Source organism: Lygodium microphyllum, chromosome 19, assembly GCF_053477565.2.
Source record: "Lygodium microphyllum isolate KBCC chromosome 19, Lygodium_microphyllum_v1.1.10, whole genome shotgun sequence".
NCBI classification, from domain to species: domain Eukaryota; kingdom Viridiplantae; phylum Streptophyta; class Polypodiopsida; order Schizaeales; family Lygodiaceae; genus Lygodium; species Lygodium microphyllum.
This window is the reverse complement of record NC_141153.1, coordinates 76,630,757-76,702,845: the sequence shown is the minus strand read 5'-3', so window position 1 is coordinate 76,702,845 and position 72,089 is coordinate 76,630,757. Positions and strand designations below refer to the sequence as shown.

At 39.7% G+C, this 72,089-nt stretch overlaps 1 protein-coding gene across 4 annotated transcripts; it reads left to right on the top strand.

Annotated features, from left to right (window-relative positions):
- Nucleotides 1-56,180: 56,180 nt before the first annotated feature.
- Nucleotides 56,181-61,642, top strand: LOC148020051 (uncharacterized). 4 transcript variants are annotated; one of them, XM_087700328.1, is made up of 3 exons: nt 56,181-56,618; nt 56,840-60,453; nt 60,563-61,642. In XM_087700328.1, exons 2-3 carry the CDS (start codon nt 56,863-56,865, stop codon nt 60,869-60,871), a joined length of 3,900 nt encoding a protein of 1,299 aa, XP_087556454.1. In that variant the 5' UTR covers nt 56,181-56,618; nt 56,840-56,862; the 3' UTR covers nt 60,872-61,642. The 4 variants fall into 4 exon arrangements, with proteins under 4 accessions (XP_087556454.1, XP_087556453.1, XP_087556452.1 ...); XM_087700327.1 differs by having other exon boundaries at nt 56,181-56,637; nt 56,837-60,453; XM_087700326.1 differs by having other exon boundaries at nt 56,181-56,730; nt 56,837-60,453.
- The last annotated feature ends 10,447 nt before the right edge of the window (nt 61,643-72,089 follow it).

Here is a 72,089-nt window from a genome sequence, read left to right as displayed (position 1 = left end):
TAACCAACAACAAATCAGTCCAAACTTTGGACTTTCAGCACTCACAATATCCCAAAAAGCATCTACCACTCAAGTGGTATGATCCAAGCATTTGTCAGTAGCAAATAATCATCACAGATACTTCAACCCTCTAGGTATACTGTTTCCAAATTCAGGACTACAACCAATTCATTGTTTCTAGCATGCAAATAAGCTCCAAAACTGAGCATTTAACACTCCAATATCATGCTCAAATTCATGATAATAAGGGCATATACATTGTTAGGATGAAAGCCACCCTTGCCCTGGAATCACCTGCTATTTACTGTAGTAAACAACCAGTCTGTACACGTCTGTGCTAAATATCTCAAAATCTGTGAGGACTTTGAAAACACTTTCTTATGCAAAGTTGTAGACCATGTCAAAATGATTAGGATCCTTAGGCCATTTCTCCAAAAATCATTTCTGTAGCAAGATATAGCTTCTGCAAAAAAATAGGCTGCAGGCACAGTCTCCTTTGATGACGTTTTCTTCAGATCTAATGTATTGATGTCAAATGGCCACTACCAAGCCTTCATGCTTCAGGAGTTCAAGATCTGATACCATGTTGGAAGAGAGGAAGAGAGATAGAGTGGAGTGGAAGATGAGCCTCAGCTCATTGTTGTTCTTCTTCCATTATTCTTCCATCATACTAACTAAAAGAGACTTACATACATAGATATGACTAACCAAGACTAATTGTGGTTAAGTCACTGACTACATCGACTTATTGAATGTCACACACGTGTACAGCTATATCCAACTAATGTCGATCACACACATAAAGATAGACTGACTAAAGAGTAATGGGAGCTTGATATTCTAACATAGACTTCTCCATCCTTTGGGTGGACCAATTTGACAAACTCCTATATACTGCTACATAAATGAGAGAACGTGACTATAAATAATATGTTGTTAATAAGAAATAAAAGATGGGGCTTGTTAAGAGCTAAGCAGTAAATTCATGGTATAGAAACCAAATATGATGTTCCTTAATATATGATGCATGAGATTATTTGCTTCCCAAGCATTCTTTATGGAGGTTTTGAATTTTTCAAGGGCCTTCTTGAAGCCTAGGAGATCCTCCTTGGACTAAGATGTTTTTTCATAATATATTAATACTTTGTCTTGTGTCTCCCAGACTTTAACCTTTCTCTCCTTGCTCTTCCATCATCATCAATGTTTTTGACTATGCTGTGTAGCACTTTCCATTGGTTGTAATGAATACAAGAAAAACTTGTCATGGAGTTCCTTTTTTTAGGCTTGCCATGGAAGCCCAAATTTTTTTTGGCATTAATCTCACCCATTGAAGGTTTCCTAGGAACACTATTCTCATTTTTTAATATTTAAGGATCTACTTTGGGGTGTGTGTGTGTGTGTGTGTGTGTGTGTGTGTGTGTGTGTGTGTGTGTGTGTGTGTGTGTGTGTGTGTGTGTGTGTGTGTGTGTGTGTGTGTGTGTGTGTGTGTGTGTGTGTGTGTGTCCATAAGAGATCTTTTCCTAGAACATCTTGAAAGTTTGAATCTTTAGTGTATCAGGTGCCTTATTCCAACTAGCAACATTGCACTTCTTAGCTATGATCATATAATAAATGCAAAGAATCTTAGAAGTAGCATATTTTGACACATTATCCATGCACTTCAGTGTCTTTAAATATGTGACCATATGCCATTCCACTTTATATATTGTCTAAACCATTTAATACTTAGTTCCTCCCCTACTTGTTGAAACACTGATCGCCTCAGGTACAAAAGTCTATTGAAATGCCCATTACAACATGTCAAAATCTTTCGTGTCCTCTTGAAATGCTCCCAACCACCAAATGTGTTGCTCTAATTGTACACATTGAAGTGCATTAAGCCCTCCATACCTTCATCACCCTCATTACCTAGTTGAAGAGCCCTATTCATCAAGGGGATAGAAACTCTCTCCACCTTCTTACCCTTTGCAATCTCTATTTCAACCAACCTCATGATAAAATTAGCAACCCCATTTTCCATTGTATGCTTTAGCATGTAAACTTGATCATATCTCTTTGCAAAGTCCTCAGGTCAAAGAATATGTTGTTACAATTATTGTACTTTAACACCCTTGTCTTTCCAGGATAGATATCTATGATGTGAAAGGGCTCACCACCAAGGATTCCAAGACTCTCTGGTTGATATTGCATCTTGTTTGTTGAACTCAAGATGGCTTTAGAAATAGAGATCCCTTTACTATTTTCTTCATCGATGTCTCTTACATAACTTTGAAGACTTGAGTGTAGCTTTATCTACTAATTCCCACTTTGTCCAAGGTGCTTTACATGTTCTCTTTGTTCGGGTAAGACCTTGTAGAAACTTTTCAACGCATTGTTCCTTAGCCTTCATAAACCTCTTCTCGACCAACATGTTTCTTGCATCTTTTGTGGGAGGAATGATATTGGTGTAGCCTTACAATGCTCTCTTCACATTCCTCATTGCTTTGTTTGGATGGAGAATGGCCCTATTGGTCACAACAAAAATGATGACACACATATGAGCATGGATTTGTAAAATGCATTCATAGAATGAGCACTTGCTTTGTACTTGATGCTTCCAAAACATAATAGAAGAATACATCTAGTTTAGCATGAGTAACTAACTGTTATTGTATTGTTGTTATTCTTTTCATGCAACCTCCACTTTTAGGCTTGAGTGTCTTGATATTCTTCAGACTCCTCTACCTTTCATGCAACCTTGAGTGATGTTTCCTTTTGTTTGGTTGCATGTAATTGGGTTTCAAGATTTCTTACTTTTCCTTGGAACTTTTGTAATTATTTTCTCATTATATCCATTTTCTAGCATAACCACTTGTTCTTGAGCTTCAAAATGTTTGAATAGCCTACTAGATTCTACATATAAACTAGAAGCCCTTTATGGCCATCTCCAACAAACCTCAACAAAATGAGGAATACAAAGAGAATGGAGGGGTGATTCTTGTTGTAGAATCCACAAGATACAACCTACTATCAATCCATAAATCAATGTTCTTTCTATCCTTTGATCTCATTGCTTCCAACACACTCAATGTGTGACTAGACATCTTATTTCTTTTGCAAACAGATGCATACTCATCATCTAGATCAATATGGAGGTAATATGGACATGTACAATTACCCATGTTTGCAATTGAGTTGCCAAGAAGTGATCCAAGCTTGCAATTAATGTGATTTATAGTCCCTTGAAATGAAAATTTGAAAACAAAGAGAGAATATTTTGAGAGTAATTTAGGAAAGTTTCTAAGCGGTGAGGCATGAAGGTAACAAGTGCATGTGTATCAACAATGAATGATAGACTATGAAAGTACCAAGGTACAAAAGAGTAACCATTTTTTGAGATTATATTTTTTTTCTAAAAATATTTTCTAATAAATTTTATCATAATTTCTCTCTCCTTAATTTCTTACAAGGCCAAAAAATGACCTCAAATCTCTCCTAATGGGATACTGGGATGAAGTAAAAAAGGAAAGAGTGAAAGCACATGCAACTTAAAACATACAACTAATATCTTAATGTATGTAACTATCATAAGAAAACTAAAGCATGTGGATGGCAATGAGTTTATGACCAACTCATATCAAAATCCACAAAGGTTTATCAATAGTTTGTGTGACTTATTTTCTATACAATATGATTAGGTGCTTGATTTATTTTTAAGAACATGTCCATTATAATTGTTCTACTAAGAAGCACAATAATATAACAAATTTATATATAGTTCATGGTAAGTTAAAAATATATTTTTATTATATAGTATCAATAGATACAACAATAGCATGTGTTATTCAAAAAGAGACATTATATTGCTATGAAATATGGGAGCTTTCTGCTCGTCGAGCCCACTAAGACCCACGTATCACTTTTTGCTTCAAGTGTTTCAAGCCGAATGCACAAGCAAGGACAAGAAGAAGAGAGCCACTTTAGCCACACACCAAGAATGAGCTTCTCTATTTACTTTTTGACTTTTATACATGCCTATTTACTTTTTGACTTTTATACATGCCCTCATCCCTTTGGGTTCCCATCCCCTTTTTTACATGACCGTCCATTTTAGCCAAGGTCTTCTTTCCTCATGCCTTTCCTCTTTTCACAATTCTTTTGCCCATGCCCTTCTACGTTTACAATTTGCACAAGAGGGAGCCTGATGCTCTTTTACAAAATGAATTACATTGTGCCCTGTGCGCTTTCGTTGCTAGAATATTTAATGTGCCTTTCTAGAATATTCGATGCACCTTGCTAGAATATTCAATGTACTCATTGTTGTGCACTTCCTAAATTTTTCCTGAGCTTGCCTTTTTTTCTACTTTTCTCGCCTGGGCCGTGCTTCATTTCTGAGACTTGGGCTTTCTTTGTCTTCCTTTTTGGGATGTATGGGCTGTAATAAAGAAGGATGACCTTCAAGTGACATTTATCAATATGCAACTGCTAGGGGTAAAGGCACATGTGCCTAACTACCCATGCATTCATTACACTAACAATACCTGCACAATGATACACTATAGGTTATAGGCACCCATCAATGTCACTTCATTCTTTATTCTTTCAATGACATTTGAATAAGGGAAGGTTGATCACACATTGTGAATGTTGGAGTTCCCACATACAATGTCTCGCTCTCTTGCTCCATCTTCCATAGCTCTTGCTTTGCTCTTGCTTTCATTTGTGTACTTACACTTAGGCTCTACCTTTCAACTAGCATCAAAGCTGACCATTTGAGGAGCTTCTTCATCATTTGCTTCAACCTGAATTCAAAGTTTCAACTCAAGGTCTCATGGCAACCATTGTTTCTTCCTCTTGAGGTATGCATTGAGTCTTTCCTTCTTTTGGCTTGTTCCAACTTGCTCCATGCTTGTTGATGAGCTTCTCCCAAGGTTACTAACCTTTATTGAGTGCAAATTTGAGCTAAGAAGTAGTCGTTTTATCCATTTTGAGTGGATACAAAGTATGTTGTTGTTGTAAGATGCAATATATCCGCACAATAAAAGTTAGTTGGTTAGTTCGAAAGTTAGTTAGTCAATTAATGAGTTAATAAAGTTACTAACTAAAGATTAATTAAGGTAAAAACTAATTAACATTAATAATTAAGGATTTTTACTTAATTAAAAATATTTTATTTAGAAAAATTAAGAGTCGTAAATCTGATATTTTTCTCGGATTGATTAGGACCGTGGCCACCCTTCACATAAGTTACAACGTGAACAAGATTTATGAGTTATATTAATCACTAATATTAATATGTATAGTTTGGATGGTCCAAAAATATTAGATTTTGGGCAAAACTAGTATATTTTAGATATTTTAGATATTATCCAAAAATAGATATGGAGATTTTTAGAACTGGATGTTATTGAAAAGAAAAGACAAGTGATGTTTTAGTTAGTTTTGGAGAATTTATAAAAAGAAAAATAAAGAAAAGTGATTTGCGAAATCGCGCGCGCCGCGATCACAGTCCATAGACAGAAAATAGCACTTCGAATAGAGAAAATAAGGAGTGAACTAAGAGCTTTCTAACCAAGTGTCTTGGAGTTTTACCCCCCTTTCGAAGCCAATGGAACCATCATATTTATGATCTGAGCATCAGATCACTGATCTTTCCAAGATCCCCCTCCACAAAGAGCTCCACTTCTCAGCCACAAGCCATCTTCTCTAATTCACGATAAATATGAGGCATGTGAGAGGCATAAGCAAGCATAAGGAGACCCCAAAAGACTACGAGAGAGGGGTAGAGAGAAGGATACCCGTCCAAGAGATTGTAAGGAAGAGCTTGAAAGAGAGCTTGAGAGAGAGAGAGAGAGAGAGAGAGAGAGAGAGAAGAGTCACCCCGAGAGGCTGCAAAGAAGAGAATTAGCTCAATTCCCTCTATCTCGATCCTCGACTTAACCATCTTCTCTTATGCTCTCCCATCTTGAATCTATTCCACCTTCTTAATCTCTTGAGTTTACTTGCGGACGATGGCCTCCAAGCGAAGAATGTCGTGTGTGGATGACAATCCTGCACAACCAGCAAGAAGGCTTCGGGCAAAGGCATCACTGTTAATCTAACTACGGTTCTAGTCGTAAGTAATGTATTTTCAAATTGATAGATGCTTGCTTTGATTCTCGTATGAGATACGTTAGGCCCCATACTACGATGCACAAGTATAGGTCATGGGAAATGATAAATTTCATCTCACCTACTCGGAAGATGGAGTTTGTGAAGTGCATATATCAAGGGAAGATAATTGCACCTAGTTACATATGACTTATTTGCTGATAGAGCAATTACAAGGAAGAATTAGTCAAGGGTTATGAATGGCATAGTCGTCAAAAGAACAACATTAAAAGATTGTGCATACAAGTGCTAGATTAAAGTATAGTCAAGGGTTACAAATAGCATAATTACTAAAAGAATATGACATTGAGAATCATGAATAGAAAGTACTAGTTTAAAGTTTAAATACTTCAAAAGTACTTAGTCTAAGAGCCCAAATATTAAGAAAGTTGGGTTACCAATCAAAGTAAGTGACCTATAGAACTTACATCATGAATAGTGTTTGAACCCTTAACATATGCCCTAGCCGAAGGAAGGAAGTGTTAAGAAACATTTTTGCATAGTATAGCTCTTAGATCCCAAGGGGGAGAGCAAATATACGATGGAAATGTTATATCGTCTATTCTTGCATTGGTTGGAAAGAATGAAATTGGTTTTGTTGGTTGATCGAACAACATCCTAAATGCTTTTACATTCAACTGGTTGTTAGTTGTTGTTTGGATGATTATTCCAAGTGCTTGTGATCTATGGTAAATGCATGGCAAGGGTCTATGATGACAAGTCGCCATGAGAATAAAGGAATGTTTTCTTGGAAAATGAGATTAGGGATGAATGCATTGTTTGTGCTTGGTTCTTAAAGGATTTAATTAAGGAAGGATATATTGCACGGGTGGATCACCTCCATATCCGAGAGAGCACTGCTCGATTCATGGGCCGAAGGTCAAGTGGTGAAAAGGCCAACCATGGGAATGATGTTTCGCTCCTAGGCAGCTTGCAGGTCAGTTGGAGCTCTGGACACCCCTTGCTAGGTCTAGAATGGAGTTGAAGACCTTTGTGGCCCCCAACATCTGGGCATGTTGGGAGATCCTATTCTAGATAAAGGATTGAGTTTATGGTGCCATGTGAATTGGACTAGTTACTTTTGAGGGCAGAAGGGATACTTCTGTTGGATAGAAGCGATACATAATTTCTCCTGTATGGGTGGGAGACAAAGACTAACTTGAAGATAAGTTAAGGAACTTGTTTGAATCTTGTTTGTTACTAGATTGCTTTGCTCTGTTTTTGTGTATGTGATATAAGTTATGCAAACGAACTCTGTTCCCTAGAAGGCTTAATTAATGAAGCTAACTTTAAGTGTCACACATAAATATGGTAGAACCTAATTAGAAAACTAAAGCTATTAAGGGAAGCGGGTGGGTGAAACCCCCGACGGATCTGTCCTACGACAGGGTGGTCCCAAAAAACTGGGAGGCTTCTCACAAGATTTTACCGTCATTCGACCTTTAGGTATTGTTAGGTTAGAACCCGATTCATGCTATTTTAGGGGACCGGAATGGGACTATGCCCTATGGGCAGAGAGGTTGAGTAGCACATCCCTCTCGTTTCCCATTCTCTTTGAGCCAAGTGCGGCATGGGTCTGCTTCGGATTGGGTATCTCTGCGTAAAGTAGGATGTCCAAAACCCAACACTAGAATGCTATCATGAGACCTTGACAACTAAGAACCCGAATTTCAGGTCGATCCTAGTGGGTTTCGATCGTGAACGTTTTGTTGCAAGGCAGATTCGGGAAACCCTAGGTGACAAAACTCGAAACATTCCCTAGGAGTACCGGGCCATGACGCTTAGATTCGTTTCTCAATAGACCACTAAAAGAGTGCTTGGAAAGCCGATGGGCGAGCACCTCACAGTTGGTATCAGAGGGAAACTTTGTAATGATACATGATTGATTAATGTATGGTTTGTAGACATATCCTAAAAATAATAATCTAAGCAGTATGGCTTGATTGTTAGGAACCTTCTGCACCCACGAATGTTGACATGCAAGAGAAGAAATTCTTTCTCAAGAAAATTAAGGCACCTGAGTTTGATGGAGAAGGAATAGACGTCGCAGCAAAGGCTGAGATATGGATTGAGTCGATGGACGAATATTTTGCTGCTTCGCGAACTGCTTCTACCAATCAAGCAATGATAGCCAAACTTAAGCTAGTTAGCTAGGCTCGATTATGGTGGAAGCAATGGTGCAAAGATCAAGGTATTTCTGAAGCCGCTGTCACTTGGGCTCAGCTGAAAGATGTTGTACATGGATGATACCTTCCGCCAACCTACCAAAATTTGAAGATGAATGAATTCTTCAAGCTAAAGCAGCTAGAATTAACTTTGGAAGCTTACTACTCAAAGTTTGTAACCCTACTAAGATACGCACCACGTATGGATATTGCGCAGCAAGTATCCAAGTTTTGCCATGGGCTAAACACTCCTCTGAATCACCGTCTTGAAGCAATGCGTCCAACGGACTTGCAAGACGCATTACTCCGAGCGAATCCAATCGTCCAAGAATCTAAATCGGAAAATTGTAGTAAAGATGACTCCCAAGATTTGGATAAGAGATGCCATACATGTGGAGAGATAGGGCACATCTGTAGGAGATGTCCCTACCGTCAATGTTTCCATTGCAATGAGCTAGGACATGTCCAAGCAGACTGCCCTGACTTAAGTCCAGAAGATACGGAGCCTCCAAGAAAACGAAGCTACACAAGTGCAGTCTTCGAATATATAGAGGAATCAAATGAAAACGAAGACTTAGAACCTACTACACCACTTCAGGATTATTAGAAATCCTAGAAATTTTGTCAACATGAAATACAACTTGTATTGGAATAAACTTTACTCTTGTAACTACATTTAACTTAAGTAATATGAGTTGCATCTATTTTGAGCCTAGAACTTGCAAATGATTAGAGATACTCGGGCAAGGAATGATAGTTATAACGTGCAATGAATTTCTCTTAAGTCGTTTCTTCTTAACTAATATAGATTGGGTCTTACTAGAATGTCGAAGCTTGGAAGTATTCTTAAGTATTACAAGCAAAGCCAATTGTCCATGGAGCTTAGTCCCGAACTAAGAAGAGGACAATCTAGGAATGTAGTTTCCAAGATAAAGGACCACTCTAATCTGCTAAAAGAATCCTAGGACACTTTGGTCTAAAGAAGAAAATCCTACCAAGGACAACAGAGAATCTGGTGACCACAAGTGATAAAGCTCTGTGTTGTTTCTATTGCAGGGAGTTAGGTCATTTCAAAAGGGAATGTCCAAAGCACCCTAAAGACCGATGCTCCGAGTGCCACAACATTGGACATAACTATATCAATTGTCCCAACGGAACTCAAAGAGAACTTGAGCTTACAAGAAATAAAGTTGTACAAGCTCCAATGATCTAGAATATACCAAGTGCTTAGGAAAAACCTAGAAGATATCCATGAGATGTAACTACAATAAATTTTCTCTTGTCATCAAGACTCGGATATATCCAATACAATAGGTTGTTTTTTTTCAAAAGACCGCATGCCTGTGAGTGATCAGAGTAGCACAACGAAAACATGGTGGGACCATAACCCACAGGTTCCAAAATGATAACCTTGGTTTCTCTCAAGATGAGGACATCTCGATTTCTCTAAGGGGAGGAGGATGTAATATCTCCGCACAATAAAAGTTAGTTGGTTAGTTCGAAAGTTAGTTAGTCAATTAATAAGTTAGTAAGGTTACTAACTAAAGACTAATTAAGGTAAAAACTAATTAACATTAATAATTAAGTATTTTTACTTAATTAAAAATATTTTATTTAGAAAAATCGAGAGTTGTAAATCTGATATTTTTCTCGGATTGATAAGGACCGTGGCCACCCTTCACGTAAGTTACAACGTGAACGAGACTTATGAGCTATATTAATCATAGTATTAATGTGTATAGTTTAGATGGTCCAAAAATATTAGATTTTAGGCAAAACTAGTATATTTTAGATATTTTAGATATTATCCTAAAAAAGATATGGAGATTTTTAGAACTGGATGTCATTTAAAAGAAAAGACAAGTGATATTTTAGTTAGTTTTGGAGAATTTATAAAAAGAAAAATAAAGAAAAGTGATTTGCGAAATCGCGCACGCCGCGATTGCAGTCCACAGACAGAAAACAACACTTCGAACAGAGAAAAGGAGTGAACTAAGAGCTTTCTAACCAAGTGTGTTGGAGTTTTACCCCCTTTCAGAGCCAATGGAACCATCATATTTATGATCTGAGCATGAGATCACTGATCTTTCCAAGATCCCCCTCCACAAAGAGCTCCATTTCTCAGCCACAAGCCCTTTTCTCTAATTCACTATAAATATGAGGCATGGGAGAGGCATAAGCAAGCATAAGGAGACCCCGAGAGGCTACGAGAGAGAGGTAGAGAGAAGGATACCCCTCCAAGAAATTGTGAGGAAGAGCTTGAAAGAGAGCTTGAGAGAGAGAGAGAGAGAGAGAGAGAGAGAGAGAGAGAGAGAGAGAGAGAGAGAAGAGTCACCCTGAGAGGCTACAAGGAAGAGAATTAGCTCAATAGGAGAGGCGACCGAGAAGAGGACCGGCTAGACCTAGGAGAATTCTCAGCCTCAGTACAGAAACTAGTCCATGACTACGATTTACTTACTAGGACCATGATCCAGGGCAGACGTGTAGAAGAAGTGGTAGCAAGCCTCGAAGAAGAGAGAAGAGCAATCAGGAGAGTGCTAGAAGGCATAATTGCCTACAACCACGAGCAAAAGGCCAAAAAACTGCAGCAAGACGTAGATATGTACGAGGCTAGAAGGGTGCTAGACCTAGCTAGGGCAGCCAAGTCTGGACCGAATGAAGAGAGGGAACGGGCAGCAGAGGCCGACATGACATTGAGCGAACTTGTGGCCAAGCGACTCATGGACAATATGTTCGTTGAGCAAAGTGCCACAGCCCTAACCACTGCACTACTCTCGGAATTGGGGATCACGCAAGGGGCTAAAGGGCAGGCTAGAATCCCTGTCGTAGCAAAACAGCTAGCGATGTATGAGCCTAGCAGTGACCCATACAGCTTCATGGAGCAGTTCGAGCAAGTATGCGAAGCAAACGGTCTTATTGACCTGGCATAACGCTCTCAAGCTTTTGGCCTGTGCTTAGGCGATAAGGGGAGAATTTGGTATTCTAGCCTCGATGATGCAGAACGTACAAAATTTTCTCACCTTAAGGGCCTCTTCATCAAGAGATTCTCGAAGGCAGGGTATTCTGACAACCTCATCGTCCGGTTGATGAATGTCATCCAAAGGGAGAAGAAAGACTTCAGGGACTACGTCACTCATGTGCATAGCCTATTCAAAAGGATCCCTACCAATGAACGACCTACTGAGAGGGCAGTGTCTGCAGTATTCATGAACGGAATTCGGAGTGAGGAGCTCTACAAGGCTTTGGCCAGTAACTCTACCTTGCAACAAGACGTGCTAGCTAGAGTTTTCGAAGAGACAATACATGTAGATGATCAGCTTAGGGAACGAAGCATGAGGACTACCAACCAAGAAAGTGCAAATCAGAGGGATCCAGAGAGATCAACTATTTAGGGAGAAAAAGCAACCGTTAATGTGCAGGAAAAGGGGAAGAGTATGGACCAAGGCCAGGAGATGGCAGAGATGAGAATGGAGATTGCACGACTGCAGGAACTGATAAGGAAGCCTGTGCGATCGCAGGTACAGTGCATATTGTTAAGATATCGAGCTCCACTCGTGATATGCCAGGGTGACCGTTGTGTATTTATGTCACCGACTTGTCAGTTGCAGGCGCGGTTGGTACACCGCCCATGAATAATAGCTACATGACAGCTATCCTTATCTACTCTAGTTCGTGGCTCAGTTAGTATGCCACCTTAGTTAGTTGAGTTTGGTTTGAGACCCATATATAGGGTTCTTCTATTTCTTTGTATGTGACTTCTTTTTGGCTTACACAACTAAGAAGAGAAAAACTGTTTTTCAGCCTCCACCTCTGTGTGTATTCCCCCATTGTGCAAGCAAGAAAGCTACAAGTGAGACTCCTTCCTTCTCTCCCACAATCTTGACATGGTATCAGAGCCTTGTTCGTGGTAAGGAGCTCAAGAAAGCAAGCCAAGCTTGCGGTGTTCTGGTAAGAGGAGCAGTGTTGCTTTTATTTTCTGTTTTGGGAGCAGATCTCTGCAGGTAGCACAGCCGGAAATTGCAAGAGTGCATTGTCTCAGGTTGAGACGCCCTTCGCGGTGAAGCAAGATGACAGTATATGCTGCGGGAGAGGGCTTTAGCCCTTGGCGACCCTGTTTTTTGATTTGAGGCCATTTCGGGGCCTGTTTTGGAGGCGGAAGTTTTCTGCACGCACTCAAGAAAAGGCCCAGTTTTATGCTGTGCGACTACTGTTCTACAAGTCGGTGAAAAGTTACTGTAGAAATTGCATCGTATGCCTGTGCGCAGAGACGTTGGGAGTTACAGAATCATCCTTGTTGCCCGTTGATGCAAAATCGTCACTAGGAAGTGACTGTGTGGTTAAATACCACTTTCGTCAGTTTTGCATATTTGCCCTTGTGAGGCTGAAGCTGTATTCTCTGCAGTGAAAGAATTTTTTGCAGTATTCTGTGATGGCGTCTGATTCTCTTTCACAGATTGTAACTGAAAAGCTTGACAAGAACAACTTCCAAGCATGGAAGTTTAGAATGACGAATTTCCTTATGGGAAAAGGATATTGGAAATTTGTTGCAGGAAATGAAGAAGAACCAGTTCTTCCTGATGTTCCCAATCAACAGCAAATGCAGGCATTCAAAGCATGGCATGAGAGAGCCAGGAAAGTTATGTACTGGCTGTCTATCAGTATTTCAGACTCTATGATTGTGCATATTCAGGATGCAAGTACGCCAAAGGAGGCATGGGATACTTTGTCAAAAATGTATAGCACAAATACGCAAGCCAGGAAAATGCATCTCAAGCAAGAGTTGCATAATGTGCAAAGAGAAAGTATGAGCATCAATGACTACCACATGAAGGTGAAGAAGATTGCAGATGCACTTGCTTCCATTGGGTCGCCAGTGGAAGATGATGATTTAGTCTCAGTGACCTTGAATGGTCTAGGAAAGGATTATGCACAGTTTCGGACATCCATTTCAGTTCGTGAAAGATTTCCTGATTTTGAGGAGTTAATTGCTCTTCTAATTTCTGAGGAGCAGAGAAATGGTGGTGCATCTTCTTCAGGAGGAACTTCAAAAGAAGCTGTCTTCTACTCAAATGCTGGAAGAGGTAGAGGTAGAGGTAGAGGAGGCCGATTTGGAGGCCGTGGTAGAAATCAGAATGTGCAGCAAGCTCAAGAAAACCAGTCCTATGGAGGAGGACGTGGTAACTCTAGAGGCAGGGGGAGCCAAAGAGATCGTGGTGGATGGCAAAGAGGCCAAAATGCAAACAGTAATGTTGAATGCTACTACTGTGGTAAAATGGGTCATATGGCTAAAGACTGCTATAAAAAGCAGAATGACATCATGAATGGAAAACTGCAACAAGGGAATTATGCATCTTCTAGTAGACAGGGTGATGACAGAAATGAGCATTTGTTTATGGTGCAGCACATGAACAATTCTGTGACAAGTGCAGAAGAAAGCAATGATGTATGGTATGTTGACTCAGGTGCATCAAACCACATGACAGGTCATGCAGAATGGATGGAGGATGCAAGGAAAATGGAAAAACCAGGATTTGTGGAGACTGGTGATGATACTGCACATCCTATTGTGCAGATTGGAAAAATTCCTTTGTCTATGTAGGATGGGAAAAAGAAATACCTGTCTGATGTATTTCATGTCCCGAATATCACCAAGAATCTGGTTTCTGTTGGTCAAACGGTTGAGCAGGGCTTGCAGGTCAGATTTAATCCTCATGGATGCTTTGTTGAGGATATGAAAAATAAAGGTCGCTTGATAGCAAAAGGAAAGAAGAAGGGCAGAATGTTTACGTTGGATGCAGACATGTCTGAATTGAGTGCAGCAATGTTTGCACATGGAACCGGTGTAGTTGCAGATATTGATATCTGGCATAAACGCATTGGTCATGTTAATGTACAGCGACTTAAATCAATGCAGGCCCAAAATATTGTTGCAGGATTGCCTAAATTCAAGGTTGCAGAAATGCATAAGGTATGTGAAGCGTGTCAGTTTGGAAAACAGGCAAGGAAACCATTTCCTAGACATGTTCAAGAGAGTAAGAAGCCATTGGAATTAATCCACTCTGATGTGTGGACTACTAAAGCTGCATCTCTTGGAGGCTGTCATTATTTTGTCAGTTTTATTGATGACTATAGCAGAAAAGTTTGGGTGTATTTTATGAAAAAGAAAAGTGAAGTTTTTGGGCATTTCAAAACTCTTAAAGCTATGGTTGAAAAAGAAACAGGCTTGCAAATAAAATGCCTAAGGTCAGATGGAGGGGGAGAGTACCTCTCAAATGAGTTTGCAAGGTTCTTGCAGGAGCATGGCATAAAGCAGCAATATTCATGCAGTCATACCCCACAACAAAATGGAATTGCAGAAAGGAAAAACAGGCATATTGGAGAGGTATCTTGTGCCATGCTCAATGAAAAAGACCTGTCAGATTTTTATTGGGCTGAAGCAGTTGCTACAGCAGTCTACATAATGAACAGGACTCCCACTGCAGCAATACATGGGATGACTCCAGAGGAGAGGTATACTGGTAGAAAACCAGATATTTCTCATTTGAAAATTTTTGGTTGCATTGCCTATGTACATGTGCCAGATGAGTTGAGATCCAAGTTGGATCCAAAAGCTGAGAAGTGCATCTTTATTGGTTACTCTCTGCAGCAAAAAGGGTATAGATGCTATAACCCTTCTACTCGTAAGTTTACAGTGAGCAGAGATGTTGTTTTTGATGAGATGAGTAGCTGGTATAAACCAGTAAATGTGATTGATGATGTAGATGCACAAAATGGTAATGCTGCACAGAATTCACAGCAGCAGTCACAAAATATTAGTGGACCTGGAGCATCCTCTAGCAGTGGTTCACATTTTTTGCCATGGACAGGCAGATTGAGATCAGGAGAATCTTCTCAAAGCAATGCAGATAGTGGTATGCAGGTATCACGAAAAGGAAAAGAGAAGGTTGATCAGCCCATGTTTGATGTGAATGCAGGTCACTCTTATGTGGATGGTGAATCCAGTGGCTCAGAACAGAGCATTGATGATGAGTTGGGTATTCCTTCTATTGTTACACCTGGAGTAAGGAAGACCAGGGATGTTTTGAGAGCACCTGGGAGTGAACCTACTTTGCGCAGGTCTACTAGAGCTAGGTATCCTGTGGATAGGCTGAAATATGATGGATTTATAGCCATTCACTATGCATATATGGTTAAAGTGATACAGGAACCAGAACCCACTTCTTTTGAGGAAGCCATGGGAAAAGAAAAATGGGAGAAAGCCATAGATGAAGAAATGGATGCCTTGGAAGAAAATGCTACATGGGAATTGGTACCTTTGCCTAAAGGTAAAAATGCAATTGGCTGTAAGTGGGTTTATAAGGTGAAGCACAATGCAGATGGTTCTCTGAACAGATACAAGGCAAGATTAGTAGTCAAGGGGTATGCCAAATATATGGCATTGACTATAAAGAAACATTCAGTCCGGTTGCAAGGATGGCAACCGTAAGAGCAGTCATTGCTATGCCTGCATCAAAGGGATGGTCTTTACATCAGATGGATGTAAAGAATGCCTTCTTGCATGGTGATTTGCAAGAAGAGGTCTATATGGAGCAGCCACCAGGTTATGTGCATGATGTTCATCCTGAGTTTGTTTGCAAGTTGAAGAAAGCCTTGTATGGCTTGAAGCAAGCACCTAGAGCATGGTCTGACAAGATAGGATAGTATCTTGTCACTATTGGCTTTCAGATTTCCAAGGCAGATTTCTCACTTTATGTGAGAAAAACAGAGAAAGGTATTATGCTACTTGTCATTTATGTTGATGATTTGATTATGACAGGTGTCAGTGATGAAGATATCCTTCATGTGAAAATGCTATTGAAGCAGAAGTTTGAGATGAAGGATTTGGGAGAGCTGCATTATTTCTTGGGCATTGAGGTGATTAGATCACCAAGTGGAATACAGCTCTTGCAGAGGCAGTATGGATTGGACATGCTGTCCAAATATGGGATGACAGGCTGTAAGCCTATTTCAGTTCCTTTGGAGCAGAATGTGAAGCTGAGCACAGATGCAGGTGAGCTTCTAGAAGACCCTACTATGTACAGACGCATAGTAGGAAGTTTGATTTATATGACTATTGCCAGGCCAGATTTGAGCTATGATGTTGGACTGGTAAGTCAGTTTATGCAGGCTCCAAGGAAACCACATTTGGATGCGGCTAGACGCATACTCAGGTATGTGAAGTCCACATTGCAGTATGGACTATTTTATGAGACTGGGATTCAGATACAGCTGCATGGATACACTGATGCTGATTGGGCTGGTAGTATTTCTGATAGACGATCTACCAGTAGATATGTGTTCTCTTTTGGGAGTGCTGCAGTCACTTGGAGCAGTAAGAAACAGCCTACAGTTGCCTTGTCGAGCACAGAGGCTGAGTACAGGGGTGCAGCAATGGCTGCATGTGAGGTAGCTTGGTTGCATAAGCTACTTTATGATATGCATCAGTCTATAGATGGGCCAGTTGTCATTTATTGTGACAACATGAGCAGTATACACTTGGCAAATAACCCAGTCTATCATGCTAGAACAAAGCACATTGAGGTGCATTATCACTATGTGCGGGAGAGGGTTTTACTAGGTCTTATTGATCTAGTTTATGTCAGCATAGAGGATCAGGTAGCTGACATATTCACAAAGGCATTGGGCGCAGAGAAGCTGCGCAAGTTCAGAGACCTGCTTGGTGTGCAGGAATTGGGATTGAGCTTGAGGGGGAGTGTTAAGATATTGAGCTCCACTCGTGATATGCCAGGGTGACCGTTGTGTATTTATGTCACCGACTTGTCAGTTGCAGATGCGGTTGGTACACCGCCCATGAATAATAGCTACATGACAGCTATCCTTATCTACTCTAGTTCGTGGCTCAGTTAGTATGCCACCTTAGTTAGTTGAGTTTGGTTTGAGACCCATATATAGGGTTATTCTATTTCTTTGTATGTGACTTCTTTTTGGCTTACACAACTAAGAAGAGAAAAACTGTTTTTCAGCCTCCACCTCTGTGTGTATTCCCCCATTGTGCAAGCAAGAAAGCTACAAGTGAGACTCCTTCCTTCTCTCCCACAATCTTGACACATATACTGTGGCGGCAATCACCTCCCAGCTGAATGCCAAGATCCTAGATCTAGGCCATGCTCAAATTGTGGTAGATTTGGGCATGATGCATTGCATTGCAGGATGCCGAGGAGATTTCCATACGCACAACAGTGCAATCCTCCGTACTTAGGTAATCGACCACCCAATTTCTTTGGGAGGGGAGCCCAATTGGCACTCCCTGCACCAAATGACTCAAGACCTACCGTACCTAGGCTGGAGATGAACCAAACAGGTATACCAAGACCACCAGGCCCTTTTGTAACCCACCCACCGAGCGATGCTCCAGTGCACTATGTGGAAGAGCCTAGTGAAGAGGAAACATATGTCAACCCATACATATCTTATGAGAGGAGGGCAACCCAGTCCTGATGGACTATCGGCCGGTGCCGGTGATGGCATTAGGTAGAGGAAGAGGCAGAGGCTTTGGATGGCCAAGCCAAGATCCGATCACATGCTGGACCTGCGGTCATCCAGGCCACATTTCATCACGCTGCCAGAGAAGGAACAGGCTAATAAGGACAAAATGGATCTCCGATGCACAGAATGTGGGATCACTCACCTGTTTCCTGATTGTCCTAGGAGGAAACCATCAGCTAGCTCTACCAACGTACCGTCAGTACCTTTGGGACTGTTTGGAGTGGAAACCTTTGATAGTGAGGACACACCTATCCCACTACAGGTTATGAAGCGAGCTCAAACAAGGTAGATAGGCATCCCAGGACCTAGCAATCTTGACGCAGCCTCGATAGGGAAGAAAAGCCACAGGCGGAAGAAGAAGAGATTGGAAGCTAAAGTTGCACTAAAAACCGAGAGTGCTACGACTCTGCCTACCGGAAAGAAGGTCTCGGATGCAGAGGCAAAGACCTCAGCCCCAAAGACAGTTGAGCTAGGGAGTGCCAAGGTAGGGGAATATCCCCATTCCAAACGGCAACTCGAAGCTATAGCCAAAGTCAAGCAGTGGGTCAAGGATGCCCAGAAGCACCTCAAGGATGCTGAACCCATACTAGAAGATCCAATGGATGATTTTTCCAGCGTGAGCACACTAGTCTCACCCACAAAACCACAAACTAAAAGTGTATCCTTGCCACAGGGGGCAACTCAGCAGCAGCAAGGCCAAAGGGGGACTTACCAGGGCAGACAGAATGCATGGCCCAGGAGTTCTAGCCTTAGGGGAAGGCAAGAGCCCAGCAGTCTCCTTGCAACCTTGCTGTCCACCCTAGTAACTCTAAGCGTAGAAGACCTGCTTAGGCAGAATCCTTCTTTGTGGCAGGAGTTAAAAGATTTGGTGGAGGGATACACAGGACTTATGGGTGTTGATCAGTAAGATCATGATGCAATTACGCAAATCCCAAGTCTAACTCTACACTCAACTCCTAAGTCATTTCACATCAATGCTTTCTGGGAAGGCACTAAAATGCATGCAGTCCTACCTGTTCTAGCCTTAGGAGATATGACGCGGAAATGAATTGTAGACACAGGCGCCGGTGTTAGCGTACTGAGCCATGCAGTCTTAGAGGCATGGGGAAACCCTCCTGTAGAGATTGCCAGGTTCAATGTCACGTTAGCAAATGGAATGAAGATAAGGCCATTCGGAGTCTTAAAGAACTGGCTAGTAAAGATTGCAGGTGTGCAGTTTTCCGTGAACTTCATTGTCATGAAGGGAGTGGACTACGACATACTGCTAGGCCGACCTTGGATGAGAAACGCTCGAGTCATTGAAGATTGGGGGAATGGTTTGATCTTCCTAGGGAGCAGAACTGAAGTAGTAAGGGTAGAGATGGACACTTGGAAGACAACCCCCGTTGACCTAAATGCCATCTCAGCCATGCTGAAAGGCGATGCTCAAACGACCAAACCCTATGGATCACTCACTAAATATATTCCCTGCCCTGAGGATGAGCGGGATTGGATGCACGTCTTGGCAACCATTGACCTACCATTCTCAGATGAGGAAGAACTATATCGGCAGGCTGCTAAAGCCGCAACCATGCCAATAGAGGATCCAAGTGTGCCACTCTGCATGATGGCAGGAAGCTCACTCAACCCAAGGAAACCAGTCTCTTTCCATATCCCTAGTAATAAGCTAGAGCTCCAGGAAATCGTAGAGTATCTGACAGACACACTGAAGGGAAACTTGGATGCCAACCTAAAGCCTCTACGTGATTTGCTGACTAAGCCAGAATGGAAATGGACCAAAGTCCACGATCTGAATTTGTTATACAATTGGGCTTTAGTTGCTGACGACAAGGAGACTGAAGAGGAAAGCTTAGGCAATGATGAACGGTCTGAAGAGCAAGACTTTGACGACAAGGAATATGAGGACTGCCGCTTTACAGGAGATGAAAGCGAGGAAGGGATAGATACAGTAGAGTATGACACAGAAGGAAGAATAATAGAACAAATCAAGGCAGACCCGAGACCTAGGAAAGGAAGGACAAATTGGAGTGGAAAAGAAGTCATGCGGATGGAGTGCGATAGATCCTGGATAGAACACATGGGAGCCGTGGATTACGAGCAAGCCGGAGTAGCACAACCATGGGTGATCCTAGTGTTCAAGATGGATGCACCTACTGAACTATGACCCCCTGGGGAAACTCCTTCCTTGAGCGAGGGATGCGAATTTAACTCGGAGTTGGAAGTCAGCACTGAGAGTGACCCCGAGATACCCAAACCCTCTAAGGTCAAGTGCACAAAAGGGGACTTGCCAGTCCACCTAAGGCACAGGAGATTAAAGGAGGAGGCCAGGACGAGAGCGAAGGGCTCAGAAGCAGAGAGGCAAAAGAAACGGCATGATCTACCCAAACGGTTTACAAAATTTAAAAAGGGTGACAGAGTAGTGATTCTGCTAGGTGCAAAGAGGCAGGGCCAAACTAGTGAATCGATCGAAAGACCTGCCAAAGTCAAGGAAATCAACTTGGCTGGGGAGGGTGAAAAGCCAAGGCATGTATTCATTGCAGACGACTTGACCGAGGATGAGGAGGCCAAACTTGTTGCAGTCTTACAAGAATATATTGATGTGTTTGCTTGGACATTGGAAGAACTTAAAGGAGTCGACTCTAGAGTTGTGACTCATAATATCCCAATGGTCCCTGATGCAATGCCAACAAAGCAACGACCTTACCCCATGAATCCCAAACATGCCCATGCAGTAAAGGAGGAGATTGATAAGCTCATGAAGGCGGGATTCATATATGAGATTGAGCACACGGACTGGGTATCACCGATTGTGATCGTGATGAAGAAGAACGGAAAAATCCGAGTGTGCGTTAATTACAAGAAAGTTAATGCTCCTATGAAGAGGGATAACTACCATTTACCATACACCGAGCACATGCTTGAGAGGGTAGCAGTAAAGAGGCCTACAGTTTTTTGGACGGCTTCTCGGGCTATAATCAAGTGCAAGTGCACCCTGATGACAGGCACAAGACTGCATTTGCCACGGAATGGGTTTATTCGCCTACATCGTTATGCCCTTTGGGCTAATGAATGCGCCTGCAACTTTCCAACGCTTAATGTGCACTATCTTCAAAGATATGCTTAGGTGCAAACTAGAGGTGTTTGTAGACGACTTATGTGTACACTCTAGTTGGGTCAACACTTAGAGAAACTAAGACTTGTCTTTGAATGGTGACGGTTATACAACCTCTCGTTGAACCCCTTGAAGTGCCAGTTCTGGGTGAAACACGGATGTATCCTAGGGCACGTGGTGTCAAAGAACGGCATTGCCACAGACTTTTTAAAAGCCAGAGTCATTGTTGACCTTTCGCCACCCAATAACTACAAGGGATTTCAGTGTTTCTTAGGACATACTGGATACTATCGCCGCTTCGTACTAAACTATGCACTGATTGCTAAACCATTGTACAAGCTGTTGATCGTGTTCGAGTGGACTGAGGAATGCCAGCGCGCATATGAAGAGTTGAAGAAGGCTCTTACCACTGCACCAATCTTACGAGCCCCAGACTGGAACATAACATTTCATGTGCACATAGACGCCTCTAAGTTTGCTATTGGGCCTGTGTTATGCCAGCCTGGTGAACACAACTTAGACTATCCTGTGAGTTTTGCCAGCAGGCAGCTCACAGAAACCGAGATGAATTATTCCACCACCGAAAGGGAGGGGTTGGCCATGGTATTTGCTATGAAGAAATTTAGACATTATCTGTTGGTCACTCCCTTTGTCTTCTTTGTTGACCATCAAGCCTTGCTCTATCTTGTGAACAAGCCTTGTGCTACAGGACGCATAGCTAGATGGTTACTTCTCCTATTGGAATTTGACTTCTCTGTGGTTGTACGCAAAGGGAAGCAGTATTACATGGCTGACCATATGTCCTGCATACCCACAGGAGAAGCCGCTAGACAAGGCATACCTGACGAGCTATCGGATGCTCATCTCTTTAACCTGTCTAGTGAGAGCGAATTGTTTAAAGCTGATCTGACGCCATATTGGGCCGATGATGTAGTTCAGGTGCTGGAGAATGGATTACCTGAGAGACCAATTGAGAAGGCCAGGCTGAGGAGACTTGTTTTGAAAATCTAACCATACCAATTGATAGCCGGCCAACTCTATAGGTTAGGACAAGACAGTTTGTTGCACAGATGCATGTGTGAGCACGAGATGCACGATGCATTGAAAGAAGCACACGACAGAATCGCTGGAGGACACTTTAGCGGGGATACAACAGCCCGAAAGGTACTGCAATCCCAACTATGGTGGCCCACCCTATTCCGTGATGCTGCTAAATTTGTGAAGCACTGTGACGAATGCCAAAGAACCAAGGTGCCCGTGCGCAAAGATAAAATGGAGTTGACCCGGGTCATAGCCCGACAACCCTTTGAAAAATGGGGCATCGACTTCATTGGACCTATCAGTCTCATAGCACAGTACTCTCAGGCTCACTATATCATAGTGGAAACTGATTACCTAACAAAGTGGGCATAGGCAAGAGCTACAAGGAAGAACGACGTTAGAACCACTGCAAAGTTCTTGTGGGAGCAAGTCATTTCACGGTTTGGGTGTCCAATAGAATTAGTCAGTGATCAAGGCACACACTTCATTAATGAGTTGATATCGCATCTGCTCTCTACTTTTCTAATCATTCACAGAAAATCCTCGCCCTATTACCCTCAGGCTAACGGACAAGTGAAATCCACCAATAAAATCCTAGTCAATGTACTCACAAAAGTGGTATCTACATCTCAGATTGACTGGGACAACAAGTTAATGGCAGCCTTGTGGGCCTATCATACGGCCTATAAAACGGCTACAGGCCAGATGCCCTTTAGGCTGATTTATGGAACGGAGGCCATTCTGCCCTTAGAGTTTTTTGTCCCTAGCTTAAGGATAGCAATGCAGGAGCGCTGGGAGGGACGAGACGCTTGGACGAATCGCTTGGTAGAACTAGAACGTCTCACGGAAACCCGGTTCTTGGCCACCCATGTGCTGATTTGTGAGAAAGCACGAAGGAAAATGTGGTTTGACAAGCATGTCAAACAATGCGACCTTGATCAGGGGGATCTCGTTCTGCTATACTCTATGAAGGGTCACAAATAGAAAATGAAATTCCATGGACTGGGACCTTTCTGAGTACGCGTAATTAGTCGAACGGGCAATGTTGAATTAGAGACGCTCGAAGGCGAAGGAATCGGCTTTTTCAATGGCAGCCCCATAAAAAAATACTATCCTCCTTCCCACCCGTTGCATGAGCCACCTATGTTGGAAGCCCCTGTCAACGTCTACATGGCTACTATTACGGAAATAACAGATCAAGATGAAGAAGTAGTGGCACCCGCCTACTTACGAATCACCGTCACTGTGGAGAAAACATATTCTTTTGATGCTTTGATTGACGAAGGTGCCGATTACAATATCTTGATGCATGACCATTAGACACCCATTGGTCAACCTAAACTGCAGCCCACCAACGCCAAACTCACCCCATTTGGGGGCAATGCTTACACGCTCTTAGGGAAGTGCAAAGTGGTCATTTCTATCGAGTCTGAATGTATACCAGCTTTCTTTCACGTGTTGCCTAATACAAAAGGGGCTGGTAGTAGGTCACTATTGGCTCATACTTTTAAGAAGCAGATGAATTGTAATGTGGATTATAATCTAGATCGCATCCATCTTGCTATAGGCAATGTGCGCATAGTGACCACTTTCAGCAAGGGGTGTTCTGACCCTTTCAATAGTGCGAAGCCATCAGTAGAAATCACTACGACCGCACTTACGCTCCAGTCTACACAGAAGGACACTAAAGTCTCACGCCAAGCTCTAAACCCTAGACCCAAATCCACCAAGAGTGCTCACAAGGCCAAGGAGTCTAAGCTTATATGGGTGCCAAAGCGGCAAAGACCACCTCAGGATAAACCACCCAAACATGCTTCTAAATGCCAAAACAATCAGGCATCATGGCCTAAGAGGCAATTTGGATGCTATCCACGTAGGCACACAACCACGCCGTGATGGATCCCCAAGGATCTCTTGCGGGCTACTATGAAGGCAACCCCTGGATTTGGGTGCCTAAGAAGGACAAGTCTAAAGGCTCATCTCCAAGCGACCTCACTCCAGTGAGAGAGACTTGTAAACATAGCGCCCGGGCCGTAGCTAGCAAACCACTGCCGGCTATGACTCATAAGTCCCAGCTGATTTATCGACCCAAGCAATCACTAAAAGCCTCAAGCTTACCTCACTCAAAAGAGTTGAATACTTCCGTGACTGTGCACTCAGAACCCAGCACAACTTCCATGCCACCAAAGCTTCCTACAGCACTTCAAAGTGTTGCGGAGTGCAAAGCCACACCTGTAACACCAGCAATGGTGTCACTTCTGTCCAGCTCAATTGCACCATCACCACCAGCAGGTCTTAGGCCTTCCTATGCGGTGCGCTCTTTCCTTTCCTTGGCTAAAGACCTTGCTGAAACTTCGGGAGATGACCTTGTGGCCTGCATTAATGTGTTAGACCACACCTTCACCACATTCGCGAGGAGTTATGAGCAGTTGGACCTAGGTCTTCTTGATGAACCACTTGCTTCCGATGTTCGTACATTACCATGCACTTGGGAGGAATACGAGTTTATGACCGTCAAATTCCCCAAGATGGTTGTTGAACTAATAGCAAATAAAGAAATCTCAAAGGAGCAAGCTGTTCTCATGCGTCTAATCGCCTCATACCATAAGCCTCCTCATTCTGCTCCCAAACAAGAATTACATGAGTTCACGCAACTTGCAAGCTCAACTTTCTCATTCTTACAGTAGTGGTTCACTCTGCAGACCCAATGGGAAAAGAAAGGCTGTCGTATCATGACAAATGCTGAACAAAGGAGGGCAATCAAGACCATAGAGTACAATCCTACTTATGTGGCACCTCTTTCATTTAGAGTTTTGGCCATTACCCGGAACCAACACTTAGATGACCAGGTCCTAGCCCATCCTTACATTGACCAATTCCTTACGGAAAAAGAACTGCACGTTGCAAGCCACCTTAATACCGGAGATATTTTTCACGATGTCTTGACCTATATCTCCCAAGTTTCTATACAACCCTGTGAACTCGATCGTCACGCTCAACTTGAGTACAACCCTGCATTTTATGAGTGGATGTTGGCTGGAACACCCCATCACAATCACCTTTGATATCCGCACCACTTCGTTCAAATCCTAGGAAGGATTTTCATCTTTTCGAGGGGGAGGAAGGCTAAGAAGGCATAAATAAATAATTGTTGAAAGGTTGAACTCAGTAGTGATCCAAATTAAAATTAGTGAGCAAAATTGTTCAAGTTCTTTGCATGCCTGTTTGCATAATTTTCATGCTTAGCTTCATTGAGCCATGTTTTCCCTTCCCACTTGTGATTAATGAAAAGTATTTTTGCTGGGCAGGAACCCGAGATGGCTCATCACGACCGTGCCCATAAGCTTCCCTTCACAGAAGAAGAAAAGCAAAAATACATGCTGAATCTGGAAATTCAAGCTTACAGACGACTGAATTTCCGAACTGTCCACAACCTATCCAGGGTCGTGAAAACGGAGGAAACAGCTAAGCAGGTCATAGAAAAGTGCAAAATGACCAAGTATGTGGAGAAGGCGAAGCAAAGGGTGAATCATGCAAGGTGTGTTGAGTTCTTACAAACTTTCAACTCAGCCTCCAAGAGTGCCACAGTGACTATGGGAAGGGGGGACGCTGCCAGGCAAGTCAGGGTGCTCTTAAGCAAGGAACTAGTAGAAAAGGCACTGGGCCTGGAATCAAGGGCCATAAAGAGACCAAAAAGGGACGTCTTTGCCATGCTAAAAATGGACAGGAACTAGGTGCGGTCCAATGATGGAGTCAACATCCAGGACATCCCTGATGACGAAATCCGCATGCATGCTAAAGTCATGCACACCCTCTTCTCCAGCCATCGATATACTGCCTATATGGGCAGAATAAATGTGCATGTGCTCGAAAGCCTCGCGGCCAATGCACCAGAAGAGGTCGACTGGAATGAGTATGTACGACACACAATCGAGACATGGCTGCAGTTCCTAGTGGAAAGGGAGTTGGCAAGAGAAGCGGGCGTGGCCACCCCAGTGTCAGGAGTGAAGAGGGCAGCCACGGCTGATGTGGAGCCAAGGCCAGAGCTTAAAAGACAGAAAACAGAAGCCACTATCACCGCCGCCACCATGTCCCATCCCCCACCTCCAGCAGGCCAATACGATGAGTACGTTAAAGAGCTGCTCTCGCAGCTAGAAAAGGCCAAGGAAGAAAAGAAAACGGCCATGGAAGAGTTGGCAACAGAGCAAGAATCAAGAGCCACTCTCCAGCTGGAGAAAACTCAATAGATAGCAGAATACCAAAGGGAGATTGTTGTGCTAAAGGAGGAAGCCAGCAATAGAGATGCAGAAGAAGCAAAAGCCCTATAGGAACGTGATGCTACCTAGGAGGGAAGAAGAAAAATCCTAATGGATCGCCTCAACGGAGAGAGGGAGACTATTGCTCACCTACGGCGCAAGAACGACCAGCTCACTGTAGTCAACCTGGAGGCACAAAATCAGCTTGAGAAGATCAAAAATGAGACTTTAGAGCTAGACTAGCTAAGAGGAGAGCAGGTGCGAAGAACGCGGGTGAAGCTGGATCAGCTCAATACGCAAATCGCCAATGAACACCAGGAGCAGTCCCGCCTACACCGCGAGCTTGACGACCAAGAGCAACGACTCATGGCTATGACCCTCCATCAGGGGGAGAGCCTGGAAGACATGAAGAAGAGAGTGAAGGAATGGGTGGACCACAATGAAAGAAGGGTACGAGACCTGGCACGCCGACTGGCCAAAGCAAAAGGAGATAGAGTGTTGGCTAAAAATCAAGCAGAGGCTGCCCAGCTCTCTATGATAGCCCAGCAGCACACCTTCCTCAACACGTTTCTCCATTCCACCAAAACAAAAGAAAACGAGGCCAATGATCAGCGAAGAAGCTAGCCATTGCATGCAAAGCCCTAACAGCAGGCTTGCACGTACCACTGCAACTAGGAGGCCCACTGCAGAGCCTAGAGGAGCAAAGAAAATACCTTACACAGGTAGGCCTGACGGTGCAAGAAATCGACGAACTTGGCTTCACAGAAGAGAAGGCGCAAGAAGACGTGCAAGCAGAAGGGGGTGAACCAGAGTTTGATCTGGGACCTCAGGAGGAGGACTACGTCCTACCGCCCCCTCCTCCACGACACGATGAAGTGCAACCCACTGACACATCCGCTGAGAGGAAAGCAGCCCTGGCTAAGCACATAAGAGAAATGGTGGAGAAGGCAAGGAAGAAGCTGAACGTTAGACCTGTCCCAAGACAACCTGCCCCTCTCCCACCACGCCCTAAGGACCTCCCCGCTGGATTCCATACATAGCTGATCATCTGGGAACAGCAGGAATGTGCCCGCAACCCCTTCGACTTGAGCTTTGAGCTTCCCACTACACTAAATAGAGTAATGCCCATTGAACTTGTAAACGATGTAATCGCTATGGGTGCAAGGCTCAAGGACAAGTGGCTAGCAGAGCGAGAGGCCAACCCAACTGCTTGGGGAGCCGAGAACCGCGAATTTTGGCATGATAAAGTCCTCCAGGTGCCTAGATCGGTGGAGGGCTATAATTGCCAACCCACCTGGAGAAGATGCATTTTTGACGTCAACCTTGACGCTTGGATAGCGTTTTGTAACACCCTCCCTTCTGAGAGAAACGGCCCCACTTTCATGCCGTATCCTCGAAGGGTAGGTGTGGATTTTAATCCGTACATCCACGGCAGGTTCGACTTCCCTATCATCTATAACGCCAATAGCACCTCCTATAAGGATGCCCTTGTATTTACCCTCCCTAATTTGTACTGTTCCATAGATAGATTCCTTAGTGAGTTCACATCCTGTCCTGACCCCGCCTTCATAACAACCTGTAATTATCTTAGACTAATTAGGGTCCTAATCCACCAAGAGCCTGCACCTCAAGAATGCCACCTCCCACCCCTTTACTTCGACCCCAATGCCATAGATAGCAGCACCATGACTCGCCTCATGATGCGCGCTACTCTTTTGCCATCCTTCTGTATTGCACTGCTTGAGGATATGAGCGATAGTAAATTCACACAGTGCAACCACCCTTTCCTTTCCACCACCACTCTCAAAACCCGCCTCAATCTCAAGGGCTACTTGCTGAGTTGCAGATTCCTTAACAAAGCCCCCCACCCTCCACAATCCCCTATCCGCCATTCGGATAACGAGGATTAAACTCCTGTCATGCCCTTGTATCACATGCATCTATGTATAGCCTCTTCAAAAAAAAAAAGCCACAAGGCAACAAAAGAAAAGGTGAACTGGAAAGAAGAGACAACAGCAAAGAATAGCAAAGCCAAGGGATGAATCTACTACTAAGCAAAGATAAGAGAGAGAGGACTTCACATGATCCGCTTGCAACTTCCCTTCGCCTTGTTGTGCACTGCAGTCACTGCACCTACGGTTCTCCCTAACCCCTTCCCCACTTTACACTTAGGGTACATCAAGGGCAGGACTTTTAGACCTGTCACCCTAAGACTTACACCGCACCTCCAACGACACACGAACTGGGTCCTCAAGTGTGGGATATTACCAAGGGCTTGCCCAAGGTTAGACCCATCTCACAGTTCCACTACCACGGGCACCACGCACTACACGGAGAGGCAGACACACGCCTTAGGGAGTGCACAACTTTTCTTGCAGGTTATGTTCGAGTTTCAAGAACCGGCTACTCAGCCGAAGAAGATCACCCACGGCATCCTTTAATGACCAACACTTTTCCCATGTGCCGGACATGACACCATTGCTGCTGTTTCAGGAGCTTTTCTGCATTGGATTGGACGGACCAACATGCTTCATGTCACCAACCATCTGCCTGCTGATGAATACCATGATTGAACCAAATCGAGCAAAAGGAGTACTCAGTAATAGATCTCCATTGGCATAGATCTTGGAACCTCATCTTCCAAAGATGAATGCCTAATGCCTCAAGATCTACGGATCGCTTATTGATTCCACAAGCCTGAAGATTTTCAATGCAAGGGTGAAGATCTTCAATGCAGCACTGAAGATCTTGAAATCAAAGACAAAGATCTTCAAATCAAAGACAAAGATCTTCAAATCAAAGACACAGATCTTCAATACGAAGGCGAAAATATCTTTGTCAAAGCAGACTTCGGGGGATTCCTCCAGAATAAATCCCTCCAATACCATCCTCTTAAGGGATTGCTTATTGATCAAGCGTTTCTGATGCTCGAGGGACGACCGGCTACATATTCTTCACCAGCCAACTAGATAACCTATCAATCGTTGCCGAATGGAAGCCACAACTGTGTGAGAAATGCCGAGCATCTTCATGAAGCCTAAAGCACGCCGAAATCTCTCCTGGTCATCGTCATTCAACTCCATCACCTCTCATTCACACCCTCACCTTTGAATCTATATCATCTACCCACCAGTTCCGCTTAGCAGTGACCCAACTATCCCACTACTTCCCACTGCAGTACCATGGGACTAGCACTTGGCTAGGAGGGGGGTAATGTTTACTGTATTTACCACAGCACAGAGGAGCAAGAAAATGGAAAAAAAGGAAATAGCAAAAAAGGCGCAGGATAAAAGAAGGAAAAGGCACCCTGGAAATTTAAATGTTCGGGCACGACCCCCAAAAAGTCTCAATGTCGCCCCGAGACAACAAAAGAGTAAAAGGCGCACCATTAAGTGTGGAAGTGCTCCCAAATCCTTGTAAAAGAGTGCCAGGCTCGCTCCTGTGCAAATTGTATACATTAGTTGGGAATAGGATAAATTATAATGGTGGGAAATGAGAAATGGACTTAGGCCAATGGGGCTGGCCTTGTAAAAAAGGGGATGACCGCCCAAAGAAGAGAGGGCATGCATATAAAGTTCAAAAGTGAATGAGAAGCTCATTCTTGTGTGTGGCAAAAAGTGGCTCTCTTCTTCTTCTCTTCTTCTCTTCTTCTTGCTTGTGTGTGCTCTTGAGAGAGGGAGTATGAGAGTGTGAGGGAGTGAGTGTGTGGGAGTGAAGGATCAAGAGGGTGAAGCTCTTCACCATCTCCTCTTCTCTTCTTTTCTTCTCTTCTCTTCTCTTCTCTTGTGCGCACGGCTATGGAGGATGGAGCTCATGGGAGAGGGATTGAAGTTGCTTGAGCTTGCCACAAGGATCGTGGAGCTACCGGTGTGCAAGAGAGAGGAGGGTACTCGATCGAGCATCAAGGTAAGCTCACTACACTCATAAGGTAGGCATGGCATGTCGGCTATGTGAGAGGTAGCCATGGCCGCTCGGCTTGAAACACTTGATCAATAAGCGGTCCGTAGGTCTCGGGGTAGAGCTTGTAGCTCCCCTCCACCTGCATATACAAAAAAAATACCTACATGAATCCCTTTTAACAAAAATAATTTCATGGATTCCTTTTAACAAAAAATATCTAGATAACTACATGAATAGAAGCAATATAAAATAGGACCAATTTATCTATAAGCTAATCTGATGAAGATAAGACTGAATCGTTGCTAATCAAAACCCATTGCAAATGATGGACATAAGAAAACATCAATCCCATTAAACATAAAAGTCACTAATTAAATGAATACATTTTGGCACCACAAAATATGGCAGATTTACCCATAAATTGAGCTACAGAATCTCTGATCTACCTTGTGTTAAGTGTTGCAACAACAATTGATCCTTAAGTTAAAACTAGCATCAAACCCTATTATAAAGATAGTAGAAAAGGGATAATGCAGAGAGGAAGAATGAGAAAGTGTGTGAGTATGCGAGAGAGAGAAAGAAATGAGCACCTATCCAATCTTGCCCAAATTGATCTCTGCAAAAGACAATAGCAAGTGTTAGTATTTACATGAAGGTATATTGAAAAAACATGAGAAAATAGGAAACATAGAGAAAGAAAGAGAGAGGGAGAGAGAGATGAGCACTTATGCAATGTCATACAAAATGATCCCTACAATAAAATAACAACAAGGGTTAGAACTAACATCATGCTATATTGAAAAGATATCAGCAAAAAAAAAAAACCAAACAAAGAGAGAGTATAACACCTTTGTCTCTTGCTCCAAATAAACTCTGTAAGAAAACAACAATTACAATCAACATCAAATTCTATTGAAAACACAACTTAAAAGAGAAACAACACATAGAGAGAGGGGGGAAAGAAAGGGGAGAGAGAGAGAGAGAGAGAGAGAGAGAGAGATGAGCACCTCTGCCTCCTTCCCCAAACAGCCTCTGCAATAAAACTACAATAACGGTAAGAAATGACATCAAACCCTATTGAAAAAATAGCGAATAAGAGAAAATGAAAAGAGAGATGTGCACATATATTTTTCCCAAAATCTAGACTTGCATAGAGAAGAAAGTGCAGAGCTAAGTAGAATGCTCAAAACCCTAATTACTCTTGGCAAGGAGCTTCAATGGAGACGAAAATTCAAGAGTATAGAGAAGAGAGGGAAAGAGGTATGTTGCTCAACTTTTGGGTCAAACTAATTTCGTGAGAGGGAAAAAAATGAAATTAAAAATTTTCCAAAAAATGGGGAAAATGTGAGGTGAAAGAAACTCAAATTTTGTATGATATTCATTCTCCCTTTTTTATAATCCCCCACTATCCCTTTTTTAAATAAAAAACCCAAGATTTTGAGAGAGAAGATTCACCCTCCATGGATGTCAACATCTAGCCTTCCTATTGGACAATCCAAAAGGCCCACATCTTAAACTATATTATTTTTAAGGGCCCATTTGTGGATTAATTTTTTTTTCTAATGTCTACCTATGCCTAATGTTGGCTGCTTAATTCAAGGGCTTCATTTCATATTACCACTCATCGAGAGTAGTTTCACTCCTATTGTAGCATGATAGGATTTGTCACATTGGGTAATGACTTGGCATTTGATATTGTTGGTATTAGAGATTTCCGGCTATAGCTTTCTTCAAGCAGTATGTTTACTTTACATGATGTACACCATGTTTCGGCTTTGACTAAAAGCCTACTTTCAGCTAGACAATTGGATGATACAGGTTATATTGTCTCTTTTAGTGATTCCTTATGGAAGCTTACCTATGGGGATCTTGTCCTAGTACGAGATGCTAAGCTTGGTACTCTTTATTCTTACTTATATCTAGGTCTATCGAGCATGTTTTGGTAGTGGTTACAATACCACATTTATCATTATGGCATCATTCCCTTGGGCACATGTCTTAAAGGGAATGAAAGAACTTATCCATTTGTAGTATCTTCTGCCCCTTGATTATAAGTGTTTTGATTCTTGTAATTATTTTCTTTAACCTATAGTCCACATAAGAAGTTTAGCATTATATGCATGGATGAGCCTTTAGCTCTTGTTCATTTTAATATTTATGGATCTATGCCTTGCAAGTCTTTAGGTAGCATGAAGTATTTTGTTGCTTTCATTGATGATTACTCGCATAACTTCTGGGCATATCCCAAAAAGCAAAAATAAGAAATCTTGGCTACAATTCAAATGTGGCTTTCTTTTGTTGAGAACCTATCTAGGTATAGGCTGAAATGCCTATGATCTAACAATGGGGGTGATTATGTATCTAAATCCTTTGAGTCGTATACACTCCATCCCAAAATGGTATGGTTGAGCACATGAATAGGACGATTCAAGAGCAAGCCCATATTATGCTTAGACAAACAAGGCTTACCTCACTAATTTTGGGTTGAGGCAATTACCACTGTCGTACACTTGATTAATCGATCCCCATCCACTATTTTTGACTATCAGGTGCAAAGAAGGTATGGTCTAGAAAAACTCCATCTTATGTTCATTTGTGTATCTTTAGTTTTGAGGATTTTTGCCATGTCCCCAAGGACAAGTACAATAAGCTTGATCATCCCAAGTCTGTAAAATGCATCTTTCTCATTATGGGGATGCCTGTGAGATGGACCATTGCCTATGGGATCCATAGGCTCGAAAGGTCATCTGCAAAAGTACCAACAACAGCCATGATGTTATTTTCTATGATGAAGAGAAAATGTATAAGCAAACTAAGGAGGTCATTGAGGTATGCACGATAATCTTTCAAGTGGAGCCTCGTGTTATTATACAACTAGCTATACAAGCCTACAACCAGCTAATGCTCTAGTGGCCCAAGACCATGATGTTAGGTAGGAGGTATATATTCCACGTCCTATTTTGTGATCGTCTACTAAAGAGATCAATTTACATCCTCTATGGATTATTTTATAGCAACAAATGTTGGTGAGCCTCTTATCTATGACAGCACGCCTCACATATATCTTAGGATGTGCATCAAATGTGATCACTCTAAGGGTCTCCTTTACTTATCATAGGAGTGTATCCAATAGGTCCTTAAGTGGTTTCATATGCAAGATATTAAACCTATTGGCTATCCTTTACCTTCTCATGTGAAGATTAGTTAGGACGATTAATGAGCAAAAGGCCGAGAGAGCCAAGATCCTTTATGTATCCATAGTGGGTAGTTTAATGTATACCATGATAGCTACTCATCTCCTGACATAGCATTTGTAGTGGGAGTTGTGGTATGCTTTATGGCTACACCTAGCAGACAACATTGGAATGCCATGATGGGTATCTTGAGGTATCTTAAGGGCACTACAAATATGTGCATATATTATGGTGGCCAAGATATAGGAGTTGTAGGATGTTACATTGACTTTGATTACATAGGACATGCAAAGAGTAGGAAGCCCACCTCTAGCTATGTCTTCATCTTTGTTGGATGTATTGTTTCTTAGATGTCTAGGGTGCAGAAGTGCACAACATTTTCCACTACTACAAAGGCAAAGTATGTTGTAACCATTTAGGCTTGCAAGGCGGCTCTCCGGTTAGGTCATTTGGTTGCATACCTTAATATTATTAATGTGGTCCTTACACTACATTCAAATGCTATGAGTGCCATTCAGTTGGCCAATAATCTAGTATTCCATGCGAAGACAAAGCATATTGAGGTGCACTATCACTTCATCAAGGAAGTGGTAGATGAAAAGTCTATTGAGCTTGTCAAGATCTTAATTGACAAGAATCCTACAAATCTGCACACTAAAAGTCTCTCAGTGGAACATTTTGCCTTCCTTGGGCATAGGGTGAGATGACATCTATTCCTCATCATGTTGTACTTTATTGCTCTTTTCTCATTCTCTTCTCGTTAGGGACACATTCAACTTTAAGTGGGAGGTTATTGGGGGTAAATGCATATGTGCCTAACCACCTATGTATTCATTTACACTGATAGTACCCACACATATATACACTATAGGTGGTGAATGTCCATCACTATTACTTTATTCTTTCAGTGACATTCGAATAAGGTGAGACCGGTCACACATTGTGACCGGCCTTACATTTGAATAAGGTAAGGCCAGTCACACATTGTGACTATTGGAGTTCCCACATATGGTTTCTCACTCTCTTGCTCCATCTGCCCCATAGCTGTTTCTTTGCTCTTACTTCCATTTGTGTGCTTCCACTTTGGCTCTACCTTTCAATAACTTCAAAGTACTCTTGAATTGTCAAATGAGGAAGAACAAGTAGATAGAAAGGTTATAGCAAACATTGAGAATGGCATGCATGCATCTAAAGAGCCTATGCCTTCTCTATTTAATCAACTGAGAGAACTTGTAAAGATTGTTGATATTAAAATTGTTGAAGTAACTGAGGAGAATAAATAAGAAAATGAGGATAATAACAATAGTGACGATGTGAAAAAGACAAGAAAAGTAGTAGTATCTTGAAGATAAAACAAGTTGTGGATGTAAAAGACAAGTTGTTGATGTATTAGTTCACTATATATTTGATAGATGAATATAATTTGTCATTTTCTTAAAGTGAACTCCCTCCACGAACTATAATATTTTTGTATATTGCACTTAAGGACTCTCCAAAATAGTTTAGCTCACACTAATATAGTCAATCTTTTATATTTGAATATTATATTGTCAATACTTATAAATTTAATAGTTCATACTAGGATTTGAAAATTATAGCTTTTATCTTTTGTCAGATATGATTATTATGTTTGATACTATGTAGATTTTTTAATAATATAAAAGTTCACTTATACAAAGGTATGGTGATTACATCTTTATGAAATGATAGCATGCTAATATAATATTTATAAATCAAATATATAAATTGATTAATGATTATACATTTTGGCAAATAACTATAAGAATATACTTCTTGTCAATTAAGCATTGAAGTTTTACTAATTAAAATTTCCAAATCTCAAGATACGTATCATGTACCATATCAAGTTGACTACCTCCCCCAACTAGCACCGGGGAATTAAAGAGAGCCAAAAAGAAGCTCTCATTATTTATTTGTTTTTTTAAAGGAGAGACAAAAAGAAAAATAAAAAAAGAGTCTCACTCATAATCATAAAAACTAGGGGGCTCCCAACCCCCCAGTCCTTTCCCACCTCATAGACTAGGGCACCTCAAGGGCAGGACATCCCGATAGCGTTAATAAACCTATCACCCTAAGCTTTGCACCACACCCACCCTAGCATCAACTAGGCCCTCAAGTGTGGGACAACACTTCAAGCTTGCTTGGGATTCAACCCTTCTCCCATAAGGAAATGTGCAAGAGAAAGATAAAATGTAAAAATTTTGAAGGGCAAGAGAGGCAAAAATCAAAGCAACTATCCAACTTGTTATTTTTGGATGGAAAATTTATTTTGAAAGTATTTTATAAAAGAGAGCCCAAATCAATCCCATGCAAACCTTAAAACCCGAATGATGCATGAGCATAAGAGATCTCAGCTTGACAAAGTTGAATAATAGCTGTTTGTAAAAAAAAAGAGTGTGTACAAGATCGATCTAAGTCAAATGCAATTGGAGGGTGCAACTAAGGCCATGTATAAAAGCTAGAAAGGGAATGGATATGCTCACTCTTGTGGTGTGCAATCTTAGGAGCTCTCTTCTTGCTTCTTGCATGCATCTTGCTTTTGTGTGTGTGTGTGTGTGTGTGTGTGTGTGTGTGTGTGTGTGTGTGTGTGTGTGTGTGTGTGTGTGTGTGTGTGTGTGTGTGTGTGTGTGTGTGTGTGTGTGTGTGTGTGTGTGTGTGTGTGTGTGTGTGTGTGTGTGTGTGTGTGTGTGTGTGTGTGTGTGTGATAGAGAGGTGTGTGTGTGTGTGTGTGATAGAGAGGTGTGTGTGTGTGTGTGATAGAGAGGTAGAGTGAAGGATATGTGTGAGAGAAGCCTTTTCTTTCTATTCTTCCTCTTCTTCTTCTTTTTCTTCTTCTTCTATGCCAAGCTTGCATATTTCTTGAAGTTATGGAGGAGGAGCTTGCCTAAGGTGCATTGCTTGGATTGTGGAGCCATCGATGACCTTTTTGCAAATAGACTACAATGAGAAGGTAAATTAATGAGTTCACTATATTTATTTGGAGAGTTTACAATGAGTATGTGAGAGTTAGCCATAGCAGCCACGTTGCTCGAAGTAGTTGAAATAATAAGCATTCCATCAAGTTCAACAATCAAGCTTGTGAAAGCTACAAGAGTTTCTATCTTAGCCATATGGAGTTGGAGGTAACCTAGAAAGGATGTTATAAATTATGAAACAAAGATTGAAGGTAAGCCCTTAAGGATAAATTTAGAGAGTTCCCCCAAATTTACATAAAGAATTATGAGAGTCTTAAATTAGCTATGTTTTCTACCAACATTTAACCAATATTGTATTAATAACACCCTTGAATTTGCATCTATGTGTTCTATACCAACCTTTAACCAATAGTGGACTAATAATACCCTTGAATTTACATGTATCTAAAGATAGGTCATGCCAAGATGCATACTAGGATCAAGACATTAGATCATTGTAGTGCACCAAATGATAATAGCAATGTCACAAGACTTTTAACTAATATTGAAATCATGCACTTAATTCGGGATTCATGCACTTTTTGTTCTTCTTTTCCTTACTAGCTCATTCTTTATTTCCATGGTCACACATAGGTGGCCCTTCTTTCCAACATGCTTACACCCCAAACTTATTTTTCTCCTTCCTTTAATTTTTGGAAGCTTGATCAATAATGTGTAATTTAAAAACTATTTGTTGCACTAATATAATAATCATCTTGACCATCAAACTTCTTAAGAAAGGCCTCCTAATAAATGATAGGAGGATGAGTCATCTTGCACATGAGGATGGAAGTATTGAAGTTCTTATTCTTTGGAATATAAGCTTGGAGATATTATTATAATATTGGAGAAACATTATAAAATGGGCATGGACAAGAGATCAACTCAACAATAAAGAGATGGAGGGTAAAATATATACTTTTAATTTTTTCACTCATTAGCTTGTAGGCAATAAAACACTATGAGAGAAATTATCGAAGTCTAAATGCAAGTCGATATGTTAACCATATCATCATGCTAGCCACAATGATTTAATGAGATAATTAATAAGTTAAAGAATGTTTGGCATATCTTTGTCAAGTTCTTGAATAATTGTGCCAAATTATGGTGTGTGTTGGGGATAAATTGATATGTATAGATCAAAATTTTGAAACTGGGAACACATTCACCATGCAACCTAATATTTGATCACTTTGACACAATTGAAAAATTAAATATGGTGATGTTTCTAGTCCACTTACGCTTTTCAATCCACTTACTCTTTTGGGAACATGTTTACCATGCAACCTAACATTTGATCACTCCGGGAGGACAATTGGTTGCCAAGAATTATTAACTAAGGAATGGACCACATATGTTTGGCATAAACACCATTAATTCATATGTTAGAGACATTAGCCATTTTCTTGCCTCATCTTACAATCTCTCTTTTTCCTTCATTAATTCTCTTTTAATCCCATCAAAAGAATGTCATCGTTTTTTTAAAAACAATGTTTAAGTCCTAAAAGTTGATGCTTAGGACATTCAAATAGGTTACACCCAAGAAATTATTTATATAATGACATGTTAATGACACATATCCCACATACTTGATGCCCTAAAATTGACACATTCTATACATTGGTTACATAGTATTTATTTATGATGATAAGTTTTTATCTTAACAGCAAGAGTTCAACAATTTTCTTGCTTGGATACATCATTAAAGGGGCCTTCTCAGAGCTTTACTTTAACAACCAGTCGTTGCCAGCTTAAGAGATTTCACAAATTGATAAGCCACTAAACCAGAAGTTGAGCATATGTAATGTGGTCTAATGTTGGCTAAGTTGACTAGGGCTTTTTATTTGTGCAAAAGATATTTTACTTCCAAGCACATGTAACAATGTGATCACATGATGAACAAGAACAAGGTCCTTGAGAAATAGTATAAGGCTTATTGAAGGAGAAAAGGGTGCTTTTAACATCAAGATAATGACCCAAAATACATATCACGCTACATGTTTCTTACTATTCTATAACATAACAAAACCTCTACAATAAAAGGCTTATTATAGTATATCACTCCCTTGAAATCAAAGATATAGGTCTTATATTACAAGGTATAGACTTTGGATTACAACGTAATGGATTGTTACCAAAGAATCCTAGATATCTCCAGTAAATCAATCTCTTAAGTAGACCTCAAAAACTTGTGGTGTGATTGTATTTCACATAGCAACTTTGGAAGCCACTTGATTTGTGACTAATAAAAATTGAATATGATATGAATTTTATCCTTGAGAAAATTGTTGTCTTTTGCATACAAGAAAACTCTTTGAAATAATTTTTCTTGAGATAGATAGTGGACAAGCATTTCAATGTAGTGAGCACAATTAGTAGTTTCTAACTGTATATGATTTGCACAACTTTTTACATCAATAATCATGTCATGTGAACAAGTGTATGGCATTGCCATATGAGTTTCATTATATGGAAGACAACATGTAGAAAATTTGTTATATATATAAGGATTCAAAAGCAAGATGCTTTAGAGTAAGTGTTCAAGCACTTTGAAGTTATTGATGGAAGATCAATTTAAGTCAACCATCACTAGCCTATCTACAATATACAATAAACTATTAGTGCACTATATCTAAGGGAAGCATCGGAGTGCACAAATTGCATGATCATGACAACTATGTGAATTTAGTAGATGGGATCGAGGAACAAGCTCTAATGTGATATTATATGTGAATGTAGAACAAAGCACCATCATTAATTGCACAATAGCACATTAAGGCCCATTAAAGACCTATGTGATGGTAGTAATATGTAATCTTAGCACAAAAACCCATAATGGCCATTATTAAATCAATGCAAAAGCTTTAAAAAGCACCTTGCATACCAAAACTCAGAAGTCCAACTTTTTTTGATGTCCCCAAAGCATGAGCGCATATTTGCCCTTGAAAATCGAGCTAACATTAGTTTATGCTCCACATATTTCAAGAGTTGTTGCTATTGAGAAATGTTCCATTGCACTCAAAAGAATGTGCTCACAATTTTGAAATGTGCTAAATGCCCAAGCAAATTGGGTTACAACCTTTAGTGTATATTAAATATGAATTTGTTCAATCTTCATAGAAGGATGTATATGATTGATTTATATGAAATGTTAGCTATTGATACATTTACATGATTCATGCAAAGTCACATTATAGAGTACTACAAAAGGAGAACAAACCTCAAGAGTTGGCCAATGAAGCAGACAAGCACAACAATCAAGTAGCTTAGCTACTCAGAATATCAATGTGTAAAGTTTATATTCACATTCACATGCTCTAACATTTTTAACTTGGGAGAGATAAGGTTTTCACTTGAAGTGTGGTAAAGCTTAAAGGAAGTTGGACTCCACAATCTTGATATTTGCCATTATAAATGGACATCATGGAGAAGATGGAGGATGGTTGCTCAAGGTTTTTCCCCACATAAATTATAAGTGAATAAAATCTTCCATAAATTTTGTGTCATCAAAGCATACGAAGGAAAGTAATTGCTCCTAAATTATAGTAACCAAATTGTCCGTAATTGCAAAACTTAGGGGCCAATTAATAGATATTTAGGCTAGCACATACATCAACCTAGTGTAACCCTAGTGAATGAGTCTAAAAGAGTGTAGTTGAGAATGGATTTTGATTTCCATGCATTCAACAAAATGTGCATATATACACATCAAAATGGGACCATATTTGTGGAAAATAGTTGTAGATAAGGATTGAACATTATTGAACAAACATCATGTATAAGGTTTGTTATTTTTATTATTTTCATGACCTCACTCTTGGTGATAATATAACATCTATAAACAATCAATTGAAATATGCACATCACCTTGTTTTAGGAAATACAAATTTTCTTGCTTTTTAAAACAAATTATCACCTTGCTTTAGCAATGAGTTAATAGGTGAAATATATGGATCACCATACTTGATCTAAACATGTACAACTTACCAAGGATATTATTGTGCATGTTTCACATGTAAATTGGATTTAAAAAAGGTATTTCAAATGCACATTTCATTTCTTGTTTGATAGGCGGTACATATGAACAAGTTATATAGACAAGAAATAGTACTTCACCCTCTTTTGCATTTATGAATTCTTGAGGAACTTAGAATTCTTCATTTGACTCAACATATTCCATTGTTATGTGGATAGTATTATCAGATTACTAGACATGTTGAGCATGCAACAATAGACCTTATTTCGTAGGCCCAAAGCTTAATCAAATTTAAACTATGGCCTACTCTTACATCTCATAGGCCAAATATTCAGTAGCCTCTACAAAAAAATATAGGATCTAAGTTATCTAGATGCTAGATCCAAAACATTAAGCAATGCAATATTGAATCATATATTGTAGTCATTATCTCGAACAATATACCTTTTAGATTATGTGTTTACAATTTTGATAATATGGAGATAAAAATTTGTAGCATACAAACATCTTAACCTTTCATTTTTCAAAAGTTGAAAAACTTAAAACTTTGTAAATGACAAGATGTGGTGGCTAATGACTTTTCTACGATAACTCTTTCAATATGTCTCTCTTACATATGCAACTTGGGAGGATGACCTCTAGCCTATCTCAAGCATTGGTACTTGCTAACATTGTATTTCAACAACAAAGGACAAAAAACACAAATGGTATTTGTAGACATTGTAAGTGCTACAATGTGATTGTAAATGGTAAAAGGAAAAGTGTTTATTGATAGGAATATTCTTCATCTGACATGTTATAATGTCTTCAGGCCCATTATGAAAGACGCGGGAACTTATGATGTTGAAATAACTATAAGAAGTTAATTGGCTCTTTTAGAAGATGTTTAAAAAAAACACATCAATAAATTATAGTTTCAAGATTGCCATAAAATCTTAAACTAATAGTAGATCATATTCATAATGTGTGCTTTGTTAAGTTGTTGCTAAAAATCAAGTTGGCAAGACATCACCACAAACTCCTTAATAATCAATCTTCTTATTGTGTGATTTACTCTACCATTTCTATGCAAGAAAGCACCATCTTTTAAAAAAAGGTACAAATGTACTAGCAAATAAAACAAAGAATGACGATCTAGTAAAAGGTAGCTATGTGGAGGAGATGTGTAATAGCTTCATCATTGCCCTCAAAAGAATTATGGTCTAGTAAAGGTAGTTATGTGGAGGAGATGTGTTATAGCTTCATCATTGGCACCTAGTTGAAGAATTGTTTTGTGTAGTTAGCCTATAATCAACCATATCATTACATTGAACATCCACCAGTATGCTACTCTTACCTCTGCCATCTAATAAACACATAGATTACACATTGTCTTTTGACTACTAGGATTATGATTGCCCATCTACCCAAGTGGCCACGTTAGTGGGAGTTCCTTTGACGTCTATGCCATAGTGATGGGCCCCATTGAACACTTGCACATGCCTCAATGTGACAAAACAAACTTTTATACATAAACATCACTAAGCATACATGTGTGACATTACCTAACAGCACGTGTTCATGAGGAGCATTTTGATAGCAAATACAAAAAACATTAGCTTAAATATATTGAGGGAATTTGGAATTAAAATTTTGCATTTTTCATTTTCAAATTCAAAATGTTGTAGATTGTAGGTTTTGAGCCTTCTTTAAATTTATACTATTTTTGGGAAGTTTGTAATTTTTGTTAACTAAACCTCATCTTTGTGAAAAATAAACAACAACCAACATAAGCAAGATTGAAATTTGTTGGCATCATCACCACTCAAGAAAAAAGCCATTAAGTTGTAAGGCCTAGCTAAACATACATTCAAAGTAAGCACTAACTCTTGCAAGGCCACAAATTGCTAGATGTTATAAGGATATATACCTAACTTGTAGATGTCTAGATAGCCATGAAGTCACCTTAATGATTAGAATCGTTAACTTGCAATGTAAATCAAGTTGAATTGACACACTGCTACTCAATTCTAAAGTTAGAATTGTTAAGTTGCAAAGTAAGTCAAGTTGAATTGAGAGTGCTAGTCAATTTGAAAGTCAAGCTTAGTTTTGATTTGTACATCTCGAGTGGGGATTCTCAATAGATATTCTATGCAATTCTCTTATTTACAAAAGGGTGCGATTAAAGGGGACAATCACAAGTTAAATTAAAAATTGTCATGAAAAATCCATAGATAGGAAATTAAAACCTGCACCTTGAATACATGTGATGTGGTTTACTCAACAGAACAATAGGGCCAAGTCATGTAAAATTCACATGTATAATGTATACATAGGGCTTACATATAGCAAGACTCTTAAGGCAAGGGGGGATTCTACTATAAAGGGACCCTTACTAAATTATTTGGATAGTACCACTTCTAGACCCCAAGCCTATTACAATAAAGCAAACTTTGATCTAAAAAAGGGCTTATCAACTTGCTAGCTTCTAACCATACATAACATTACAGGTGGCTTCATGGGCAGGTTGCCTAGGCCTTTTATCCCTTGGCTTGCTTGGTAACTTTCTACCATAAGCAATATGAATGCATGATCAAAACACCAACTCTTACATCTATTTTGTGTAGAAAATCAATAAACACAAAAAAAAAGTGATGAATGGATTATTACAGATTTTGATGTCTTCTTCTCTTGGCATAGTCCTTTTTATAAGTATGTGCTATAAAAATGGGTTAACAATTAGGTCATTTTACTCCCTAAGCCGCCACAAGAAATATGCTTCGCACAAAACATTATAAAAATGGAGTGCAACTCCCACATTAATGTTTTATTCATGCAACAAACACATAGGCTTCTTATTCTAGTTTTACATGGAGCATGCACCATGTCATGTTTTATATCATCAATGTGAAATACCAATGCCTGGGCTAGTGCTTTGCGTCAATGACATGTGTGTGTTGTTTGTGCATGCGTGCATATGCATGTGCATCTCTCTCTCTCTCTCTCTCTCTCTCTCTCTCTCTCTCTCTCTCTCTCTCTCTCTCTCTCTCTCTCTCTCTCTCTCTCTCTCTCTCTCTCTCTCTCTCTCTCTCTCTCTCTCTCTCTCTCTCTCTCTCTCTCTCTCTCTCTCTCTCTCTCTCTCTCTCTCTCTCTCTCTCCAATATACAACATATAAGACTACTAATCCAAGTAAATCTTTTTTATTTTAAACTTATGTTAACTAGTCTCTTGAAGTGAAGAGTAGAAATAAAATAACAATAATAATGATAATACAAAAGTGTAGGACCACTAATCTAAGAAAATCCTTTTTATTTTAAACACATGTTAATTGTGAATCCAAATGTGAAGATTGATGCTTTAAAATTAGTATAAAACACTACCACTACTATGAGAAGATTTGCATACATGAGAGAGAGAGAGAGAGAGGTGAAATATATATTCCCATTATTTCTTATTCTATCCAAGGTGCCACCTAATGTTAAGTTTGTTGATGTCTTGAACGATTGATTCTTAATAGTGGGATTGGAAGAAGAAGTTTGATGTCCTCCCATACTAAGCCTTTGGGGTTGAACTAATAATGAAGGCATTTAGCCTTTTTCAGATGTTGCTTTCAAAGAGTTGTCCTTGCTAAGATTAGTTCCACCTCACACTATTTGAGTTGGAACCGTTCTTTGAGTCTATGAGGCAGAAGCCAATCTTTTGTCTCAAGATCCCACACATCATTTCATTTTTCCATCCCCTTCCTAAAGATCTCATTAGGGGAAAAAAAACTCAAAAATCTACATTTTACCCCCCTCTCTTTCTCCTTAAAATAAGAAAAAGTGGAGATAAAAAAGTAAAATAATCCTCTTCTCTCTCCACTCTTGCAATCTCGTTTGGCCTTTTCTATATTATTCACAAAGGATTTTCTGAGATTATTTTCTCTCCTCATTCAATAACCCTTTTTCAACCAAATTTTATACTTAGAAAGAAGTTAGCTGCGAAAGTGTGGTGCTTAGTTTTTAATGCAAAATGAGTAGTGGATATGGAGTAATTCATTTTTCATCGAAAATAAGAAAAATAAAATTTTGAGAGTTCTTTTTAATATTTTGAGGGATTCTTTATATTTTAAATTTTGGCCTGGTCAAATTTTCCATTTTTTGAAAAATTTTAGAAGTAAATTTAAATTTTGTAAAATGTAAAAACCCTCTAACTTGATCTCTCTTACTCACAATCAATCATCAATACCTAGTGTATGGAATCTATTTGTGTTTATGCACTCTACATTCACACTCAATTATTCCATTTCCATTAACATCTTTGTGTGTTTATCCATCCTACCTTCACAAACTAAGCTATCTTCTTTCCTTTGACATCTCTATGCACCTATCTATGCCTCTCGAGTCTATCTCCTCAAACATCGAATTTCCTATTTCCATTAACATCTCTATGTGTCTACTTGTGCCTATCCAATCCAACAATAACTAATAGAAATGGAAAAATATAACAATATGCAAGTAAAGGGTCTCATTTGTTACTTGGCCTTTTTACTTACGGAGAGAAGGGGCCTTCGAATGCAAAAACAAGTTCTTTCTTTGCTTCAAAAATGACATGCTTCCCTTCAAATCTTTCTCTAGGAAAGGTGGGTCCAATATTTTGGCAACCTCATCTAACAGAGCAAGCACATACATTGCTCTATTGGTCAAATAAATAAAGTAGCTTTGATCGCTTGAATAGCACCACATTCACCAAGCTAGATGTTACAAGTATTATTTCGATATGTCCAAACTTGGCTAATGCCCAAATTTTCATGATTGTTTTCTCTCCTCTTAGTGAGCATTTCTTATGGAAAACCACCACATCATCAACAAGGTTGTCGATGTACTCCTTTGAGGTTGACTCCTTCCATCGGTCCACATGCCAAGTTCCTCCTTGCCTCAATGCAAACTCATGTATATACTGTATATCCTAAACCACATGGTCAAATCAAGAATATGATTAATAAATAACTTGGAGTTATCGGAATGTGACAAAACTTGAGCATAGGGTGCATCAAGTCCACATGAGTCCACTACCCATCCATTAATGAAATCTTGGGTCTAGGGCCACTTTCTCATATGAGTCCACTAGTGAAAGCTTGGGTTAAGATGAGGCCTACAATAGCCTTGTTCAAAGTTTGATGTTCAAAAGTATCCCCAAATGCCAAACTTCAGATAGGGCTGCTAGATGCCTCACCTTGACCCAAGATTTCACTGGTGACTCATGTGAACCTGATGCACCCTATGCTCAAGTCTTGTCACATACAAATGTATGGTAGTAAGAGATCTTATCTTTTCTAGATCATCCTATATCTTTGTCTCCTTGTGTGTCAAGAGGTGTTCTTCTAGGCAAAGGAATCACAAATTCCCTAGTAGCAACCTTGGTCCTTGGTCTGAATAGATCTTGTTGTAATGCTTTGAAATCAGCCTCCTCAAGTATAAGGTAATCTACTTTAACCATGGCAATCTACCCCTATGCTACTATGATAGTGCTCACTGTTATCTAAGCTTGTACCATTATATATTTCTGCCTCTACTATTGTTGGATGCCCATCCATGTTATCCTAATTAATCAAGTCATCCATCGAATCCCTAACACATACTAAGAACATCTCTTCTTCCTTCATATCCAAATATTGCAACACATCAAATAAAAGCCAGTATTGGGAGTATCTATTTCAATGGGCATCAAGGAGGCAAGGATATGTTTGTCGAGGTGTGGCTCTTATGAAGAGGGTGGTACCATGAGAACCAACCCATGATCTAGCATGATTTGATGTTTCTCTTGAATATTTATTAACTCTTTAAGTGAATGTTATCCTTGTATATGATAGTGTCAACCTTTGGAGTTGTATATTCATCATTTTTCTCCTTTATGGGGATATCCAAACTAAGGAGGCCGATTTCCAATGCACAATCATGCTCCATGAGCTCCAAAGGTGTTGTACTTGGTGCACTTCCTATAGGAATAGTGCATACTTAGTGTGAAGGATCCACATGGACTACAAACTCTAGTTCGCCCCTTTTTGGTAGTTATTCCCTTCTTGAAGTACCATGAGTTGTTCCAAAGGTACCTAAGTCATGTTGGAGCCCTTGATGGAGTATGCACAAGTGGTGATAGTGTTTACAAAGTCCTTTAGGATCTAAAGGGGGGATCTGATAATGCGAGTGCATGTTCTAGGTTGAAGACCTTTGAGAGAAACTCAAAGATATCATCACCCTCACTATGAAAGTGAGAGTCATGGATCTACTTCTCAAAGTGCACATGAATATACATCGCAATAGGTGAGAGGTGTTACAAGATCTGAGATACACGCTTGAACTTCTTATATACTTAAAAGATATATGGTCAATATTATGCTGGCGTAGAGAGAGAATAGATGAGAGAAAAGAAAGATGTAGAGAGAAATAGAGAGAGATAGAGAGATTGACAACACACTAGGGACTGAAAGATGGGCCAGTCCCTCCCCTCTTGCGGAGTTATATTATTGACAAAGAGAAAGCTCCTCTGTTACACATAAATCAGTTCTTAACTTGTAAATCTTGGGAACAAGATCACGGTTCCTTGCACGATATACAACTGGCTAACACTTGCATAACTCGGAAGTTGGCACCTTTTGATCCTTCTTGAGTCTCTCCTACACAATATGTGTAGGGATCTCCTCTTGGAACTTGATTTTCAGCAGAGCTTCCGTAGCACTTGCACAACTCGAGGGTTGGCGAGCTTGAACTTACACAGATCCTTGCACGATATACAACCGGCGAGCACTTGCACAACTCAGAAATTGACTCCTTTGATCTTCTTGATCTCTTTTCTTCTCTCCTACACAATATGTGTACTCCCCCTCTTCCATGCCCAAGGAGAGCCTCCCTTTTATCAAGAGCTTCTCTTCTTAGAGAGAGACTTGAGTTCCAAGATTGGAAAGGTTGATCTTCATGCAAGATGTGGTTATTCTAGGACCTACTATGTAGCACCAATTTTGGAATATCTCTCTGTGCGTTGCTCGAATGGAAAAACGTCCAACAAAAAAGTTGTAGACCTCGTCGTTTCTGATAACTTTCACGAGTCATTTTTAGAAATCAGATTTCTATTGGGAGATATTTTAAAAAATGGATTCACCATGTCTATTTTAAGAAAAACAACTTTTTAAACTCTATTCTTAACTTATGGTCCATGCAACCACCTTGAGCTAAGGAGAGTTCATTAGATTGTCTTGGGCCTCAACCTTAATATTGACTTCCACACAAAAGCTTGTGTCATCTTAGATCTTAGAAAGGGAAAATCACTTCTCTCCTCACTACTAGAGGATCACGTCTCTCATTTTTCTTAGTGAGAGAATTACCTCTCTCGTCATTCTTAGTGAAAGAATTACTTCTCTCCTTAATTCATTACAAGAGAAAAGACCTTATACCTTGACTTGTAAAGAAGAGGATGACCCCAAATGAATGCAATGCTCATTACACACAAGTAAACGTTCCCAGGCGTCCCTAGATGAACACATAAATACATATACACAATGCTAATGGACTTCCTCTTCTTAGAACTCAATACATCTTTATTTATGTGTAACTCATTGGTTCTTGTGTGCACTCTTACACTTGGCAGACACTTCCTTCCCCCTTCATAACTTTTACTGCATGTACCAGATATCCCCGTCACAGGGCTCTGATCACCCCATTAAGTGATGCACTAGGAGTACAGGTCTCTAAATGGTCTCATGGCCATGCTAGATTATCATCAACACTTAAAGAAAAGTGGGTCATTAATTTATTAACATAAATTTACTAAATAGAGAATACGTAATAAGCAATCAATATAGTGACAAGAGAGATGTGGTGGATGTGAAGAGATGAAGAGAGAATATATAAAATAAAATAATTAAGAAAAAACTAAACTAGTTCTATCTTGAAGGCGTTAAGTTCTAAACCATTAAAGGATTGTTTATACATGATACTTAGTTATGTTTTTAACTAACATATTTGTAAAGTTAAAATGTATGTAAATGTGTTAGTGGGGTACTTGCACATTTTATCAGCTAATATTTGGAAGGAGTCCTCTCTCTCTCTCTCTCTCTCTCTCTCTCTCTCTCTCTCTCTCTCTCTCTCTCTCTCTCTCTCTCTCTCTCTCTCTCTCTCTCTCTCTCTCTCTCTCTCTCTCTCTCTCTCTCTCTCTCTCTCACATCACATAGGGTGCATGTATATGGGTCATATCTCAAAAAAAAAAATCTACAGATATTTGAAAAATTCATTGTAAATTTCAAAAATACACACAACTCTATCAAGTCACGTTGGGGGGAGGCGCCTTCCCCCCGTCCCCATGTGGATGTTTGGGTATATACATCTTATCTTAATTAAAAGCTATGTACACATGTTATATCAATAAAAAATTATGTATACATATTCTTAATAATCAAGATTAGGGGAGGCGTTTCTCTCCCTCAATGTGTAGTGGGGCATATATGTCTTATCTCAAAATTTAAACTATGTGTATACATGTCCAAATAGTTCCAAATATAATTGCATGCATATATGAGAAATTAAAAACTAATAAAAAATTAAACATTACGAAGTATAAGATTTTGCAAGGTAGTTACATTCCATTAGCCAAGAATTTCAAAAGTTACAAGTGTTGGATATTACAACTTATAAAGTTGAGACATTTTAACGGCTCCATAATTATGGAGCCACACACTTTCCACAAGTAACCGTACCCTCAACTCTGCTTTGAATATTTTTACCATCTAATTTGAAATAGAAGCTAGGAGGTGGATTCTTCATTAAAATTGTAATTTTTTGGCACATTATATTCAAGAGTCAATCATCCTCCATCTGCAACACTTGGGCTCGCATCCTCACAAATGACCATAACATCCACAACTATACTATCACATGTGTCTTGATCAAGGGATAAATGCTCACCCTTGAGCATCCTCCATCTACGATACTTGGGCACTAAGCATAAAGTCCATTAGGCAACAAAATACCTACAATTGGAAAGAAAATTTAGCAGTACACTCTAAAGTAATAGGATACTTAGTTAAGAGAGTCAAATTTCCCTAAAAGCCATGTCCCTTGTTGTGACTTGATACTCTACTCTGTCAAGACTATGAGTGATTTTCAATGTCCAAGTTTCACCTCTAGAATTCTTGTTATGTAGTCCTTTGATGCACTTTTTATGATATATATTTTTAAATACAAAACACTCGCATTCATTGAACATATGCACAAACATTAAATTTGGTATAGACCAGATTAAGTATACATTCTTTAAGCTAGTGCTTGGATTCATGGAGTTCAATATGTCTGCTAAAATAATATGTTGCACATTTTTTGCTCAAACTAATTTTGTGGAAGGAAAAAGAAGCAAAATTGAAAATTCACCAAAAAATAAGGGGGGTGCAATAGGATAGAGATACTTAAAATTTGTGCGTTATTAATTCCCCCTTCTTAAAAATCTCCCACTACACATTTTAAATTAAAAAACCAACATTTGGAGAGAGAAAATTCACTCTCCATAGATGTCAACATTCAACCTTCCTATTGGATAATCCAAAAGGCCCACCTTTTAAACTATACTATTCTTAAGGGCCCATTTTTTTGTTTATATTTTTCCTAATGTGTGGACCACCAAGTATTGTTCAAATCTCATATTGTGGTGAAAACAGCTGAACCATATGAAGTCTAGCCAACAGTAGGGAGAGTAAAATTATGGCTAGGAAAGAGAGCCATAATATGTGTATATTTGAGCCATGCTTATCAAATGCTTTTAGACCACTCAAAGTAGTATATTTAATAATGATTTAATAAGGGGGTGCAATAGGATAGAGATACTTAAAATTTGTGCGTTATTAATTCCCCCTTCTTAAAAATCTCCCACTACACATTTTAAATTAAAAAACCAACATTTGGAGAGAGAAAATTCACTCTCCATAGATGTCAACATTCAACCTTCCTATTGGATAATCCAAAAGGCCCACCTTTTAAACTATACTATTCTTAAGGGCCCATTTTTTTGTTTATATTTTTCCTAATGTGTGGACCACCAAGTATTGTTCAAATCTCATATTGTGGTGAAAACAGCTGAACCATATGAAGTCTAGCCAACAGTAGGGAGAGTAAAATTATGGCTAGGAAAGAGAGCCATAATATGTGTATATTTGAGCCATGCTTATCAAATGCTTTTAGACCACTCAAAGTAGTATATTTAATAATGATTTAACTTGGTTGAAAGCAATGGTAATGGGATTTAGCCCTTTTCATCTTGGGAGACCTACTACCTTAAATTTAGAATAGCTATGGTATACAAGCTCTACCTAGCTTTTTTGATCATGAAAGAAGCTTTTGATGATCTGTTTTGCTGCCATCCTATCAGCAATGTGTTCAACATTTGAAATCTTAACCCTCCTTTTGAAGAGAGAGTGCAGACATACTATGCTTCTTAAGGAATTTTAAGAAATTTCTAGCCTAATTGTTTAATGCTAGCATATGGGGATTTCCAACAAGTCAAATAATATATGGAGGCTAGGATGACTATATGTTTTAGCATAGGACTCTACAAGCTAGGTAAAGTTGCATGCCTTTCCACTTTTCTACTTGCTTGATTTTCTCTAACATCCACTTTCATCTCTATTTTTGTCACATTCAATCCCATAGGGTCGCCAAGGAGTCTAATAAATTTCCCTTCTTTTATGATGTTACATCTGGGTCCCCTAACAACTAGTCAAGAGGGTCCTTGATTAATGTCCTTACTTTTATTTTGAATGGATTGATTTTAATTGATTTTGAAGCTTTATAAAAGATCTTAAGATAGTTGCAAAATGAGCTTATAGAGAGGGGATCATTCTTGATTGTACCATTTGTGTTCTCCACGAACTAAGTTAAGACCATGTGCTTGTTACCTGGAAGCTTGATTCCTTGTATGTAGCCTTTTCGTACTTCCCCCTCCACCATCCAACCAAGGGTGTTTACTACTATAGCAAATACTAGTGGTACTAGAGGACAACTCTATCTAATGGATCTTCTAAGGAGAAAGGCTTCAATTGGCTCACCATTTATACCACCTCTTGCCAATGTGCTGATGAAGAGTATGAATCTCTTCCCAAGCCCCATGTCTTGAAGGGACTCGAAGATAGTCTAATGTATCATACCCTTTTTCAAAATCAATCTTTAATAAAATAAAGTCCTAGTGAATTTTTGGAGCATTTTCAAAACCTTCCATGGACTATTGATAGAAACCAGTATGTACCACCCTTTAATAAACCATTTTTTCTCTTTTCTTATCTAGCCATCCAGATGCTCGTAAGTCTCCTAGCTAAGGTGTTAGCAAATACTTTATGTGCAGAACTGAGAGAGATTACGGGTTGCAAGTTATTTAGACAATCCTTACCATCCCTTCTATGTATGGATTTTACCAGTTCCTCATTGATATTGATAGGAAAGGCCCGAACCTCCTAGCTTCCTTCCATATACTTAGTAGTGGGGGAAATGATGATGACTTTGAACTCTTTGTAATATTCAGTAGGCAAGCCATTTAGTCCCATACTTTTACCTTTGGCCAAGGAATCAAATGCATCTCCAATCTTGACAGTAGTTAATTCCCCATTAAGAATTTCAGCAGTGGTGTACAGAATTACTTTCTTTCTAGATTTGACTATGTAAAATTTTGGAAGGATGTTTGAATTGCATTGCGTGCACTTGTTGCTTTAATTATAACAAATATTTTGTAAAGTTTGAGGTTATTAAACTTCTAATGTAATTTTGAAGATCTTAAAGAAATCTTTGCAAATCATTTTAGATTAAACCTTGTTTTTTGGTGAATAACACTCTGTATGGAGAGAGAGAGAGAGAGAGAGAGAGAGAGAGGTATGTGTGTGTACAGAAGGTTTTTATATCTGCTCTTCCAAAAATACATTCCGTGAACACTGTCTTTTACTGGATACGTTCCAACATTCACGTAGTTAAAAAACAGTTGAAAGGTGAAGGGAGGAAGCCCCACATCATCATAGGGCCTAGGAAAAGCGGGGTCAAAACAGAAGCGAGAGAGAGAACGTGCATGATAGGCTTTTGCTGTCACACACACACCCCCCTCTGTCTCTATCTGGCTGTGTGTGCTCTTTTAGACACACGCAGGCTCTCGCAGTCTCTCTCTCTCTCTCTCTCTCTCTCTCTCTCTGTGCGCGTGATATGCCGCCATGCAAGGAAAAAGGAAGAAACGTTCTCTCTCTCTCTCTCTCTCTCTCTCTCTCTCTCTCTCTCTCTCTCTCTCCCCAACCTCTCTTCTCTTACAACAACATCATCATCATCATCTCCCCTGATGGTCCTGCTCCTGCAAACTGCTGCCCTCCCTGCTACACGAAAAAGATCACCTTACGTAATAAGCTAGCTTTCTTCCCAATATTGTCTCTCACACACCCGTGATAGGGCTCGCATCCCAATGGCCACTCCATCCACGCCATCATAACATTCTAATGAAAATGTATTTTACTTGCTTGTGTCATGTCTAGGCTATCCACACTTGGGTTTGCATCCATTGTCTATACGTATGCCTACAGTTTGGACCTACTTGCATGCATTTGCAAGCATCTTTGGGCCTGCATGCATGCTCTATATGTAGCCTAGGCCTACTACACACATGCATAAGACATTTCTATATATGACCACTTTGTCTTTTAAGGCCCACATGTATATGCATGCATCTGCATTCTACAATATGCCTCACACCTCACAAGAAAACTCTATTGACCACCTAAGGGGAGTCGAGGGATTCTACTCACCACTAAGGGTGGTTTACACACTCTTAGCTCCTCATCTTGTTGAGTCACTCTTGTAGGTCCATGTCCATTACTCACCTTACACATTGCCCACACCGACATTGAACACAAAAGAAGCATGTGGCTACGCACTAGTTAAGTCTCAATTTGGTACGAGTTGGTGGATGATCCAATCTAGCTAGCACAATACTCACCTTTGAATAAATGGTGTTTGTCTTCTTATGTGTTGGGCGGGGAGATGAGCAATAGGCAAGGGATATTGGCTGCCTATAGATGTTTGTTGCCTAAAATTACAATGGAAATAACATACCAACATGTGGTACAATGGTCCTATTTGTTTTGCACACTATCCCTTGCATGGGCAATGTCTAACCATCCTAAACCCAATATCTAAGGAGACTCTACTAGCCACCAAGCCAAAGGTGAGCGTGTGCACTCTTGCGCCCCCCCCCCCCCCCCCCCCCCCCTCCCTCAAATGCAACTATCCCATTGGGTTTCAAGATCAATTGCTTGCTCACCAACCTTTAAATGAGTTCTGAGCTCCAACCAAGGTAAATTATGAGTTCTTAATAGGTAAATAGATGGGTGAATCTTTGGTTAACCAAACACTCTTAAGTTTAGATAATAGGGCATAATTGTGCTTGAAAAATCTTGATTTTAAGACAAAATTTATGCTAAGATATCCTATGCTTTGTATATATGGGATCTATTCTGAGACTTCAAGCTAAACTTTTAGTTGGATTGGCATTAAACTTATAAAAACAACAAATAAGATTAAATTGCAAGCCCATTTATTGATCAAACTAACGAAAACCATGTGTTTGCATTCTAGAGCATGCACCCCATATTGAGGACACTCTCAATATCCCCTCGCCCTATGCAACATAAAAACCATCCTCATTGCTTTGTGCCACATTTTCATAAGGTGCATGCATTAGAAACTACCATGTGAGCAAGTCTTTAGAAGGGCTCTATGTATGTGAATATACTACAACAGTCACACACCTTATTATTCTTTATCCACATTGAGCTTGTCCCTCTCTTCTTCCTATGATGCAAGTCACCTTCCATGGGTTTGACTCAACCTTTTCTCAATAGGCTCACTAGCCTTCCATATAAAAGTACATCCTCAAAGGATCACTACCAAGTAGTCCATGTTCCATCACCAATTATGAGAGCTTTGCCTATTTTTCTTTAGGAATCCATTGCATATTTCACACATAATCTCACACGTAGTAATTATTTATTTACAATGTACTTTCCTACAACTACATGATTTGCTTATGTACTCAATTGTGCAAAGGGATGGGGCTAGTAAAACCAAAAAGCCAAGTAGAAAGTCCTTTGTAAGTTCATACGTTGCTCTACAATGCCCAATTTGTAAAAAATAGTTATGGGCAGTTTACATTTGTTAGGTGCAAGTGCAAAACCTAGTTACCATGCAATGGCCATCTCAACCTTTTGGAAAGGATCAATGTTCACATCTATGGTCACACAACCTCTATTTGTGCATGATCATGTCCTCAATCGGCCCAACATAGACACTTAGAGATGGACGCTTCTACCACCATTTAGCGTGACAACCATTTCTAGACTCTTATTACCACCTTCATTCATGATGCCACATTTGTGATTAGTTGCTACACAACTTATAAATTTTTTCATTTTGATGTGATGTGATTTAATTGTGTTGATAGAGCCTCATCCCAACCTCTTCACTTTGGGGGATCATATTTAAGTTGTTCGTTAAGAGACTCAAACCTATGATATCAATGTGAGATTTGCTTTATTGTAATGAAACACTCTCATTAAATTTGACTAAGCATTGCATTAGATCATTAGGGTAGTGCCACTTCTGGCTCTTACTAGACTTTGTGAGAGTTGTACAAGTGAACATGGTGTGGGATGTTATTTTGCCTCCTTAAGAGTCATTGCACACGAGATGACTTCGATCAACAGGATCTAAAGTCACCGAAGGTGCCAGACTCCATTCCACCTACTTGACTCCACTTGGAAACCTTGTCACTCAAGAAAAAAAAGCTGAAGTGAAGCTCGTAGTGTGGTTTGCGTTGATCCTCATGATGGCGAATCATCACCTGATGAGAGATATAACGACCAGATGACCATCGAGTGGTTGGAGTGATTGACTTGGTTTCAAAGTCTTAACAAAGTGCCACATGAGAGAACTTTACATTTCTTGACTTATAGAATGTCCCGAGCTACGAGTAGGTCCACACATGGCTCCTCCTTTAATCACTAAAAACATGGCTCCCTTTGCTTTGAAAGTCTAGTAGGGGTAAGGGAAGTGTAGGGCATCGGACTGCCCTTCTCCAAAAGGAATAAAGAAAGGGGGGAAGAAAAAACATACTACCAACAACTTACAAGTATGGACTCGCATTAGAACGAGAAAAGTGTGGGCCTCTCTCATGTTTTTAAAATGCCGGTTTTCTTATTATGGCTAGGGGGGGTGGGGGCCGGTGCAACCAAATGACCAATTGTCTCTTTTATTCTGCTTAATTGTTTTGTTCCCGTATGCATGGATGATGGGCTGCTCAAGCCTCGATCACTCTCATGCAGACCAGACAAACAGGCCTCTCTCCCTCTCTAGACTCTAAGACATGACCGAATTTCAAACCAAGAGCAATAACAAACCTCTCTTCTAGACTCTCACTGACACACACACAATCACATGAGCACTCTTCTGCAAACAAATTAGCAATCTCTCTCTCTCTCTCTCTCCTGCAAACAGCTTAGCATACCTCTCTCTCTCTCTCTATCTAGCAGCCTTGGAATTATGTAGGTTAAAAAAAGCATCCTGCCTCTCGAATGACAGCACACTGTCGATAAGAAAAAGCATCATCATCTTCCCCTTCTTTGCTATGTGAGTTTATATTACCTAATACCCCCCCCTCCCCCACACACTCTCTCATGAGTCATGACTCATGTGACATGGGCCATGACACCCAGCCTTTGACCACCATTTTTTCTGCTTTGAATTCAATCTCTCGTCCCTGCCCAAGGAAGGGTCCCATCGCTCTCATTCTTGGCTTTTCATCAGTCCCTTGAGAAAAAAAAGAAAAGAAAAACAGAGAGAATCTTCAAACATCACTTCGGCTTCATTCGGCCAACTCCAAAAATCCAAAGATCTTTTCATAATTGGGCCACTTTGTGATACAACAGTACTACACTATTACTACTATCCGCCCCCTGCACACTCCTGTTTTCCGCCATAGCCACCGGTGATGATGAGGATGATGATGGCTCCCTTGTCTTTTTCTCTTCAGCAACAAAACACTACAAAGCCCATAACGCCACACACACGTAGCGAGACTGCCTGCACCCTGGCATGTTACTAGCAGTTTGTTCTGTTTGTTTTCTTCCTTGTCAACTTGGTCCCTCATCCCCTTTTCTTCTTTTCCTCTGATCCTTCATCCAACATGAAGCCCTGAACCCTCAACAAGAGGGATATATAAGCTCCCTATATAAGAGCATGGACGGGGATGTGGTAACCTGCATAAAATATGAGCGATCGACATCAGAAAACGGCCATTCTCTGCGGTATCCAGCTCTTTACAATGTGTGTGTGTGTGTGTGTGTGTAGAAAGGGGGCGGGGGAGGGAAGCAGGCACTCTTCCAAGAGCTGTACTTTCTTATTTCTTAAAACAGCAATGTGCGTTTATGCACCCACTAGCTGCACTTTCTTATTTCCTTCACAAGTAATGCGTTTTCTGGCAACTTTTTTTCTGACTGTACATTCTCATCATTTTGTACTTCAGCAGAGTAGCATGCCGCAGCGTCCAAGATGGGTCGGTTTGCCATTGATCCAATTTCCTCTGAGTTCGGAGGGAAAGCAACGCTAGGATCTTTCATGTATCCGTCCATGGAGGAGAAGCTGATCCTAAATGCAGACCGCAATTCTGCTTATTCATCAAAAGAAGCTCCAATCCTTATGTGTGGAACAGCTGAAGAGGAGAAGGATGACGTTGTGGAGAAGAGAATTGTGCATCTTGATAGCAAACCAACATTCACAAAGGTAGCAGCTACATATGCTCAAAACCATCATGGCCAAGGTAAGGCCTCTCAAGCTACAACTTGGACACAGGCAGGAAAAGGGAGGATCATTGGCAAGCATGGTAGCTCCCATCACTCCCGAAGCGAAAGTGATTGCTCGTCGTCATCCTCCATTTTTGAGGAGTCCTCTACTCCCTGTACAAGTGAGACGAGTGCCTCATCTGTCAAGGGGGAACTATCTCCAGCATCAATGAGCAATGTTACACAGTTGAGGTTGAATGTGAATGCCATGCAACCAAAGCCTGCACGAGTACGCACTAGCTTACAATCCCACTTTGATGCTCTGCCCATTAGTACCTGGGAAGCAGCAGAACCTGCAAGAAAGGGACCTTCAGAAGATGACTGCTTCCTTGAGTTCAACTTCCTTGAAGGAAGAATGATTGAAAGCTTTATGGATCCTCCAAATGCTTCAATCAGTCGATCAAGCTGTAAAAATTCACAACAGGACAGCATTCGAGAGCAAGAATCTAGCTCCATTGAACTCTCAGATGAAGAATGTGCAGATGGATCAACCACCCCTGCATTCTACTCAGCTTCTGCTCGCTCGCCTGAGAGCTCGTCAGAGAACTCTTTTCACTCTGCTGATGCAAGCAGTCGCCAACCATCCTTAGATCTTGAGCTGAAGCATGTAGTTGTCTCAAAAGAATCAACTGCAGAACATGATAATTCACTATCAAGAAAGAAGTCAATGGACTCTGATACTCTGCAACATGCTTCAGATGCTCCATCACATACTGTGCAGAATCAGAGGGAAGCTTGTCTCTCGTATGACCTGCATTCTGAGAGAGTAGAATCTAATAGCCAGACATTATCAACATGCGTGTCTAGACGAGCCCCAAAAGAGGAAAGTTGCAATTCAGTGGCATTCGAAGCTGACATTGGTGTTGATAGAGTCTTTCTCAAGTCTGATGTGCAGCTCAAACAAACTCCTACAGGTACTGCTTCCAACGCAAGCTTATGTGGAAGATCAAGTTTTCCTCAAGCATTTTCTTTCCACCCATCGCCAACCAAATTGGAATCAAGCTTCTCCTTTCAACCCACCCCTTTGTTGAGTGCATCTAAACTCAAGGGCAAAACTCGCCCATCCTCCCAAGTATTCAACAAGGAAGGCTTTACAAAAACAAGTGCAAGTATCAATGCAGACATGCTGCTTCTGAAGAGCAAGCTTGGAACAGCTAATCCAAGAGTTTTAGAGAAACGGCCTGTAAGCAGCACACTTTTTGACAGGCATATCTCTAGTGTGCATCCTCGTAGTGACAAGCACAAGGTTAAGCATGAGGATCGATCAAAGGGCTCTTCTGTTAATTTTAGTTCTCTGATCTACCATCATCATGTTGTCCCACCCAATGTGAAGAAGCACTCTCTACTTGCACATAATGGACCCAATTATCTGGAGAAGGCTGATGAGCTAACTCCAGTATTTCCACAGCCACAGCATGAGGGCAGGGAAGGAACCGCTGCAAACTTGCAAAGCAGTGGAACATGTAAATCCCAACATGCTCCTGGACACACACCTTTAGATTGGAGAAGTAAGAGCTTAAGTGCTAGGGCCAGTCTAAGATCAGCTGTGAGGAACTTGGAAGCTGCTTTTGGTGGGTCGTCACGCTCAGTATCACTTCCTAAAACGCGCCCTCACCCTGCTCAAAAAGACTCCAAGACAGACAGTTTAAGGCTACTGGACAGGGTGTTTGTCAGTCCTATGAAGACTCGGCTCAAGCACGCTGATCCTTTGAAGGTTGCTCAAGTGCCACCAATTCCTGCTGGCTACTTCTTGCAAGCCAATGACAGCAGGAAAAGTGGAACACATTTGAGGAAGGATGCTAAGGCAGTGTCCTTCAGTGCATTGGCTTGTGGGCAAATGAAACCTGTGGTTCAGTTGTTGCCACCCATTAATCATAAGCAAAACAATTTAGACATGGAGGTCTCATGCAAGCCTTTTCTTCCAACTTCCAGAAGTATTCATTGTCTACCCTCTCAGAAGCCCTCCTTTGTTGAAGTTGGTGCACCTCCATCGGACCTCAAACGTCCAGCATTGCTACCGAGCCAATTAAAAGTGCCATCATCAATGCTTCAGGGCTATTTGCAGTGCATTTTAAGGGATGGTATTCCTTGTTATGCTCTAACAATGGACAACTCTGATGAGGTACTATTAGGAAGAGCATGTGTGTTAGAAAGCCATTCAAGCAAAGAGGGTTACAGCTGGATGTATACTTTTCAGTCAGCAGGGTGTAAATCTAGAGCAAAGGGAACAGGTGGATGGAAAAACTGGATAAGAAAAGACAATAAATCCTGTACAGAGGTTGCTGGTAAGATGCAAGTTTCCAGTGTCCTTTGTCCTGAGATCTCTGCTAAGGGAGAGGTTTCACACTCGATAGTGTTCGAATTTGTCCTTTTTGATGGAAGAGTCGAAGATGCTGGACACACTCAAAGCTTAAGATTTTCATCTCCGAAAATGTCACGCCAGGAGAAGCCAGCAACAATCTCAGTGGAAGGAAGCCCATTGTCCACATCACATGTTTCTGTTGGCTTTGTTTCATCTCCAAGCTTGTCCACAATGTCAGCGAGCCCGACTGATGCTGAAGTAGGATTGGGAAGCTCTCAATCAGGATTGTCTAGCCCCATGACAGCGAATATGGTGCACCGACCGAGCTTTTCTCTTGATGTCTGGAGTGACTCTGAATTGGCAGGTCCGGATGTGGAACGACTAAGCCGGTCTATGTCACATAAAGAGCTGGCAGCCATGGTTATAAGGCTTCATGTAGATGAGAATAAAACTTTGACAAAACTAGATGACCATTCCAGCAGCAGAGATTGGCTGGCGCGGGGCCTTAGGTTTCTGGATACTGAAGTTGGTGAGTCTGGAGACAATGGATATGGTGTGCCCCGAACACTGTCACTTAGTGCTGTTAATGGTGATAGCATAGTCAAGTATGGAGCCATTGCAGCGGGCAAAACCTTTGGCAAAGATTGGCTCAGTCCAGATTACAAACTTCACTTCTTGATGAAGAGGCCTGACCAGCAGTCTTCACAACCTAATCGCAAATGTGCAAAGGTGCATGCTCAACATGGAGCACAGCAGACTTTGGAGTATATTTCAGTTCTTCTTCCAAGAGGGGATCATGGCCTGCCCAATGAGGGAGTAAGTGGGCCATCCTCACTGATTCAACGATGGAGGTCCGGTGGTAAATGTGATTGTGGAGGATGGGACTTGGGATGTGGGTTGAAGGTTCTGAGCACAGATCAGGTGAAAAATGGTACCACATCCCATAGTAGCAGGTTCCTTTCACTTTCACAAGACAAGCCCTTGAACATCTTTTCCCAGGTAAGCAATGCACCCTGGTTCTGAATAAGAGTGCCCCGTGCCCTTATGTTTTTTTTAAAATTTGGTGAATATACAATAGTTTCTAACGTGTCACTTTCTATTGACACAGGGGAATGACCAGGAGGTGATGCTTAGCTTGACTGTTGTTCAACAAGGTCTTTATGTGCTGAGTTTCCAGACAGAATTGTCACCTCTGCGATCATTTGCCACCGCTATTGCAGTCCTGCACAGCAAACAGTTTTCTTCAAACTCGGAGACATGGGTGAAGATGGGCAGTCTGAAAGAGAGGCGAACATGTCCATCTGAGGATCACCTGGTTCAACAAACGAAATCTGAAACCCATTCAGATGCCAATCCATATCTTCCAGCTCAAAATCCTTCTAATTCTCCTTCTCCTCCTCCACTTTGGAGCCTTTGATACAGAAACATGTGTATAGATTGACCTACAACTATACTTCAAAACTTCCGTAGCTATCTGTAACCTGCCGTTTTGTATAGATTTATGCCCACTGGCTTCAAGTAAAATAGCACCAGGATTACCAATACATCTCTCTCAGGAATAGTTCCAACATACAATCCTGTTTTAGAGCAACGACACAAAGGACTGCATCAAGTCGATGCTGTAAGGTAGCCTGTCAGAGGACCTGTGGATAACAGTTTGCAGTATGATTAACAGAGATATATGTATCGGGCCTCAAGTGATTCACCCAAGCAACGAGACCTAACAACTAGCCATAAACATAAAAAACATACCTTCCTTTCCTACATATTTGAGTTTCGAACGTTAGAATTCTCTCTTCTCTCCTATATATGGATATATCTCTCTGCCCCGCGCAGAGGGGTGATCAAAGAGAGAGAGAGAGAGAGAGAGAGATTAAAATAATTTAAATTTGATAAGTTTGGAATAAAGTAGGTTTAGGAGGTCCTCTTGAATTTGTCTTAGCTATAGCCAAAATAATGTATACTACTATAGAGATTGTAGAGTATAAATATGTATAATCATGACAAGCTTGGGATTTAGGAAATCTTTCGAAAGAGTAAAGCCTTACCCTCAAAAGGGCTTGTGACTCTTTCCTCACATTTTGTCTTTGTTTTTTGAGCCGGGTGCTTAATCAAGCTCAAAGGTGGAACCCTATGCCACTAGCTTATGATTTCGTTACTTCCTTCAAGAGTAAGATCCTTGGAAGACTCCACTTACCACCCAAATGATGGAGCGTGGGTAGGCACCTAGCACCTTGGTTCAGGGATTTAGGTAGTGCTGGACTCTCACCAGCTAAATCAACAATCTCGGCGGATTCCCTTGAAGGGATGCCATACCCCAACGTTGGGCATTGACTCGAAGGTGGTGTCTTGTCGCACCCAAGCAAACACTGCCTCTTGATAGCGTTCACTTGCCTTAGGATGTGTGCTTATGCAAGAAGGTCATCCTGTAGCATACTCTTCAAGAAAACTAAAGAGCCATAAGAAGAATGCTTGGGCGAGACAGTGCTATCATTGGTATGAGTATGAGCTTGCATACAAGTTCACAAAGGGAGGATATTGTCATTTCAAAAAGACTTGTGAGCAAAGAAGGATTCTTGGCCAATATCATGTATTGTGAAGATTACCGCCCGCTCAAATGCAATTGACAAAGGTAAGTCCTTTTGGAATGTATTAAGAGAGAACTTATAATCTTCAAGTTGGTTGAATGTTGGAGGAAAAAGAACCCTCACGCTAAACTAAGAACTTGATGCTAGAAGGCATATTCCATTGTGGGTTCCGTGAGTTTTTATTCCACGGTGGATTCTATGAGGTTTTGTGGTGGATTTTGTAAAACTATATTTATTTGTCGGGGGCTTGTACACAAGGTGGATTCCTTGTGCGAGAAGTTGACGGGGACGCCTATCATTTTCGAGCGTCATGTTAATTTAATATGCACGTGGATGACTCCACGATGGGTGATTCCGCAAAATACATATATAAATTAATAGACGTTTGTAAGTTTAGAGTGCATTCATATTAAAATAAGGTTAGGACAAAGTTTCATTTTATTTATTTATTTTGTAGTTGAAGACTGCTAGGTGTTCACTTTTATTGAGTTAATTTTATTATTTTTAAACAATTATAAATGCTTCAGTTGATGTGTAGAGCAGGCGATGGTGGCGTTGGGAAGCACTGGACGATAGTGTGTATTCAAATTACCTAGAAAAAATTATCATTTTTGATGGGCGTGCATCTTATCATTAAAGGTGTGGTGTTAATATTTATTTAGGCGTGTTTATTTATTGAAGCGCTTGATAAATATTTATTATTTTATATGCGTATGGACGTACGGTTTAAATATTTCATTACGGAACATTGTATTTGGGTACAGTCTGACTCTTGGGCCGTTTAACTACTTTATTTTTTATTTAGACAAAAGCAAATACAAAAGTTAAAGCATGTTTATTGTAAAATTTGGGCTATTTTTGAGCTTGGAGGTGAATAAATTTAAAAATACATGCCTTGTGAAGTGCTCATACAAAACATGGGGGGAGATTGTATCCAATTGATTTTTTTGTCTCATGTTATGCAAGTCTATCATTTTGATTTTTGAGCTTAAAGTAGAGTTCTTTGTTCTTGAAGATCTTTCGGTGCTCGCTACGTATGTATATAGTATCCGATTTGTGCACCAGTGGTATCAGAGCGAAGCTCAGATCAAGGGCTTCCAATCGCATACCATCGCATGCGAAGACGAAGCTTTTGGAACGAACGGACTCTACAATCAGTCTCGTGACTATTCGTTAATACCAGCGTGTTCTTGGCGGTGAAGAACCCCTTGCCCTACTGTTGGATCGCGAAGGATCACTCTCTGTCGACCAAAGACCACCCGGGAAGTTTCTTTGAAAGTTGTTTTTTTTCTCAGAGACAGAAAGTAAGAATTTCATAAATAATAATCAATCCTTGTTCATACCTGCACTCTGACAAAGGCAATTTTCAGCAAACAGATTGCTATATGCAGTCTATACAGACGAAGTATTCGTTGAAAGAAAGACTTCATTAATTTTCGTACCTGCAAAAAGAAGAAAGATCGCAAAAAGCCATTTAAAAAAAAAAGAAGCAAGCCTTGTAAACTTGTGTGTGAGGTTTGAAATTTTGCAGGATAACCGATCAAAATATGGAAGATTTTATGGTCGAAGGTGATTTATTGGAACCAATAGTGGAGCAAAAATTGAACCTAATTATGATGCAGCTTCAAGAGAAACGAAGAGCACGTCAAACTTTGCAAGCTTAATTTGCCACCCTTCAACGATCCACTGTTGATCAAGATGGATTGCAACCCGAAGATATTATACGACGTACAATCAATGCGACACTCGAAGCACAATCTATAAGGAAAGAAACCAAGATAAGTAAAAGAAATTTGAAATTTTGTACTTTTAATGGGCTACATGATGGAAAGACCGTTTTCGCTTTTATAAGTCAGTTTGATAATTATTTCCATGAAGAATAGTATGCCAAAAAAGACGAACTCAAGTGTATCACTAATCATTTAATGGACAAAGCATCACTATGGTGGAATGTTGTCCGCAAAAGTATTGATTATCCTACTACTTGGGAGTTCTTTCAAAAGATTTTTGCAGAATTTTCTTTCACCTCAATTCCACGAAAAAGCAATAAAATAGTGGGATCTTCTGCAACAAAGAGATCGCGAGCCTATTTTACAATATACCGAGTGTTTCTAGATTGCCTTATTGCAACTTCGAATGCTCGAAGATGTACCTGAGGCGATCCACAAGCGCAAGTTTATGTTTGGTTTGCTTAGTCACTTTTATGCTGAGGTAAACATGTTCAAACCAACAACCCTCGAGGATGCAATTCTTAGCCAATGATGCTGAAGACAAAATTCAAGGACGAGAGAAGCGACCACAACAATATGCAACTAATGGTAACTTTGGTACAAAGCAATTCAATTCTAACTTTCAAAGATTCAATCAAGATCGTTTTGTTCCATCTTTCCGTAAATCCTAGACACGACCCCCTGCTTTACCATCAAACATAAATCCAAATCCTAAGCCATATTTCTAGCCAAATCCCAACATACCTAAACTTTCAACTATTACCAATTTCCAAAGCCAAACCCATAGTCTGTTACAAGCGCCATCAACTTGGACATCTAGCGGTGAATTTTCAATCCAAAAAGCCAACTGTTCACATTAACTACTTAGGAGTGACTAAAGATGAAGACCATGGATAAATGTCAGATTTTACGGAAGACGATGACGATATCGGTACTACTTCAGATATTTTACCATGTATGTTAAATCCTCATTCTTTATTAACGATGAAATGTCTTGTGCATGGTAGAGAAAATATTGTTTTATATGATGACGAGAGTACACACGATTTTATTTCTGTAAAATTAGTCAAAGAATTGAATATACATACTATTTCGACTCATTATTATATCAATGTTGCATTCGTAGGCACTAGATACAATGAAATACAAGAAGTTCATGACTTAGAAATTAGAACAAATCACATTCAATGAAGATTAATTCTAACGGAAAACAAATCACATTACATGGTTCGCACACTTTAGATAATTTTCCATTGCTTAGTCACACATATGCTAAACGTGCATTAAGAAAATGTAGCAAATCTTACTTAATATGGGTGAATGAAATTGAAGCTAAGAAAAATCATATGCATCTTAGGCACACACAATTTCTTTCACAATTTAAAGATTGTTTTGTTGCTGACTTACCACCTGGCTTAACATTTACATGTCCTGAAGATCATAAAATAGACTTAATTTCAGGTTCTCAACCACCACGTAAAGCACCTTATCGACATAATTAAATTGAACATAAAGAAATTCAAACCCAAGTTGAAGAATTATTAACCCGAGGACTCATTAGGCCCAGTAGTTCTCCTTTTGGTGCACCTATTCTATTAGTTAAAAAGAAAAATAACACCCATAGGATGTACATTGATTATCGTGCCCTAAATAAGATTACTGTCAAGAATAGATATCCAATCCCTAGGGTAGACAACCTCATGGATAAACTACAAGGAGCCACAATATTTAGCAAGATAGATATTAAATCTGGATATCATCAAGTACGATTGGATAAACTTGATATTTTTAAAGCTGCATTTCAAACTCAATTCGGTCATTATGAATTCCTTGTTATGCCTTTTGGTCTAACTAATGCACCGGTCACATTCAGTCATATGATGAATCATATTTTTGAAGCATCATCATTGTGTAATTGTTTTCTTTGTTTGATGACATATTGATTTTCAGTAAGGATGAGAACGAGCATTATGAACATTTATCCTTGGTTTTCAAATTATTGAAAGAGAATCAATTATATGCTAATCTTGAAAAGAGTGAATTTTTTCAAACCCACATTGAATATTTAGGACATATTGTTTCATCTGATGATATTAAAGTTGATCCTAAAAAAATAGAAGCAATTCAAAATTCGTCGATACTTAAAAATGTGCATGAATTACGTTATTTCTTAGGTCTTGCTAGCTTTTACAAAAAAATTGTGATAAATTTTTCATTGCTTGCATGCCATTGACAAAATTATTAAAGAAAGGTATTGTGTATCATTGGTCTGATAATCAACAAAAGTTTTTTGATTTATTGAAACATGCCTTAACATATGCCCTTGTATTGTAACTACCTGACTTTAATAGACCATTATTCCTAGTAGTCATTGATGCTAGTGGATCTGGAATAATTTTTCATTGCTTGCATTGCCATTGACAAAATTATTAAAGAAAGGCATTGTGTATCATTGGTTTGATAATCAACAAAAGTTTTTTGATTTATTGAAACATGTCTTAATACATGCCCTTATATTGTAACTACTTGACTTTAATAGACCATTATTCCTAGTAGTCACTGATGCTAGTGGATCTGGAATAGGAGCTGTCCTTATGCAAGATTCACATCCCATAGCCTACTCTAGCTGCAAACTTAAACCATATGAACTCAAGTATTCTACCTATGATAAGGAATTGCTAGTTGTAGTATAAGCTTTATGTCAATGGAAACACTATTTAATGGGATCTGAATTCATGATTAAAATTGACCAACAAAGTATCAAACATCTCCTTAGTCAACTACAAATTTTTTACTTTCATATTAAATGGGTTACTTTTATTCAAATTTTTCATCTACTTATCCAATATCAACCCGAAAAAGAGAATGTTGTTGTTGATGCCTTGAGTAGCAGATCAACTATCCATAGTATCTTTGTTATATCTTTTGATTTCCTTATCCTTATGAAAGATACATATAACCAAGATCCCAGTTTTCAACCTGATTGGAATAAATTAGTTGCAAATAATTGGATTCCAATAGATTCATTGTCTTATACTGATGGATTTATGTTTTATGAGAAAAGGTTGTGTGTAACTGTTCCATTCCGATCATTTGTGTTGCATGAAATTCATTGTCTTCCATATCAAGGCCATAGAGGTATTATTTCTACTTTACATATATTGGTTGAAGATTTTTACTAGCCACAGATGGAATCTGATGTTTCTAACTTTGTATCTGAGTGTTTAATTTGTCAAAGAGTTAAGCAACACCATGGTAAGTAATATGGTTTATTAATGCCTTTACCAATTCCTGAACGACTATAGGAACATATTTCAATGGATTTTATAACTAGTTTGCCTAACACCCAAGCTAATCATGACATGATTTGGACTATTGTAGATCGATTTAGCAAACAAGCATATTTCATTCCTTGTAAGAAAACATTAACTACATCTCAAACTGCTCAATTGCTTTTGAAAACTGTTTTCACTAACCATGGTTTGTCAAAAGTTATTATTTATGACTGTGATTCTAGATTCTGTAATAATTTTTGGACTACTTTGTTTGCTAATTTAGGTACAAGGATTGATTTTCATCTGTATTTTATCTTGAAACAAATGGACAAACAGAAGCTACTAATAGTACAATTTTAGATCTTTTGTGCGTATACACAATTTCAAAACCACAAACATGGGATATACATTTGCATTTACTTCAGTTTGCATACAATTATATACCATATACAGCTACACAAAAAGCATATTTTGAAATCATTTATGGACATAGATTGCCTACACCTGCTACATCATTGTCAAACAAAGTTAAAGCTATTGATGATATTGCCAAGATGCATGCTACTATTTTTGCTGAAGTCAAAGACATGATTGCGAAAGCCTAGTAATCATACACTAAACAAGCTAACAAGAAAAGAAAAGCTACGAGTTTCACAGTTGATGATTATGTTTGGTTATGCATTGAAAAGAGAAGATTACAAAGTGTTGAGAAACACGCTGTTGTTAAGTTAGCCCCTTGATTTTATGGACCTTTCAAGATCATTCACAAAATCAATGCAATGTATTTAAATTAGACCTTCCCCAACACTGGAAAATCCACAATTCTTTTCATATCAGTTTGTTACGACCTTTTAGAGGCCAATTACCTGTTCACCCTCTAGTTAGTGTCTAGAATAGTTTCAGGCTCAAGGATTTTAGTTTCTTCTTCTAATAAAGGAGAGTTTTTATACTAGAACTAGCCGTAGATATTCTAGATATTTGGTTAAGTTTAAAAATCATCATGTTGAAGAGGCCCAATGGATGCACGCTTGCGACCTAGGTGCTTACCCCTCACTGCTCACTCCACATTGAGCTAATAGCAATTGAGGACAATTGCTATTCCACCCCAGGGGTATGATGCCAGGAGGCATATTTCACGATTGGATTCTCTGAGTTTTTATTCCACGATGGATTCTGTGAGGTTTTGCAGTGGGTTTCGTAAAACTATATTTATTTTCCAGGGCTCGTATATAAGGTGGATTCCTTGTGCGAGAAGTTGACAGGGGCGCCTGTCCTTTTCGGGCGTCATATTAATTTAATGTGCACATGGGTGACTTCACAGGGTGATTTCGCAAAATACATATTTAAATTAATGGATGTTTATGAGTTCGTATTAAATTAAGGTTAGGACAGAGTTTCAACCTATTTATTTATTTTGTAGTTGAAGACTGCTAGGTATTCACTTTTGTCGAGTTAATTTTATTATTTTCTAACAATTGTGAATGCTTTAGTTGATATGTAGAGTAGGCGGCGGTGGCATTGGGAAGCCCTGGGCGATAGCATGTATTCAAATTACCTAGAAGAAATTATCATTTTTTATGGGCGCACGTCTTATCATTAAAGGCATGGCACTAATATTTATTTAGGTGTGCTTATTTAGTGAAGTGCTTGATAAATATTTATTATTTTGTATGTGTATGGGTGCACTGTTTAAATATTTCATTATGGAACATTGTATTTGGGCACACCCCGACTCTTGGGCCACCCAACCGCTTTATTCTTTATTTGGACAAAAGTAAATACAAAAGCTAAAGCATGCTTATTGTAAAATTTGGGCTATTTTTGAGCTTGGAGAGGAATAAATTTATAAATATATGCCTTGTGAAGCGCTCACACAAGGCATGGGGGGAGATTGTACCCAATTGGTCTTTTTGCCTCATGTCGTGCAAGTCTATCCTCTTGATTTTTGAGCTTAAATTAGAGTTCTTTGTTCTTGGGGACCTTCCGGCGCTCACTACGTACGCATATAGCATCCGATTTGCGCACCAAAACTTGGAAAATGAGAATTAGGAAGGTGAGAAAGAGCATTGCTTCAAAGAACATGAATTTAGATGTGGAAGACTCTTATAAGCAAGTTTCTCATAAGGGAAAGGTTGAGTAATCAAAGCACGACTCCACTATGTGTCTTGTGCAAGAGATATGAGGAGACACTTTAGCACTTGTTGTGAGAGTGCCTAGACATGAAAAGCTTTTACTTTTCTAAAGAAGTGGATTGAATCAATGGCAAAGTTAGCAAGCACGAAGGCTATCTTGTTTGATAATTTGGGTTACTTAAATAAAGGATTACTTACACTATGGAATGTCCTATGAGCAATAGCTATTATGTTCATTTGGAAGTTCAAAAATAATAAAGACTTTGGGAGGACTTTTGCTATGTCTTCTTAAATGTAAAGAGGGAATTGTGATAGCCCTTAGAGGATTGGGAAGGAAGAGCTCTTAAAGGATTGGAAAGGAAGAGCTCTATCTAAAAGGTTGCACATACAACTCATAAAAAGAGATAGCTAAGTTTTTGTGATTCTATAGGTGTCAACTATGAACTCCCTCTTGTTGTTTGCTCAATTTGATGTAAATTTTTCCTTTATAATTATGCTCTACAAATCGTAGAGATGTTAAGCTCACATGAGCTAACTAACACTCATGTACTTGGATGACTGACCGTTTCCACATTCATATCACCAACATAGTTGGTACCACCAATATGTTCACATATTGAATCACTTGGACCTTATTATGTATGTTATATTCTCTCTCTCTCTCTCTCTCTCTCTCTCTCTCTCTCTCTCATCTTTGAATGGTATCAAAGTGTCATCCCAATTCTCAACTACTAGAGATGTTGCTCAACATATGTATGTGAACTAAAATGCCATATTAGAGAATTTGGGAATCTTCCAAGTTCCACTTTCGAATAAGGAGTAAAGATTTGGCCAAGTGGCTAAATCTTAACCCCATATTTGAGAGTGGAACTTGGGGGGATTGCTTATATAGTATCTAAGGAAAATTCCATCTTCAAGTAAGGGGATAAGATTTGACTATGTATCCAAATATTAATCACATTAGGAGTTTTCAAACTTTATGAAAAATTCCAAAATCCTAAATATATGGTTCTAAGGTCAATATAGTTGACAATTTACCTAAATTAATGTGTTATTGAATTTAGTAGATTTTAAATTCTCCTACACAATGTCTAAGGGTTTTAGTTAGATTGTTAATCATAATCTTGACAAGTATAACTTCAATGTCTGGAAGTTTGTATTGAACAATTTTCTTATAAGTAAATATTATTGGGACTATTTTGATCTAGATAATGGAGAGGTTTCAAAGTCATTGAAGAAAAATTCTATATTTGAGTAGGCAAAGGTGTAACTTTCAAGAATGGAGCAAAGGTACTAGGAAAGTTATGTATTATCTTCCTATAAGTGTTCTAGTAACATGATTGATCACATACAAGATTCAAATAGTCTTGCAAAAGCTTGGAATAACCTAGTTAAGATAAATTTTGGTATAAATACCAAAACTAGGAAGCTACAATTAAAGTTTGGGCTAATAAATGCTAATCATTTCTATCTATCTATTAATTATTATGCATTGAAGATCAAGATTCTTGAAGCTCTTGGGGAATATGATGATAAAATGGCTACATGTTTGGATGGTCTATGCGAGGAGTATGATAGTTTTGAACCTCCATTTACAAATTTGATAGCAAGGGAACTTAGCTCTTGTTGAATCTTTGTGACAAAGAAAGAACGATCGAGACTAGGTGTTGTACTCTAAAGTAGGTTGAGATAGAGGTTGTGGTAGTAAAGGCCAAGGTGATAGCCATTATGGGCAAAATCACACGTAATCTTGACTCATAAGAGTAGACATATGCAAGCGATAGAGGATAGTCTCAAGAAAGAGGAAGCAATAGGGAACGTGGGAGGTAGAACACAGGTTATGATAACATGGAATGCTACAATGATGGTCAAAGGGAAAATATATGACTATCCAAAAAAGAAAAGAGGTGAAAATAATAATGTAGTAGAAGATAGCATAACAATTCTACATCTAGTAGCAATGAGGTTGATAACAAGGAGTTATATGTTATATAGCATATGATGAATACAATGAGTGTAGGTGTATCAATAGAAAGTGATGATGTATGGTATGTGGTTTCAGATGCCTTTAATGTCTGACAAAGAATAATTAGAGAAATGAAAGATTTTGAAATGCTTGGTTTTGTGAAAACAAGGATGATGATACAATGCATTCTACTATTCATATTGGGAGTGCCCCATTATCTATGCCAAATGAAAAGGTTAAGGGTTTGGAAGTAAAGTTTTATCAAGTTAGCTTCTTTCTCTGAAAGATTTTAAAAATTGATGTAAGTTCATTGTAAAAACAAGGATTGAAGCTCAAAAGTGTCTATGGAGTCAAAATTTGGGGGAAACGGATTTAATGCTTCAATCTTGAGCATTTGAAGCTTCAAGATTGCTTCCAAGCATTAAATTCACAAGGATTGAAGATTATTTCAGCAACATTAGGCAATCGGAGGCTTCATCAAGAATTTGGAGATCAATCAAGCCTTTATCATACAAAAGTTATTCCTCTTTAATTCTTAATCTCTCACATTCATTCAATTGCTGAGCTTCATCCAATTGATTGAGAAATTAGAGAATTGTAAAGATTCCATCAAAATTCAGTTAATCATTGCTTTAATCAGCCCATTCATGGAATGCAATATTTACTTGATGCATATTGGATCCAATCTCAATGAATTAAAAGCTTCTAACTGAAATTCCAGCATTGCATTCAATCCAATTGACTAAGCCCATTGATTGATAAGATCTCCTACTCTAATCCATTGAATTGCTGATCATTGTTCATTCATGGCAAAATATATCATAATCCATTGTACAAGGATAAGTCAGCAGTGAGTCACTGCTTGGTAAGACCCTCTTCCCATTCATTTTTCCAAATTTCAATTCTCTTGCATTTCATGAAAAGAGCTGAATGAAAAATTTAGT

Coding starts and splice junctions, on each gene's coding strand:
- LOC148020051 (XM_087700328.1), top strand. CDS start 56,863: ATGGGTCGGTTTGCCATTGATCCAATTTCCTCTGAGTTCGGAGGGAAA. Junction 60,454..60,562: donor CCTTGAACATCTTTTCCCAG/GTAAGCAATGCA, acceptor CTATTGACACAG/GGGAATGACCAGGAGGTGAT.